The sequence below is a fragment of the Canis lupus genome, chromosome 6 (genome assembly GCF_011100685.1).
Source record: "Canis lupus familiaris isolate Mischka breed German Shepherd chromosome 6, alternate assembly UU_Cfam_GSD_1.0, whole genome shotgun sequence".
NCBI lineage: Eukaryota > Metazoa > Chordata > Mammalia > Carnivora > Canidae > Canis > Canis lupus.
In genome coordinates this window covers 68,143,991-68,216,079 of record NC_049227.1, presented here as the reverse complement: position 1 = coordinate 68,216,079, position 72,089 = coordinate 68,143,991, and the positions used below count along the sequence as shown (strand labels likewise).

The 72,089-nt window shown below is 35.7% G+C and overlaps 1 long non-coding RNA gene across 2 annotated transcripts; it reads right to left on the bottom strand.

Annotated features, from left to right (window-relative positions):
* Nucleotides 1–27,483: 27,483 nt before the first annotated feature.
* On the bottom strand, nucleotides 27,484–54,995 carry LOC111096530. Of its 2 annotated transcripts, XR_005360465.1 has the most exons (6): nucleotides 54,913–54,995; nucleotides 51,871–51,944; nucleotides 41,991–42,142; nucleotides 40,013–40,148; nucleotides 29,769–29,875; nucleotides 27,484–27,670 (listed from the first exon to the last, which is right to left on the bottom strand). It is a non-coding gene; the product is annotated as an uncharacterized LOC111096530 (long non-coding RNA). The 2 variants fall into 2 exon arrangements; XR_005360464.1 differs by lacking the exons at nucleotides 40,013–40,148; nucleotides 41,991–42,142.
* Between the last annotated feature and the right edge of the window lie 17,094 nt (nucleotides 54,996–72,089).

Below are 72,089 nucleotides of genomic sequence, written 5' to 3'. Positions count from 1 at the left end.
CTCTTTTGATCTTCATTTAGCACTAAATATGCCATTAATATATACTATGCACTGTTCTAGGTGCTATCGATGCTTTAAAAAAAGGAATAAACAAAATAGATATAACTATCCTCATTTATTATTATAATTATGTGAGAGAAGATAGACCATACATAATTAATAATTATGTGATATTCTAGGTGGGGTTAAGCCTTATGAAGAAAAAATGTGGTGTCAGGGAATTAATGATAGGATAAGAGGTATTTTATTTAGGGCAGTCAAGGAGGGCTCTCAAAATAGGTGACTGACAGGCGACATGTATAAATAAATTGCTATAATGAGCCATCTGAATGCTTGAGAGCAGAATGCTCTGATAGAGGGAATAGCAAGTATAAAGATTTTGAGGTGCGAATATGTTACTTGTGTTAGAGAAACAGTAAAGAGATTACAGTGGCTAGAACAAAATCAGAGAGGAAAAGAGTGATGGAAGATGTGGTCAGAAAAGACAGCAGGATAAAATATCAGAATAATATACGGCTTGTAGGCCATAAAAAAGAGTTTGGATTTGACTCTAGGTGAAGCAAGAAATCAAAGAAAGTAAATCAGAAGTGATCTGAGGATTGCTGGCAATCAATTTTGTCAAGAATAGATGGTAAGGAAGATGAAGGAAGTTGATTAGAAAGTTATTGGAAATTTTTCAGGCACAGTACTATGAGGACTTACACCAAGGTGGGTTAGACAGATAGTGATTAATTTCTATATAGATTTTGAAAGTAACATCAAAATAATTTCTGGTCATTTGAATGTCAGGTGGGAAGCTAAGGAATCAAAGATGATTCCAAGGTATAAAATGTACTTGCTCAATCCTCATATGTTAGGGAAAAAAATAATGAAAACATATACTAGTCTGGGTTTTGAAAACATGGCACCCAAGGATGCGTAAGTTGGAAGAGGCAGTCACGTCAAACAATTTGCATCTTTTGTCAAGAAGGAAGATTTAGGAAATTACTGGAAATCCTAATTTATTAATAAAACTACGTGATCCTGTGCATTTATCTCTTCAGCAAATAGCACTAAAGGTTAAGAAGTTTTGCTAAGGAAAATCATATTCGAATTGCCCTTGTTATAGTCATGAATATGTGTGTGGATATTTTAAAGAAAAGCCCCAGAAAAATAACAGTTTCATGGGCCTTATTTATAGAATTCAATGGTGCCTGTGACTTTGTTTTTCAGCTTCTGCACACCTGAGGTGCTAGTTCCTCTTCTTAGGGCCTTCAGTCTTGAGGGAAGACTTACATAGTTCCACTTTCCATTTGGCTTACATAGTTCCACTTTCCATTTGGTGGGTCTTTCCTACCACAATGTTAGAGGCATAACATAAGGACTCATTAAATTTTGCCTATACTCCTATAAATGTTCTACCCTTCTAAGAATTTCAACAATAGAAAATATAATTCAGTGAAAAAAAAATCATTGAATCAGAAATTTTATTGAAATTCTTCTTCATCTAGTCTTTTTTTTTGTCATTTTCATCATACAGTTTCCTCATTTATTTTTAGCTACAATATCATTTTCTAATCCATTATCATAATAGTCTAGTTACATGACTTCCCAATTGAGAGAGTTGTGATTTCTGGAGATAGCACATGCTGTGGGAATCCCTGTTCTGCCATAGTAAGAACATGGGCAAGAGCTGAACCTGACTTAGCAGTTCTTCCAAAAATATAAAAGGGATAGTAAGACTTATTTGCAGGGTTCTAGTATTAGAATAAAAACATTGAAGTGTCTAACACAAAGAGGGAAACAATAAGAGTTGGCTTCTTAAGATATAATTTATGTATTAGTTTTGTAGCTGTGTAGTCACATTGAAAAGTGCTAATTTTAGAAAATCCCATAGTGGGAAGTAGAAGGTCAAGAAGAAGAGAGAAAAGCAGCTTCTTGCTCCTCTCATTTTCTGAAGTGTTTTCAAATATGGGGTGTTGCAGACTAGGGCATATCCCAAAAGAAACTGTAATTTCAAATTATAGAACATTCTCTTTTATATAGAATACCTAAAAAATCACTATTTAGGCCATTTTGGTGGTGTGGGGATAGATAAAGAGGTATAAGTTCAACTTTTGTTCGGGTGCTGACTTTGTTAAAAGGAGGAAAAACAATCTGCTACAGGGAAAACTTACTTGCACATTTGTATATAAAAATGGCTTCATCATTAATAGATCTATTTTTAGTCTTATCCTTTGAAACAGTACATTAAAAAATAGAAAAGTTGCAGAGAAAAAATGATTTGATCATGAAATAATGACAGAATGTGCAAATAAGCTGCATGTGCCTCAAGCACAAGTATTTAAGGCATGTGTCCTTGGGACCTTGCGTATCCGAGCAGAGTGTGCTCAGGTTAGCAGCAAGAGTATCACTGAAATATAACCCTGAGAGATATTGCTAAGCAGTTGTCCCACTGAGCCACACAAGGACAGAGTTCAAAGATGGAACTTTCCTTGTTATTGGCACAGACATAGAAGAAATAAGAAACAACCCATGACCAATATGCAACTTCATCAAAATTTTATTTTATTTACTCAAACAAGATTTCCTGGCACTTTGGAAAAACTGGAAGCAAAGCTCAAATTGAAGAGAAGAGTCACTGGGTAAAGAGCTCTGAAGTTAGAGTTCAAGACTCAGAATAGTGACTAGTAGAGAATCTGTAGCAAGGTTTTCTACGTTCAAGGTACACTCTTAATATTTTAATATTTACTAACTTGCCCAAACATAGGTTTTGCATGTGTAGAAATTCAAAGTTAAAACTTGGAGTCTTAGTCGGCTTTGGCTGCTGTTACAAAATATCATGAACTGTGTGGCATAAACAACAGACACTTATTCTTACAGTTTTAGAGTCTGGAAAGTCCAAGTTCAAGTTATCTGGGATTTGGTTCTTGGTGAGACCTCCCTTCTTGTATTGCAGACAGCTGCCTTCTTGTTGTGTCTTCACATAATGAAGAGAAAGAGAGCAAGCTCTCTGGTCTCTTCTTATAAGAGCACTAATACCAACATGAAGACCCCAACCCAAGACCTCGTCTAAATCTAATTACTTCCCAAGAGCCCTACTTCCTCATATCATCAAATTTGGGTTTAAGGCTTCAATGCATGAATTTGGGTGGATGCAAACATTCTGCCCATATCACTCAGTAATTACTACACACATTAAATATTAGGAATTAGAGGTTCATTATTTAATTCAATTTGCTAAATTGAGTTTTGCTTTCTCACAATCACAAAAAAGAATAGCATACACACTGTTTTTTAAAATTTCATGACACACTCGGACAACAACAAAATAAAAAGCAAAGTGACTGGGAAAGCATATAGGGTGATTTATAACAAAACTCTATAAAAAGTAAATATATTTTAGATTTAAAAAACACTAATGATCATTCTTATTCTTATGAATTTTTCAACCATCTTAAGCAGCTTAAATAATCATTCAAACCAAGCATCTACGAGGCTGGAACAGTTTGAATATAAGCCAGGGCTGGATTTTGCCCTGGGCACAAGCTCCTATGAGACACCAGATCTACAAATAGGGTTTCCGATGTGTTACACAAACAAAGCAGGGAAGAAAGCTCTAACTCATCTATACTAGAGAAAGACCAGTAATATTCAAAGGGCAACAGTATATTCCTGCTTGTAATAACCTTTCCACCTATTGTTTATTTTCTGATTTACATTTTTTAAGCATTCTTCATCTTGGTCTTGTGTAGTCTTCATAATTCAGCTCAAATATCACTCTTATGAAATCTCTCTCTAATCTCTAAGGCAGAGAAGGTCATATACCGGTCACTTCTTACATCATATTCCTTAAAGCACTAATCTTGCTATATTTATTCACTAGACCATGGGTCCTCTAAAGGCAGGATGTATATCTTACTCAGCTTTGTTCTTGTGCACAGTATACAACGGTTTCTAGTGCTGAGTGACCCCAAATTAATCATTGTTGAACAACTAAGGGGATAAATAAATGTATAAACATGAAGACATTGTGACTCAAAGAACCTTTACCATTTTTGCTACCAACAACTTAGTTCTTGAAGTATAAAAAATAGTAAGTCACAAGATAATGATGTCACTTTATATAAATGAAGGTGGAGATTATTAAAGATAGATGTTTAAAAGCCATCTGGAAAATGACCACTCACTCGATTCTTTCTCAGATAAATTTAACTATAGGCAAATTGTCCCTTAACTGGAATATGAATTGTGAACTTCATTCTGTGTGATAAATTTTTCTAGTTAGATGTGGCTGTTGTTAAGCAGAAAACCATTGTTAATTTTGAACACAAAATCCACATAAAATATACAAATATAAAATAGTGGTCCTTCCAAAAGTCAAAACACACATAAAAAAAAAGTGTTTGCCAAAGAAAAACAAAGAAATACAAACTTTACAATGAAGAGTTCAATAGTGAAGTCAGCATGAGCTTAAAGGATAGAATGTAATGAACAGTTGATAAAGGTTTGATAAAGATTCAAAGCTCATGTTGATTATGAGAATGAAGGCTTAGTATTTCCATTATTGAACATTTTTCTGCAGCTTTCTTCAGCAGATATTAAGCTTGTAAAGAGCAAATGCTTTCAGGAACCAAGTCTTTAAGAGAAGCAATAATAGCATTTGGAAAATTTATTAAAATACAAAAGGATCAAAAGTCTTTAAAGAACTAATCTATGTGGTGATCTTGCATTCTCTTTGTACAACTAAATTGAGTCCAAAGTATTAAACTGAAACTGTGGAACTGTAATTACACAACTAACTAGCCACCTGCAGTTCAGATAGTGTCAAGTGAATTGGGTCAGATTGGAATGAAGTCAAATATTTAAATGAGGAATAAAACACTTCCTTGGCCCTGCGATTGGGCTGTTAGCGTGCCTATGAACCAGCTGACACTTCGAATAGCAAAATCTTCAGGGTTTAACACATTTGCTCTTATGTTATCATTTAAACGTCTTTAAAAACATACATGATGAGAGTGCTTGCTCAATTTGACAAAAAACAAAAAAAAACAAAAAACAAAAAACACTCAAGATATGAAAGCCAAATGGATAAATCCTTTTTTCCTTATAGATTTAAATAAGAATTAGAAGTCAAGTTTTCTAAGTTTGTGCGCATATGATATACTCATAACAACAGTTACAAACTCTTGTATCATAGTATCATTTCTAAAATACCTTTTCGGGGCACCTGGGTGGCTCAGTGATGGAGCATCTGCCTTTGGCTCAGATTGGGATCCCACGGTTCTGGGATCAAGTTTCTCATCGAGCCTGCTTCTCCCTCTGCCTCTGTCTCTGCCTCTCTGACTCTCATGAATAAATAAATAAAATCTTTAAAAATAAAATAAAATAAAATAAAATAAAATAAAATAAAATAAAAAAGTAAAATACTTTCTCATAGTATTTCATTTGCTCTATAGGACAGTTCAGGAAACCTAGATCTTGACAACCGGATTTTTCCAAGGTTCTTTAGCTTATAAAATGGTGGAACCAGAACTTAAATTTTCTGATTTCAGATCCCTAGGTCCCTAATGGACAATACTACTAATTGTTTGCCTATTATATTAAACACACATGGGTTCCAGCAAAAATCTAGCAGTACTTTCTGGGAATTAGAATTATGAATCATTGGATACTGTATGAGGAATAAGAGATAAGAAATGACAAGAAATACACATTTCAGATATTTTCTCCTTAGTACATACACCAGAAACTATAGGTTGAAAATTAAAAAAAAAAAAAAAAAAAAAGTTTAATATGGGGAATTCTTAAAGTAAGAGAGTAAAGAGGCCATTAAACAAATCACAGTTGAGCAATCAACACTTCTGGAAATTCAGAAATCATTGCCCGAAACTTTGCCTATTTTGACCTATTGTTTTGTGGACATTCCTCTCAGTATTCAAATTTACACGGACAGTCATAGTGAAAACGTATAGCTTGCTAGTTGTTCTATATATATAAATTGTTCCCTTTCAATAGGTGTCAGTTTCTGGGCAGACAAAATACAGTCCCCAGAGGGAATCTAATAATGTAATTCCAATGAAGTTGTTTTTCTGTGTTTTATTTGTTTGTTTGTTGTTTCACTTTGTGCTGACAGCATGGACTCCTAGAGTACAGTAGGTTGTGACAATAGCCAAAAATAGATATTATAAGATATCTCATCGACTCCACTCAACCTCAAGTCCTGTTATGCAGAAGACCAAGCAAGAGATTATTTGTAGTTTAACTCTGATATGAAAGAGAAGTTTTATCTGGTGTCAAATAGTGTGTATGATGCCGGAAATGAGTTTATCACAAACAACTTGGGAAATTTCCATATTCATGATTCAGGATTGTAGCTCACTGCTCCTTGAAATGCAAAGGGTTTTTTTAGTCAATGAACAGAGCTCACCCACACTTACAAAACCTTTTTTGTACTTTGTGGGAGTTCATGTTTTTAGAAAACATTCATCTGATCTTGCTGCAGCTGAATTAGTCTCTATCCTGGGAAAAACAAATCTTAGTTTTGCTGTACCTCTAGGTTTCTTTTTTTAACTTAAAAATTAATTTTTAATATACTGCAACATATTTAATGTCAGTACGATATGTGTTTCAGACATAGGAACCAATTTTACACGAAATGAGATTAAATAAGCTTTGAAAGAAGCTCCACAAATGCACACTTGTAAAGGTTGACCAAGAGGGCATTTGATTCCACTTGTGTAAATGGTTGAAGATAAATGAGAGAAAAAGCCCACTAGGAATACTGGAGCCCACCAGGGACCACAGTTATGTTTCTTGATTATAAATATTTTAAGTTGTTGAAAAATAGCAATTTAACAAACATGAACAGTGAATGCTATCTCAGATTGTCCTAAACTCAGAAAATTACGATGAATAATTAGCTAATGCAAAACACTTTTATGCAAGACAATGCAAATGAAGGGTCTGGAGCAGGACTTGATCTTCTTTAGAAGGTGTCAAATTCATTACAGAGAATATTATGCAATTGAACAAAAAAAGATTAGTGTGAGGCTTTAGGGGCTAAAGGCCAGGGAGATGAATCTGATAAAGAGATCTACATAATAAAAAGAAGAGTGTAGAAAAAAAGAATAAATAGGACCTATGGGTGGATGAGATATAAGAGGAAAAAAATGGGCACTATGACAAGTTTTAGGATGTAAAAGTTGTTAGGCGAGGAAAGAGACTTCTGAGGTTTTAATAGGCATGTAGCAAAAATGTATTTATAGCTATTGATTTTAGATTTAAATATGGAACTTTTGGATCTTTTATATATTAATGTTAAAAAAATCCATAGAAAACTTGGCTTTCATATCTTGATGTCAAGGAGGTTCATGACTCAAGTTGACCTGCCGTTTCCTCACTTCTAAAGTAAGATTGTTAGTGATGATAGATAACTATACTTATCAATCTATCAATCTATCTCTATGTCCATATCTAAACATAAATCTAGACATAGGTATAGGTATATCCTGTGCCGGGACAATAATAGACATTTCACATTTTAATTTTATTGTTATGATACCCCACGAGGCAGAAACTGTTATTATTTTTAAACAGATGAGGAAAAAAGACCTGTTACCGATCTTAGCCCCATCACAAAGTAGAATCCATGATCTTAATCAGTCAACTATGTTTTCTGAGGAAATGTCTTTTTTTATAAAATCAGAAAAATATTATGAAGTTACAAGAAGTGATAAAATCGGGGATTCCCAGGAAGAAGCTCTTTAAGTCAAATTGAGGGGCAATTACATTTGAAGAGCACAGATGTAGAGGAAGGCTGCCTGGATGTTTGTTCTACCAACTGTGTGACTTCAGCAACATTATTTAACCTCTTCATCTGATTCATTCAGCTAGTTTATCCACAACTATCCCATGAATTTCTGGGACTAAGGACAGTACCTACCTCATAGGCTTGTTTTGAGAACTAAATAAACCAGTAAATGAACTCTAAAACATTTAGGACAGTGCCAGGCATAAAGTAAGTATTTAACAGTTTATTATCAATTATTTCTCCAAATGCCTTTTTTTGTCTCTCTGTTTCTGTTTTCTACTGTGGTGCTAAAAACAAAAAGCACCTAAACATTTGCTGTTTCACGCTAAGGATAAATAAAATGTGAACATTGTCTGAGTCCTCTGGCTATTATCTGAATGACCTCTAGTTAAAAGAAACTATATCCTCTTGGAGAGAAGTTTATTTAAAGGAAAAAAATAAACCATATCTTCTGGTTGCTAGTTTGACCAGTGTCTCTGTTGCTTTCACACTCCTCTTGCCTTGACAAGGACAGATTATATGAAGACAAATTCCATGGGTACCTTGAAGCATTTAACTTTCTCCTTCCATCACCTATCACCACCCCCATTCACCATCAAACAGGTCTTGAACATCCTGATAGTATCCCATATTTATTTGTGCTGCATCCATGGTAAACCTGAGTAGTAGGTTTCCCTTCCGTGCTTCAGAGAAATTTGGGGAGTATATATATCGTCTCCTTATTCTGGTCCAAATCATGAGCATTATTTTTGTTACTGTCTCTGTTTTATTAGTCATCCTCAATGGGTTTCCAAGTTTGTAATGAAACTAATGCACTACTAGCCATATTCAATGTATTCTCAAATTTGTGATCCAACAAAAGGTTTTCTTGGATATGTACTTCCTCAGACCCTAATAATGGCTTGCTCTTTAATATTTCATTATGTTCTTGGTCTGTTGTATTGGAATAGCTTTCCAGATACTCAGAAACACGTTGGGGTACTAACTTCATTTCCTTCCTTCGTCTCCTTAATATGACTTTATGCCCTTCCTCTCTGTCTATTTCTCTCTTTTTTTTGTTTGATCTTCCTTTAATCAGCTTACTATGTGATAGGAGTTGTGCTGGGTACAAGGATTCACGAAAGTTTAAAAAAAGATTTTCGTATCCTCTGCCATCAACATATTTAAAAGCTTGTCAGATGAGAGAAGAGATGAACATGAAACTCAGAGTAATTAGAAAAATAACATGGTGAAATTTTGTTTAGACAATTTAATTTTATACATGTGCAAAATTTTATTATAAGGGAAAGACTTGGTAACAAGTCAGTTTAAAAATTAGATTTATTTTTCTTTAGGGAATACTGTAGGTAAAGTGGATGGTTAGATAACCATTGCTGTACCATCTAGAGAGGAAAAACAAAAAATATGGTTGAGAATTATTAAACAATGCTTTCAAGACTGGTTAAAGGTAATTAGGCCCCTCCCAAGATTAATAGTCCACTGAGGGAGTGGATAACTAAATTCTCAGTAATGGTCTTATTCTCATTAAAGTTATTTGAAAATTAATTAAGCCTTTTATCAGGGATGATATTTTTTTTTTCCAAAAAGGATTTGTAAATTACAACATGAATTTCTGTTCTAGTCCAGATTTGGGTCAATTTTTCTCTTTTCATGTGAGTTTGTGACAAGTAGAATTGAAGAGCTGAATAAGGGATTACTAATTGCCTATTATAAGGGAAGAGAGAAGGGTCAATAAATAGCAGTCAAAAATTACTACCGAGACAAAAACAAAAATTATCAGCAGTAGAAAAGGAATATCTGCTGTAATTGGAATCCCTGATAAACTGAAACAAATGAATGGGACCAGTAGTTTTCTGCTTAAATCAATCTAAAAGTTCTGGCCTCTAAGCCGTATGAAATAAGATATTGAAAACTGAAAGAGGGTCCTATAGAAATCCAGCTTTGAAGAGGAGCATTATAAGGATTGAGCTCACTTAGACACAGATGTGCTTTTTTGCTTTAACACAGTTAAGGACTTGTACAGAAAACTAGGATCTCTATGAGTGTATACTGAAAAGAAATGTTAAACATAAGCATTTATTGTTTTTAACTCTAAAGTAGGAAGTGTGTACATAAGAAATCTTTTTTTCCTTCCTTCTTTCCTTTCTTTTTTCCTTCCCTCCCTCTGTCCCTTTCTTCTTCTTCTCCTTCTCCTTCTTCTTCTTCTTCTTCTTCTTCTTCTTCTTCTTCTTCTTCTTCTCTTCTTCTTCTTCTTCTTCTTCTTCTTCTTCTTCTTCTTCTTCTTCTTCTTCTTCTTCTTCTTTCTTCTTTCTTCTTCTTCTTCTTCTTCTTCTCTTCTTCTTCTTCTTCTTCTCTCTTCTTCTCTTACTTCTTCTTTCTTCTTTCTTCAAGATTCTTCTTCTTTTCTTCTTTCTTTCTTTCTTCTCTTTCTTTCTTCTTCTTTCTCTTTCTTCTTTTCTTTTTCTTTTCTTTCTTTCTTTTTTTATTTCCAGCTATGGAAGTCACTTCTTTATTTTTTTAAATATTTTAGTCACTTGTTTAAAAATGAAAATTACACCATTGAGTCGAGTGATCATATACATAGAATAGCCCAGGATTAGGATGGCAGATTTACTAAAATATGGAGTTCAGTGTCACTTAGTGGAAGGATGAAAATTAGGAAGTCAGGAGAGAATTGGGGTGGAGAACTGTAATGGAAATGATTAGTGAATTCCATCTCTGGTTTAAAAAACTGTTGAAAGCAGACATTCTTGGATGTTTCCAGTTATAACTGTATAGACCTTAAGGACTTTATGTCAACCTTTGTCATTTCTTCATATTTGTTATTTTCATTACTATCTGTTTTGGCTCTTGTTATTGATTAGCAGTAAAAGTTTTGGCAGACAGCATTAACTAGAGATAGTAATATTTGAAAGTTAAAATATTACTGAATACTTGCCTTTCGGGCAATATTTAATTACATCCTGACAACCACCTTATTAGGTACATACTCTTAACTATTTCTAGAAGAAATCCAGTGGGAAAGTAATTTGCTGAAAGTCACAGACAGTGGTTGACAATGCAAGCAGAGATCTTCTTTTTCATTCCATGCCTCTGTGCAAACCTTGAATCCTGAACTTGGATCCCACCTCTTTAGTAATTGTGAATCAACTGTTTAGCTTCTCTGAGCTATATTTTCTTTCATTCAATGTACCCAGTTAGAAGGCTCATTTATTCAAAGCACGTGCATCTATGTCCAGGTCATCAAGAAGCATTAGTTTCCTTTCCTCCCTAAAAAGTTATCACTAGGACAAGGAAAGAAGATGAGTTAGAAAGACAGCATTTCCCTCTGCTTTGAAGACAAGTTTAAGAGTAAAATTCCCGAAGAATAGGAAATGGGTTACCCAGTAGAAGGGAAAGTCAGCTGGTAAAGAGGATAGGCTTGAAAAGTGACTCTGAGACTAAGCAACAAGCAGAGAGGACCCTCTAAATGTGTATCATCTCAAGACTATCCTCAGGCTTCTTTGCTTTGCATGACTTTTTGGAACAATCTACAACATCCCATAAGCTTGTTGAGAGGGTTATTGTGAGGATGGTGGTATAAACCAGTAGGAGGTAGTTATGCTTTTTATGTTGTCTTTTGGCATTCAGAGTAGAAACACCCTATAAAAAGCAGAATTATAACTCCAGAAGTGTTTCCATGGTGATAATGTTAAAGAGAGGACAGAAAAGAAAAGCCTGTACCATCAGGAAGGAAAAGTGAGGGGATCTAAATGCAAACAGTCCTATTGGCTTTCTCCTCACTTTTCAAGAGTATGAGATAGATGCTCATTAAATATTTATTAAATTGAATTGAAAATGATGTAACTGCCATTGTTTTTCGTTTGGTTGGTTTTGGTTTTGTGTTTTTGTGTGTGTGTGCGCTCTGTGTGAGATAATTGAATGGATAAGAGGAAGCACAAAAAACTCTTTTGCATATAATAAGGTGCTACATAAGTGGATGTGGCTATTAATAAATAAATTAAACCATTATTTTTTAGACTACTAAGCATGTATTAAATACTGAAGATACAAAGATTAATAAGGTATTAGTCCTAAAATAAAGCAGTTGTATAGAAAAGGAAATGACAAAAAGTTGTCTCCGAAATGGGTAATTATCAAAAAGAAATTGACCTGGAAATGGCAAATGAGATTCCTGTGGGGTTTCTTTCAGGGGAACACTGGGTTGTTTACTGGACCCTCTGGGGATTGTCTTATTCTATAAGGCTGAGCACCTTTGATTGTCTTTTATATTGACTAGGTTATTTTTACAACTTTATAAGGATAGAAGTCATGTTTTAGGAAACTGATAACAATGTAAATGTTGCCTGTGCATAGAAATGCAAATGAACTTTGTCCAGGAGAGAATAAGAACCATTATAAGATATTTTCATCTGAGTGAACTTTAACATTTTTTTAATTTCCTCACTAGTTGATGAGCTAAATAAAATCTTTGATAAATGTTCATTTTATGTTTGATGAGATCCATGATTTCACTATTTTGGAAATTATATCTTTTTTTAATATTTTATTTATTTATTCATGAGAGACACAGAGAGAGAGGCAGAGACACAAGAAGAGGGAGAAGCGGGTCCCTTGCAGAGAGCCCAATGTGGGACTTAATCCCAGGTCTCTGGATCACTCCCTGAGTCAAAGGTAGACGCTCAACCCCTGAGCCACCCAGATGTCCAAAAATTATACTTTCATAGAGGGTAATGACTGATGTCATTTAGGTTCCTGACATTAAGCTGGATATTGCCATTTATGCTAATTCACTAAATACTCAGAACAACTCTACAGAGTGAAAGACTGCCTCATAGAGTCCTTGCAGACTGATGTTAAAGAAAAAAGTCTTCAGTAACACTTGTTAAAGAACAATAAGGCAGACTTTAGCCAGGAACAGCACACTAAATGTAGGGACCTTTGTGATGGTGTTGTGCAGTGGGAAGAGAGATTGGGATCAACTCCAAATATAACAAAGAAAAGTGGGAATTTATGGCCAGGGAACAGATTGGGAGTAAGTGAATGAAAAATTACTGAAAAAAAAAAAAAAAAAAAGTTAGAAATAAGGGGAGATTTCAGCTAAACTGATCTAAAAGATTTCTTGCTGAAGGCAGGTGAGTGGGACCAGATATCATCTAGGGGATGGTGAAGAACAAGTTACCCGATAATCAGATATTATGACTCATCAGATATTGAAGATGCTGCACTAACTCAGCAGGATTCTTGCTAACATTGGACAATGCAGAAATGAACAGGAAAACCCAAAAGTCAAGGCCTACTTGAGAAGGAAGTCTAGAAAAGCCTGGCTGGAGTTTGATCAAAAAGAGAATATCTGATAAAAAGCTCTGAGGTTTCAGGAGGTAAAGGTAAATTAACAAATATCTATGAAACAATATGATACATTTTCTACAAAAGTTTAAGGACAACCTAAGTAACAAGTACCTGTTAAAGGTAAATTGGAATGTTTTGTTTAATTAAGCATATGAAATGCTTGAATATTAGAATTTTAATTAAAGTTTATAATGTGTTGCTATAATCTACATTAAAATATATTTATTGGGATCCCTGGGTGGCGCAGTGGTTTGGCGCCTGCCTTTGGCCCAGGGCGCGATCCTGGAGACCCAGGATCGAATCCCACATCGGGCTCCCGGTGCATGGGGCCTGCTTCTCCCTCTGCCTATGTCTCTGCCTCTCTCTCTCTCTGTGACTATCATAACTTAAAAAATATATATATATTTATCATGTTATATCTATGAGTGACAGATAAATTCATCTTTTTATAAACTGGTACCTTATCTTGGAAGATTAATAATGAAGATATTTTATAACATGCTATTGCATTGAATTTGCTCTGAACCTCTTTATTATAATACTTGACAATTTTTAACTGCTAATCTATATGTGATAAAATATTACATTTTATAAAATATGCTTTTTTTCAACAACCAATTAATAATAAATCCAAACAGTGATAAGAAAGTGTTTACTTATTCGTTTTCAAAAGCAGGGTTACTATTAAAGCAAAAATAAAGGATTAGGAAAACCTAAAAATGGAATATCTTAGAATTTTGACAACATTTGTGCAAAAAAAAAGGAAGGAAGGAAGGAAGGAAGGAAGGAAGGAAGGAAGGAAGGAAGGAAGCAGACAAAAGAAAGAAAGAAGAAAGAAAGAAGTAAGAAAAGAGAGAAGAAAAGAAAAAGGACAGAAGAAGAAAGAAACAAGAAAGAAAGAAAGAAAGAAAGAAAGAAAAAAGAAAGAAAGAAAGAAAGAAAGAAAGAAAGAAAGAAAGAAAGAAAGAAAGAAAGAGTCTCATTCTTTTCAGTATAGGAGGTAATCACTAACCATCATCTTACCTGGTTTTACACCTTTTCCTGACTCTCTTACCCATCATCAGATTCTCTTCACAGCCTGATCATAGGTGGAAGCAAAGAACTTTTTTACCCACCATTTAAAAATGGACACTGGGCTGCTATAGGAAGAGTGAGTACAGTAGAGATAATAAGCAGTAGGAGCCTGTATCCACATATCATCCTTGAGAACTAAGATTAGTAGAAGGTAGGAACAAAAATGTCTACACAGTCCCAGATTTGGTATTCCTTCATGATTTAGCAAGGATAATAATAGCATTTTTTTCTACTATGGGTGGCCCTTAGATTCTCCATTCATATGGACATTTACTATGGGATAGTCCATGAATTTTAAAGTCAAATGGATTTAGCATTGGCTTCTGTCTGACTCTGTTTTAACTAGTAAGTTTTCTAACCTACTAGAGCCTCTTTCCTTAGCTGCAAAATTAATATAATATGTCCTTCAGGAGGATATTGTGAATGTTAGATTAGAAGAGGTATATGTTACATTTCACAGATAGTTGAGTTTTAATAATGATAGCCATTACTGATACAATATAAAAGTCAGGTACAATCTTTACCAAAAAGGGTTTCACTGAATTTTAGTGATCAACTATTCTTTTTTAGTATGGTGTTTGGACCCGGTAATTACAGCATCTAAAAAGGAAAAAAAAAAAAAATTACAAGTGAAACATAGGGTTTGAAGTTGATAAGGAAAGGGGATATCGAAGACAGTGTTGAAGCCTAAGATAAAGCGAAACTTGAACCCACAAGAAGCTGGAATTTTATCTGGAGGAAATGGGGAGCCAGTGAAGGATTTTAAACTAAAGAATATTTATGTTTGTCCTTTAAAAATGTCAATCTTGGTGGTACAGTGTATTGAACATCCATCTCTTCGTTTGGGCTCAGGTCATAATCTCTGGGGTGGTGGTGAGATCCAACCCCATGTCGGGGTCCCTGCTCAGTACAGAGTCTGCTTAAGACTCTCTTTCCTCCACCCTCTGCACTTTCTTGCACCTGCCCCCCTCTCAAATAAATAAATAAATCTTTTAAAAAATATCAATCTGTGTACAAAATAGGGAATATAATCAGCAACTGACTTCATGGTAAAATGACCACCTGTTCCAGAGGCCCTTCTACAAGTAAGAAGGATAAGGGTATATATGGAATGTTAAGTTGGGGAAATAATACTTTGAGGAACTTCTTAAATTTCACCCTCTCATGACTACTGCTTTAACCATGAGGTTATAGCATAACTATCAGTTGGTGAGCACTACACAGATTCAGTCAAGTTGTGCCAGTCCTTGCGACGCTTCCAAAGGTAGCATTTTGAATTATATGATGTTAATCACTATGCTTGCTCATTAGTCCTTAGATAGCAGGTTCACCTTATCAGGCTTGCCACCACCAGAGGGCTCCCTCTATCCCCAGACACACTCTATTGGGACCTGAAGTTGGTACCTTCACTGACAGCTTGACCAGCGATGGCAAACCAGGTAGGAAACAATAATTGGAAACATTCAGTTTCCCTCCCAAGAATATAAAATAGGAATATGAGCGACTTTGTCAATTGTCGGTAGGCAGATATGTTAAGAGACAAAAAAAAAAAAAAAAGAGGCAGGTAAGCTGAATGCAATGAAGTCTTCTACAGAGGCAGAGCACTCACATTCAGGCCCCACGCCCATGCTCTGGTTCTACTGGGTGTCAGGTTCTCACTAGAGCTCAGCTGTGTGCCAGTTCTGGTTGAGATCAAAGAGAGGTTGTTCAAATTTCCATGAGTACATGTGCATATACATCCTTCAAATAAAACTTGTATTAATTCTTAGGTATCTTATGCTTTTGGGTGCAATTGTAAATGGGATTGACTCCTTAATTTCTCCTTCTTCAGTCTCATTGTTAGTGTATAGAAATGCCACTGACTTCTGGGCATTGATTTTGTATCCTGCCACAGGGCCGAATTGCTGTATGAGTTCTAGCAATCTTGGGGTGGAGTCTTTTGGGTTTTCTAGGTACAGTATCATGTCATCTGCAAAGAGGGAGAGTTTGACTTCTTTTATGCCAATTTGAATGCCTTTTATTTCTTTCTGTTGCCTGATTGCTGAGGCTAGGACTTCTAGTACTATGTTGAATAGCAGTGGTGAGAGTGGACATCCCTGTCGTGTTCCTGATTTCAGGGGAAAGGCTCTCAGTGTTTCCCCATTGAGAATGATATTTGCTGTGGGCTTTTCGTAGATGGCTTTTAAGATGCTGAGGAATGTTCCCTTTATCCCTACACTCTGAAGAGTTTTGATCAGGAATGGATGCTGTAGTTTGTCAAATGCTTTCTCTGCATCTATTGAGAGGATCATATCATTCTTGTTTTTTCTCTTGTTTATATGGTCTATCACGTTGATTGCTTTACAAGTGTTGAACCAGCCTTGAATCCCGGGGATAAATTCCACTTGGTCATGGTGAATAATCTTCTTAAAGTATTGTTGGATCCTATTGGCTAGTATCTTGTTGAGAATTTTTGCATCTGTGTTCATCAGGGATATTGGTCTATAATTCTCCTTTTTGGAGGGGTCTTTGTCTGGTTTTGGAATTAAGGTGATGCTGGCCTCATAGAATGAGTTTGGAAGTATTCCATCTTTTTCTATCTTTCCGAACAGCTTTATTTTATTTATTTTTTAAAGATTTTATTTATTTATTCATGAGAGACACAGAGATAGAGAGAGAGAGGCAGAGATACAGGCAGAGGGAAAAGTAAGCTCGATGCAGGGAGCCCGATGTGGGACTCGATCCTGGGTCTCCAGGATCACACCCTGGGCCAAAGGCAGGCACTAAACCGCTGAGCCACCCAGGGATCCCCCGAACAGCTTTAGTAGAATAGGTATAATTTCTTCTTTAAACATTTGATAGAATTCCCCCTGGGAAGCCATCTGACTCTAGACTTTTGTGTCTTGGGAGGTTTTTGATGACTGCTTCAATTTCCTCCCTGGTTATTGGTCTGTTCAGGTTTTCTATTTCTTCCTGTTCCAGTTTTGGTAGTTTGTGGTTTTCCAGAAATGCGTCCATTTCTTCTAGATTGCCTAATTTATTGGCATATAGCTGCTCACCTGCACTCCAGTGTTTCTAGCAGCAATGTCCACAATAGCCAAACTGTGGAAGGAGCCTCAGTGTCCATCGAAAGATGAATGGATAAAGAATATGTGGTCTATGTATACACTGGAATATTCCTCAGTCATTAGAAACGACAAATACCCACCATTTGCTTCGACGTGGATGGAACTGGAGGGTATTATGCGGAGTGAAATAAGTCAATCAGATAAGGACAAACATTGTATGGTCTCATTCATTTGGGGAATATAAAAAATAGTGAAAGGGAATAAAGGGGAAAGGAGAGGAAATGAGTGAAAATATCAGTGAGGGAGACAGAACATGAGAGATTCCTAACTCTGGGAAATGAACAAGGAGTAGTAGAAGGGAGGTGGGTGGGGGGTTGGGGTGATTGGGTGACGGGCACTGAGGGGGGCACTTGGCGGGATGAGCACTGGGTGTTATGCTATATGTTGGCAAATTGAACTACAATAAAAAAATGTATTAAATAAGGCATTTGAAGAAGCTTTAGTATGGAATAACACAAACCCAGGCTTACCTAACCTCAAAACATTTATGTTTTCTCATATCACGTTTCCTCTTTCTGTAGATGAGATCCTTGGTTCTATATCATTTCGTCAGCATTCTTACTTGTTGGTTTGATTTTTAGGATAGTTGAACTCTTGAACAATCACACTGCAAATGGTTTCTCTGCTTTGTCCTCATATTGCGTAAAGAAACTATTAGAACGGGATGGTAACTAGGCCGATTAGATTGGTCTCCTAGAAACTCACATGGGCAATTAATCAGATTCGGTTATTATAATTTCTAGATACCTAGGAAGTTGTGCTCTTGAGCTCAACTTCTATCAAAAGGCTCTTACAATAGTCAGAAGTATTCCGAGTTGCTCAGGACCCATGAAAATAAAACTTCTACACATGAAAAGCTAAAGCAATTATGGAATTAAGGAGGTCAGCATGACCATGTGCTCTGCCAAAACTGGTTATTATAGCTGTTTATTCCCTCTCTTCAGCCTTTCAGCATTTATATTTTGTGAGAGTAATCCAGAACAGCGTTTTTGTCCTTAATGTAGCTGTCTTGTAGAAATCAGCTCCACAGTGCATGGCATCAAAAAAGAAATCTTTCTGCAGTGCAGTCAAAAAAAAAAAAAAATGTTTCACGCAATATGGAATGCTAAGAAGAACATCACTCCTTCGATGAAATAGTGTGGAAATAGTGGGACATATTCAAAAAACTGAAGGAACTGTTTTGCACTGATAATTTTCACTGGTAATTAATATTTGAATGGGTGCTATTTTCACAGGTGTATCTCACTAGCCTGCCGTGGAATTCCGGGATAGGAAGACACAGGCCAGAAAGAAAGAACTTACCACTGATTGTTAATATTGTTTGTGTCCCCTTTGCCCTTGGTAGATGAATACCAGCTCTCAATTTTTCCCCTCTTGTTCTGCTAAACAATGACCCCTATAACCTGAAAGAAAATTAGTAATGTGCAGGAAAAACATTTTTTAATGATCTTGAAAAAAAGGTTAATTACCTTAACAACTAGAAACTGTTCATTTCTTTCCAAAACCCCTTTTAATTTCCCTTTGCTGCTGTATGTTATTTGTCAGATATTTACATCTCAAATGATTCTTTTTTTTTTCTCTCTCTCTCTAAAAGAACTGACCCTTTCTTGGTTCAGACTTTGGCAGTGCTTTTATTTTACTATCCAAAATAAGATCCATGATATTTGCAAAGTATGTTGATATTCTTTTCATATTTACCTTAAGTATGAAGGTACATTTAAAGCTGTCCACAAAAAAAAAAAAGAAAGAAAAAAAAAGTATTCCCTCTTATGTTTCCCTTGATAGAGAAGGTATTCAATTGATACAAACAATTTATTATTTCTAAAGAAGAAGCTTATTTTGTCTCCCTATCCAGTTGTTTGTTTATCCCTAATGTGCTTTTCAAACTCTTGATTATAAAGGGATTTTTAAAAATATATGATAGGAATCCCTAGTAGCAGTATTATAAAGACAACGAAACTTTCAAGCTACCTGTGTGTACCAGAGAAATATACTCCAGGCACTTTTACCAGTGAAGTACTTTGGGCATCAGGTCCCCGTTTCCACAGTGCAAATCAAGCTTTCTAGCTATTAGCTGCCAAAAAGTGAACGTGACTTTTGGCTTAGCATTCATTTTAACTCTATTTTCCTCTTCATTCTAAATTTCTGTTTCTTCTTGTCTCAAGGGCATCTTCTGCACAAATTCTTCTAAGTAAATGTGCATACGTTTTACCAGCTCAGGTTCACAACAAATACTATTTCCACATCATATCAAAACACAGGATCTGAAGAGTGACACTCTGGGTAGTAAAATTCTATGTTCTAAATAACTTCCACCATCAAGATTTCTTTGGATTTCTAAATACCTAGATGTTTGGCATTGTGAGGGCAAAACCTCTGGAAAATTGACTTCAGCTTTCATTTTTAGCATCATTTCCACCATCAATCAATTAATCTGTCATTATCATCAAAAATCTTAAATATGCATTGAGTACAAAGCACATTATGACATTGTGTTGGGCATTAAGGATATATATTGGTATGAGAATGAGTTTTGTTTTCTGGGAGCTGATAGTTGACTTGGGGACGCCAGATGTACTGATGAAAGCCTAAAGATATATGAGATAACATATGCAGAGCAGAAAATGCATTCTATTTGAGGTCAGAAGGAGAGTTTGGAGAGATGATTCTCTGTGAATCTGTCATATTTCTGTGCAAGCAGAGGCACTGATTCTCTTATTCCAAATTACCATGCTATGGATGTTTGTATACCAAGTAGCCTAGAAAGCTGAAAAAGTGTGTCCTTCAAAACAAAGAACAGGTTAGTATGCTGCACAATATGATAATTGATATTACACTGTTCCCCTCCAGGTTCAATTAGGCAGGTTTACTTGTAATCATAACGGAAGGTTGGGATTTCCTTACTTAAGGGTCCCTCAGCTATGATGCAAACCTACTGCATGCAACGCATCCACCTGGGCCACTTTGTGTCTTCCTGTAGGATCTGAGCAACCAGGAAACTGTCAGGAGCATTCCTGGTCATGGAGTACTTTATAATTATCTGGACATTAGAATTTTATGAAACCCCATATAACAAATGTGGAGGGACATGGTGTAGGTATAGAAGTAATCAGCTAATGGATCCTATGAGGTTGAACTTAATGGCACACCCAGATGTAAAAGAAAGGAGAATTTAAAAATTGGAGTAATTTCAAAAATATGCTTCATCCTTTTTACTTTTCTTAGGTTAGATGAGTAAAAACAGTGATGAAAAATCCTTATTTTTTTTTTTTTTGCTCAAAACTTTGTATAGGTAGTAATTTTTCATTGGAAATCTTATTGTAAATTAGATTATTTTCCATATATTTATCCTCTCGTTTGATTTTTAGCTAGCAGTCTCTGATATCACCTTGTTTCGGTACAGAAATGTGTACAGCATAGCTTTGAAATTACGGCAACCAGTATTGAAGAGAGATGCCTATTAAGAGATTTAATCATGGGAATGCTTATGTTCAATAAAAGTTATCAAAAAGCATTATCATAATGAGGAACTGCAGCACTCCTCAAGTACAGCACCTTATGAATTATGCGGAGCTATTTTTGAACTACAATGCAACACTAAATTAGGTTCTTCTTTGGTAAAAAAAAAAATTAAAGCATAATCAGTTACGATTCTCTACTCGTTTCTAATTTCTACAATGCTGCCTTGATTTTGTAAACCTACAGAAATCACATCTTTTTTGTACACCTTTTTTCCTGGTTTAATGTCACCTTACATCAGTTTCACTTTTTTCCCAGCTCTGGCTTCTAAAACCAACTGGCACCGGTGATGATCCTTCACGGTGGAACCCAGCAAATGCTATTGCCATTTCTCTCAATCCAGACTAGTCTTAGCAAACATGCTGCCTCCATTTAGTGAAAATAAAAGGGGTAGAACAGAATAAGGAGATCATGCATATCTTAAAATAACAGCAGCCATATGACAGTTTCAGGCTTGTGTATGGAGAATTTGCATATATCCCATTAAGTCTGTCTGAGCTCCACTTTCAAATTTTGATGTTGCCAGTCAATTTGCAGAGGTCAATAATATCTTTTTTTAAATGCAAGTTTTCTTATAATTGTACCTCAATAACTGACAACCGGCCCTGCCAAAAAGACAAGAAAGACAAGTGTTTGTTGCAGGAAAACATCAATATATGGCATTTTGTAGACAGGACTACTCTGGAAAGACTCAGCTATTTTGGACCATTAGCATCAAGTCAAGGTTTCAAATGATAAATTCAATTAGAGTGCAGTTGACTAAGTGATCTAAAATAGTGTGCATTAGGAGCAATGTACGAGCATGGAGTTCATTAAATGGCAGTATCAATGCGATCACCTTTTAGTAACACAATCAATTTGCTGGTCTTTGAATAGTAGTGGTGGTCAGACTAAATTAAATTTAATGTACATTGACCGAGTGATTTACAGTATCTAGATTTACAGTATCTCAGAATAAAGAAAGATGCCTTTCAAATATCCCTGCAGCAAATAAGTCTAAAATGGACTATAAGTAAGGTGAGGAAACTTGCCTTTTGTTTGCTTCCAAGTTTTACCATAGTTCTTTTCCTGAAGTCTGCAAACAATGTCAGACTAATCGGAATCCTGTGAACTCCATGGATAGTACAGGCTTGTGCTGCACTGGCAAATTGGTATTCCATTTACATTCCCATCAAAGCCGTTAAGGTTTATATTGCTGAATTCTTACTGACAGGTGCTATGCAAGCAGCACTATTGAGATATGCTGGAAATAGTCATTGTGGCTTAATAAGGAAACCATGAAGATTCAAAGATAGGACAAGCAAAATCAGTTTAAATTTATTACCAGAGCATCAGAATTCTTTGTTTTTCAACTCTTTCTTTAATGTACAGTATACAATAAAATAAGGATAAATATCTTTTTCTGAATGGTGGCCGCTTATATTCAGATTTATTTTTCAATAATGTATATGTGTTTGTGTATATGTGTGTGTGTGTGTATGTGTGTGTGTGTGTGTGTATTTTTTTCCTCCAAAGAGCTGTTGCCTGTTAGCAAAAGATTTGTCAATATCCATCACAGCCATGTTCTGTATTTCATACTTGTACTCCGGGTGTCTGGCTCTTTGATGATCTGCAGTTGCGGGCAGAATTTTGGGAACCAGTGAAAATCTGTTGGATGTGTTTATGCTCCATGGTATCTTTAGAATAAATCAGCTTCCTGTACTTCACCAGCAATTGTTACAACTCAGAGTCAGAACAGATTATATACCAGAAATTCTAAACAATAATAAATAAAATAGTACTACCAAATAAAATAACTCCTTGAATTGAGAATATTTTTTAAAAGCTCCCATGTTTTATATATATTCTTTAAAGTTCTTTAAACTTCAGTTTGTGCCAGAATTGACTGCTATTCTATTAGGCTGGGCTAGGGGGTGCCATAACCTTACAGCTGAATAAAATCTGGACACCAGAACTGAAAAGATGCTTTATGAGCCTCTTGGCAGAAGAGGTAAGATGTGTGCCTATGAAGGTTTTATTCACTTTCATAAGGACCCCCAGAGAACAAATTTCAGCAAGACTATTTGAAATTCTTGATTTTTTTTACATGAAATAGGTTGATGCTTCAAATCATTCTAAATTTTAAAATATGTGAATTTCATATCTTAGGGAAACTGTCAAGGATATTTTCCTTCATTGATTCTTTATATTTTCCTCTAAAAATTAAGACAGAGTTCTAGAGAATAATAGAAGTTCTGGGCAACTTATTATGCCAATTAGGAACTTTCTCATATGATTTTTTAAATCATTATTTAAGACAATTTCATTTTCAGTCAACCTAAGAAGGTTGCATTTTATTTTTTTACTTTTTTTTAAAATTTTTATTTATTTATGATAGTCACACAGAGAGAGAGAGAGAGGCAGAGACACACGCAGAGGGAGAAGCAGGCTCCATGCACCGGGAGCCCGACATGGGATTCGATTCCGGGTCTCCAGGATCGTGCCCTGGGCCAAAGGCAGGCGCTAAACCACTGTGCCACCCAGGGATCCCAGAATGTTGCATTTTAGAGAGACACCAATTCCATTATTTAATTTTCTAATTTTCTCATGTTAGGAAATCAAAATATTTTTGGAAAGGTCAAGGTTTTGTTATGTTAGGAAACACTTTAATTAATATTGAATCATCATCATTGTTCTTTTATCTCTCCGGAAGTATTGATATCATTTAGATATTTTGATATTTTGAGGGCATCATCTTTAATATTTAAATGGCACTTTCCCTTGTCTGGTTACTGAAAAAGAAATGGTCAAGATAAGTCTGTATAACAAAATCTCTATGTATTATAAAATTCAGATTTAGAGTTCATTAAGAAAGTTGGGTCAGGATGCTTTCTTTTGTGGGTATATTTGAAATGCCTTATTAGGCAATTTTTATGAAAACTTTAGAAAAATGCAGTCATCCACTTGTGTGAATCTACATCCTCTAACTTTTAAAGATCATCTCCTGACTCAAACAATTGGTGAAGAATAAAAGATTTTTTGAACTTGTTTGAATTAATTTTAGAAAAACATGTTGAACTACAATGCCAAATACTGTAACACACCTGATGAATATATGGATATGGAGCGAGTCAAAGGCAGTTCTTATCCACAGGACGCTCACTCTTTTCTTTCCCTCACACGGAAGAGTGAATGTGAACCCAAATTGATTTAATTTTGTAAGCCTCGAGAAAAACATCCTTCCAGTTACCTTAGTTTATAAATAAGTTAAATACTCTACACCCATTTCATATGTAGGAAAGATGTGGATTGACTCTTGTCAGGAAAATCATAATTAGTACTTCGGAGAGGAATGTTGTTTTGCATGTAATCAATTGTTTTTACTTATGGGAAGGCTTCCTTCAGGCCCAGAATTTGGGGGGAGGGATAGAGTAGCTATTTAGTTAATTCATTTAGGAAATAGTGAGAACTTATGCCTATCACTGGATATCAGCTGTGAAGACAGGCTGGTCCACTACAATAGAGCGCACATTTTAGTTGGAGAAATGAAGAATTAGAGAGAAAATTTACAATGTATTTTAGTAAGCAAAACAAGCTAACTAGACAGTGTTAAGGTTACTTCAAGGAGAATTACCTAACCTACTTATGTTCTTTTTTTTTTTTTTTTTTTTTTTTGGATTTTATTTACTTATTCATGAGAGACACAGAGAGAGAGGCAAAGACATAGGCAGAGGGAGAAGCAGGCCCCCTGTGGGGAGCTTGATGTAGGACTTGATCCCAGGACCCCAGGATGATGTCCTGGGCCAAAGACAGATGCTCTACCACTGAGCCACCCAGGTGCCCCCCTAACCTATGTTCCTTAACATGAAGTCCACACCATAAGAAAAAGGGATTAAAAATGTCGTTAAGACAGAACCACCTGAAATTAACACTAAATTTCTGACTTAGCTCACAAGTACCACTACGTTATAGGTTCCTCAGGAACTCTGAATACTAAATGGGTAGTTTTGACAGACCAACTATAGGTAGGGTGCCTTACCTAAACATTTTTTTACACTGCCTGTGACTCTCAAAACTATTGGCATTAAAGAGTATCGATAAATATTTTCAGCTAATGATTTGTCACTAAAACAATAATATGAAATGCTATCTTTTTGTATGATTAAAACAAGCATTTGAAAGAAAATCTCAAATATACAAAATTCTTTGATGTTCAAATCACATTAAAACTTGCCTCTCCTCATCACAAAGGCCCTTTTTAATATGTGTGGCCATTTGCCTATGGTGTTTGGGAATGGGTGTGGGTATTTACTGAACGGTGTGCGTGAAAGTGATTTAGGAGGTCAGCATGGGCATCCTATCTCCTGTTCAGTTTTGCAGCTATTCAGCCCTTGACAGTCTTATGTGATGGATGACTTTAGGAATTGAACCCTGACCCTCGCTGGGAGAACATGCTCCTTGTCAAAAGTATCTCAAAGGATTCCCATTATCCTTTAATTTAAAAGACTCTTGAAATTACATACAATTTTTGCCTTAGGTAATGAAAACTTCCTTTTCAGTTTACAAAAAGTTAATAGTAAAATGATGTGTATTTTAAATAACCTCTTATGGCATAAAATTACTGAATGATTTAGATAATATTGATTTTATAGCAAGAAAATACTAATTGCCACCTAATTATTATCAAAATACTTGACCAAATTCACTTAAAAGATATAATTTATTTGTAGCACTGAACGATTCTTGGAGAAGATACAGCAAACTGTGTTAGAAAAAAATTGTTGTTATTTTTCGTACTGAATTGTTTTTAACAGCATATGCAAATACTATGTGTAATGTATAAACTCCTTGAAAAAAAATTAAATGCATACACAAATATAAGCTCAGTCAGCATTAGCATGTAATTAACTGATTCCTCAAAAATAACTGGATGTTTGATTATTTCAGTCCTATGTCAGTGCTGCCATTTGCTGAATTTTATTATATTAGAATGAAATAAGCCTGGATAATGAAATCCAAAATCCCAGGTATACCTTAGAGCCCCCCAAAGATTCATCTAAGATAGTTGCCAGAAAATCCCATATGCCTAATTCAAGTAGACATGTTTAATCAATAGGAAAATTAGTAAAGTTCAGAGAAAACTATGTTAAAAACATATTGTGAAACAAATGCATATGCTGGATCTACCTTAGGCCAGATTATTCTTTTCCAAAGGTGTGTGGTTTGGCTAACACTAAAATTAACATCTTTATGTAAAACCATTATACGACATGATGAATCTGAAGAGCAAAATCAGCATTGTTTCTTATTTCGCAAACTATCAGATATTAGAATGTTTTAACACTATGACTGAGTGACCTTATTATGACATTTATTTGCCTTATAAATTGCTTATAAATATAAATATAAGCCTTTTGGGAAGAGATTCATTCTTTTGAAAATCAAAAACTCTACCTGTAAGAAAAAGCTTGCAGTTGAAATGAAAGCTATATTTAAATATTCAACATTCAACAAAAGACAGGACTAAGTTAAGTCTCTCTGTAATGAGAAAACATGGGATTCTACCAAAAAATTATTCATGAAGAATGGGAAGGTTAAGAGAGGAGAAATGCGTAAATCTTACAAATTAAACCCAGGAACACAATTCAGGAAGGGATTGGAACAATAGGGTACCTGTTCCCATATATATTGCATTAAGTGAATACCATAATTTAAACATGCTTTCAGTAGTTTCGCTCCACAAATTATTTCCAAATAATGGCCAGAATGAAAGATACCATTTTATCGTCCTGGTGTTTGTTGGTACTTTTTTTGTAAATTTATCATCACCTTTCACCCAACATTCTCTTTTTCACCCATTCCCCTGAGTTTGTAATCATAACTTCCTCTAGGGGTTTTGTGTGTGTGTGTGTGTGTGTGTGTGTGTGTGTGCACACACTAAGGAAGTGTTATGGAGTATTCAACAGTATTCTGTCACTAATATTGTACACACAGCATTGTTGGGAGCCCAACTCTAGGTGGAGCCACTCTGGGGCCATCAAAAAATCTGAGAACCATGTTCCTTGGAGGCATGAGTTCAAGAGTGTTCATGGCCCTACGAGGCAGCTTCAGTGAAAGCAGTAGACAACGACACTTGGTTCCTAAGGTTGCTAGATGAAGGCAGATTTCATGGGAGTGACTGCTCAAGAGGAATCCGACTTTCCCTATCTTGAGTCCCTCCTCTAACCTGTAACGTATAATAACATCTTCCTACCATTTTATGTTTGATAAGTTTCAGAGCATTAAGAAAACCATGACCTCCATACACAACTATTGACCAGCTTCTAGGTGAGAAGTCTCCTTCCAGGTGCTAACATGGTTGGCATACAGCCCTTGTATTCTCTCACACTGAATAGTTTACCCCTCACGATTGCCTAGTTTCCATCCTGCCAATTCTACTTGGAAAATGGTGACATAGTAAAATCGGAAGCAGGGGAAACTGTGAGTGAGGTATAGACAAAATATTTTCTGTTATTTCCTTCCATCCTTGTCCTCCCACCCCCTTCCTCAGTATAAGAAATATACTCCAGATGTGGGGGATCCTGTGAAATAATCATGTCATAGTCTTGTCCCTTTTATTAACAACAACAACGACAACAAAAAGACAAACCATGACTGTGTTTTATTTGCTCTTCGGTAGGTAACAACGATATGTATATCATCGCCTCGGAGATAGATTACATTCAAAATGGATGAACTATAATGTCAACACATTTTCTTGTTCAAAGCTTCTCGTTTTGAAGATTGCCTAGAAATCACAGGTTGGTCGGTTGATTGGTTTTCTCTCAGAAGAAACAGAGTAATCTTCCTTCAGCGTCCCGAAAGAAGTGAGAAAATTATAACTCAATGTTAAAATTAAGTCTGTCTCAAGCGAGGGAAGAGAACTAAGTCTGCATATCACTGGCATCTACAATTTCTAGTCAAAGGTGATTAATATAAATGGTCAAGAATCTTCGCCCCTGTAAAAGGTCACAGAATAAGCCCTCAGCCTTTGGCTGTGGGCAGAGAAGAGGCCTCGGAGATGTACTGTCTATGCAGGCACACCACCCTGAGTTTGGTTTTAATGCTCTCCTGTAAACATTTTGAAATTCTTAATAATTTATGAACAAGTAAACTTGCGTTTTTATTTTGTACTGGGCCCTGCAGATTATGTAGCCAGCTGGCTGTGGGTTGTGCTAGAAACTCATTGGCATCAGCTTGGGTTCTTCATTGCTTAGGAACCAAGATAATTCTAGCCTCAGCAAAGGACTAGAGTAGAAATGGTGTCTTTAATAACTGACTATTAATGATGTTGGTTTAGGAAGGGAATAAAAACCCAAGAAAGAGTTCTGCGCATTCTCTGTCTCTTGTTTTCTGAATCACGTTCTCATTGAAATTAAAATAATCAAAAGGAGGTCTGGCTTTTCATGTTAGCCGATTCTAAAACACCCTTTTCCTTGGCGGTGCAGCTTTTCTCTTGGAGTGTTTTCTTCTGCTTTCTCCGAAAAGAAGTGGATTTTCAGAGGAGGGACCCACCTGACCTTTCCAGCCCTGCCGCTGTGAATACATACTCTTTAGGAGCTTGGGCTCTAGATGCACAATGCTTTGGTTTTAAGCTTCCTTTGGAAATATTTTTTTTAAACAGGGTGGCCATGGGGAAGTTTCTCACATAATCTCTCCCTGAGCCTTCTCATTAGTAAAATAGGACTAATAGGAGGCCACAGGATAGATCTCACTTTTTGGTTTGAGGATTTAATGAGACACTGCAGGCCGACATCTCACAAGTTCTGGGCACATATTTGGTTATCAATACATGTAACAATTTTTGTGCCACCATTGAGTTCAGCTTCAATGTGAATCATTTATGTAGGAGGTGTCATACTGATAATTATCTTACTAATCAGCATTTTAATTTCTGCATTACAGCTAGCATTATATGTGTTGTACTCTAGTTCCTTTTATGAGGTGTTTTAAATAAAAGGCATTTCATAATAATTATTTTATATAGACAAATCTTTCCCTAGTAGTTTCCCTTTTTTCAAAGTTCTACAATTTTCTTTTGCTTTTTCAAATAAAACATGTAAAGTGAAGCTAAAATATGAAAAAGTGTGCTTAATATTTTTGATATTCATAGCTTGAAACTAAATATAGTACCAGCTTCCATATATTAAATCAATCTACTAGTTACTTCTATGAATCATAAAAATACCATTTCACGAATTTTACTTTAGATCACAAAGAACTGATAATATTTTCCTTGCAAAATGAGATTTACATCCACTTTTCGGAGCAAATGAATATGGAAAATAGTGCGGGAGAGTGTGGTTGGCAGAGATTCATGGAGAGAAGCTATCCATTTTTTCTCAGGGCCCCAAAAGGGGAAATGTTAACAAGGAGCTATAAGGTAGCAGAGAAATCCTAATGAAGTTCATTTCCCACCAGTCAAAGAGATGAACATTTTAGAAGGCACAGCAATCGATCAGTAGGCTTATTAAATATTAACACATCTTTCTCACTTTCTTCATCAGAGTTTTTGCAAAGTAACTAAGAATGTGACTGCGTCAAAGACTCGAACTCTTTCAAGAAGCAGGTCAGACATCAGCAGTCATGGTTGATATTTTATTATAATATATGATGCATCACTTCAAGATACCAGCAATGTCATTGGCATAGCGCTCTGCGGGGTCACCATCTTCCCCATCTGAGGCCGCCGGGCGCTCTAGCACACGCACACCCACAGCCCCCACCAACACACTCCTTCATCGAAGCATTAGTCACTGTTAAGAATAAACACTTGCTGCAGGAGATGTGTATTGTTGACTGGGAACCTCCCAAGGCAGTGTTTGTGACAGCTGCTTTCAAGCTTCTTCTTGGACACTTGGCAATACCACCCTTCTGATTGAAATTGCAAAGTTACCCTGACTTACCTCCTGGACATCTTAGGCAAGTAAAACACACAGTCTGGACAACAGCTTTCTGATGCTTTCGATAACAGTATCTTGCTTGATTTTCAAACGTTTTGGGGGAGCATCACCTATTTGCGATAAATTTGTCTTCAGAGTGTAAATTTTAACCAAATAAATTTCTTAAAATAGAGCAACAGATTTCTATGGGAGGCTAGAATACATCCTTAAATAGTCAGATAAAATTCTACCCTAGTGTCCTTAAATTCTCTTAGCTGAACAATAATTTGATAGTAATTTCAATAATTCTGTTACATTGCATCGTTAGATCATTGTGAGAAGTACAATTGGACATTGCGTCTAAATAAATATGTCATAAAATATTTGGTGCTATAAATCCTAATTATTTAGAAAACATTGTTTGTGCTGATGATTGGGTTTTCAAAATGCTGTTTTAGGGATAGATATTCACATTAGAATACTTTTTGTCACTCCCCACTTCTCAAAGGTCAAGTCCAGACATCTGGGGGTAGTGTCACAATCTGGCCCCTTTCTTCTTTATATTGATCCCCTTATGTCAATCAAACTGGTACACTTAATAGATTGGATTTATTTTGTCATTTTTCACCTCTATTATTTGGCTCATCTTACTTTCCTTGCTTATACTTCCCTTTCTCTTTTATGAAAGTCCACCCATCCTCATGCAGCATTATTGGGAGATTTCAATCTATAAGGCAGGATGGTTGGTGATTTCTCAGGGTCCTAGAATCCAGCCCCATATCTCTTCATGCTAAGTGGGGAGTCTGCTTTTCCCTTTCTCCTCCGCCTTTCCCCCCTGCTTGTGTGCTTGCTCTCTCTCTCTCTCTGCCTCTCAAAAAAAAAATCTTTTAAAAAATTAAGAAACTGAAGATTGAATATATAAAATTGATTTCTGAAAGCACAGAGCTATGAGATGACAGAGACTAGATTTAAAACCTAAGTTCAGATTTTTTTATTATTTTACAGTTGTCTTCAAGCCACCTTAAATTCCATCTCCTCTATAAACCCTTCTCTACTAAACCTCAAGTAATTCCCAAACTCCTTAACAAAATTGTCTCTATAATTAACTGGCAACTGTGAGCGTGCAATATTTCCTCACTCTATGAGTGCCTCCTTCTCTATATGTAAAAAGTTCTGTTTTTTTTTTTTTAACCTCCATAGTATTGTGTGAGGCTGATTTTTTAAAAAATCTAAATAAGGATAAAACAGTAAATGGCGTTGTTTCAAGTTACAAAAATTTCATCACTTATTTAAGTCCTCTTCTGTTAAAATGCATAATATAGGAAGAGCTTTGCTTTCATGTGAGGATATGTAGGTACTCATAAATATATGCCTTTCCTTTCAGGACAAAAAAAGAAGCTTGATACTGAACCTCTGAGTATATATAATCATTAAATCCAGTTGATTGCATCAAATTGGTTGTGTAGAGTGGCCAGTGTGTACACAGGAACTGTTGAAGGACTGGTCAAGAGTGGGAGGGTGGGCTAGGAGAATAGATTGCACTTGAGAGAATGATAGTAGGTCCCCAAAATTCTTGGTCTGAGTAGTGATGTATATATCAGACAGATTGCCAGTAAGAGCCAAACATGAATTGTTACTCGTCTGTTAAAAGTATTCTTTGTCAGTGAAAAGTAGGCCTCGGCTCAGCACTCAGGGCAACAGAGAAGGTGAGAGACATCCAGGTGAGTCTATAGAGCAAGGAGTATATTCAGACTCCAGCACTGGATTTAGCTCAGCAGCTTTTATCCGGTCTATGTAACTTCAGACACAGAGAAATACAAAAACTAGATGAGTAATGTGCAAAATTAAGCCAATCTCAGAAGTGTGATTTCACCAGGAGATTATACTTTCACATTTGTTCCTCTTTATCCCTTTAAAAAACAGCATGCTTAAAATTTCACACTGTAATATTTCTTGTTTATTTTCATAATAGACCCTTAATAGAAACAAATGAAATATCCAAGAATATATTTCTCAGGGATGACTTTGAAAACTGGAAGAAGGTAATACAATGAATGTTTTCAGAATGAATGAATGATTGAATGTAACTAGCTTAAAAATTAGCAGTAGAAATTCTGTATTTCATCCCTTGGAGGTCATGATAACTTTTACAGTTCTTTTAAAATGAATTTAATTCAATTCAGAAATCGGTACCTTCCTGTTTGAAGCTATAGTAACAAGCGATTCTATAAATGGATGTTGGTGCCAGAGGAACCCCATCAACTCTAGGAATATTCAGATGATCTAAGTGAAAATCCTGTGGTTAATGAAAGGGATGGCTTCAAAAAATGAGCTACAGAAGGCAGGCAAATGTGACAAGACAGCTAGTATTAATAGTCACATCGCAGTGCTTGAGGAATAATAATATAAGGACGTTAACTTTGGCATTTGTGTGGTTATGGCCTGGCACTACTTCTCAGGTCCAGGCCTATATGTCAGTGAAGATAAGTACCAAGTAAAGTAGTTCAACTTATTTTAGAGATTCATTTAAAATATTTAAGTCTGAATTCCATCTGCAATTGGTATTAAACACATTTAATGCTGTCTGAGATCCATATGGTGAAAGCAAAGCATCGGTTAAAAAGAAGTAACTGGGAAGAGGGTAGGATTTGAGAAATTATGAAATCATAACCGTGGCAGCTGTGATGTTGGGGAAAGTAAACAAGATGTGAGAAGAAAGACCCGGGATAGAGTTCCAGATGCAACTGCCGCTAATTGGGGGCCATTGGAAACTTTAACTTTCCCGAATGTGAGTTCATTTATTAAATTAGGATAAAAATGCTAACAGCTAACTCAGCCTCTTTTTGATGTGAGGAACTAATAGATAGTATCTATGAAAGTTCTCTGTCATGGTTAGAGTGCATGAAAGTATTGGTTATATGTTCATACTTTATCATGAAAGACTGATGCCAAAGTAGATTAATGAATATCTTCTTCCCTTGTACCTGACCTGCTTCTTTTTATTAGATGACAAAATGAAAATTATTTTGTAGGCTGACAGGATTTGGAGAAACATTCTCTGCCCAAAGTGCCAGCAGTTGTTTGTTTGTTTGTTTTTTCATTTATTGTGTTTCACATCTCCCTTTCCTCCACCTGTGAAACATAGAGCTCAATTCCAAATATCCTCAGTTGAGTCAACACATCCTATGATGGCATAAGAAGAGATGGATGGCAAATTAATTTCCGAGATCAGGTTTGATAGGAAGGAGTTAAATAGTAAAACAAAACAAAACTTCAATATCTGAGGTGTAGGGTGGGTTGGGAGAGAAGCAGTATGAAAAGAGGTTGAATGAAAGCTCGGCAAAAATATGAAGCCACTTTAAGTAGAGTTCACCCTGTGGTCAAACATTGTTACAAACTCTTTGACAGATCAAAGAGAAAGTCTAGTTTCCTCAGTAAAAAGGAGTTTAAAGAGTTGAGGAAACAAAAATGGAACCTCAAAACACTTTAGTCAAGGCAGGAAACATGTGAACTAAATGACTGAGACACTCTTCCCGGGTTGGAAAGTTTAAAGAAGCCACGTTCGAGTCTAGATGAGCAAAAGGACAACACCGACACTGAAGAGTAAACATACCACAGTTAAGAGGGAAACTTTTACCACTGAGTGATGCTGGTGTCAAGAGTATGTTTAAGATTACCTCAGAGATCAAGGGTAGAAATTCCGTCTGGGCTAGTGGAGTCAGGAGAAAATCTCAGTGTGTGAGGGGAGAGATCAAAGTTAAAACCTCAAAGCTTCCCAGAAAACCACCGACAAACTAGCAGAGGTATGTTTCCAATGTACCCTGATGGTGTGTTTCCAGAGGCGACACAGTACATTGAGGTGCTACGTAGATAATCATTAGGACAAAGCCACTCTCCTGAATTATCACATCGTTCTCCAAAATTAGGGGGCAACGAAACCATGGAATAAAAGTGCATGATCCAGATAGCTTCAGCATTTACTCTTTATAGGGGTGTTTTCTATACTCTGATCCAATTTGTATGTACAAGACAGTAACTTCCACATGCGATAAAATCTAAGCAAACTGGATTTTAGGCTTAAGATGCAAAGAATTATTTTGAATATGTTTCCACTAAATATGTCGCAGTGAATATACATATGGATAGAGAGATCGTATGTTCAACCATTTAATACTAAATGCACAGAAATATGAAGTTGTTCTTACACTGTGCAATTTATAATCTGACTTGCTTTTCTCATGCGTGAGCACGTTTCTAGCTTATTTTATGTAGATACTTTTTTGATACCTTTTTTTTATAATTTTTAAATCTCATGTCTTCTATAACAGCAAACACTCATGAAAAATCAAATGTTACAGTTTGAGTCCTTCAAGGACATTATGGGACTGCTTAATATTCTAATCCTAATATTACCAATAGCATTAGTAAGTTTATAATTATTAATGATAATATTTTTTCAAGGAATCAGGAAAATGGTGCATAAAATTGCTCTAGATTATATTATTACCTCATCAATGTGAAAATTCTGCCAAATATGAAGGTACCAAGGATGCTAATAAAAACTTGACATGGTGCTTAGTATTCTAGTCCTTACACACTTTCATAATTTCTGAGAACATGTTTCCTATGACTCCTAATAACATATAAAACATATAACCATTCATTCAAATAAAAATGATACATTTCCAGTATAGTGTACTTTTTGCTGGTCTCAGAACTGTTTTCTGGGTATTTTTCTCCTGTATGATCTTTCTTGAGCTTTCAACTGACTTGATCTCTGCTATACTTGCTCTGTTGACATCCCTGTACTCCTGGGAAAACTACTAGAAACATCTCTCCTTTTTGGCCTTTTGCCTCCAGAGCTCCTGAAATCTAATACTTCTCTGATTATTCCTACTAATTAATCCTGACTGGTTTTCCTCTTCTTCTACCTATCTTATCCTTTAAATTTACTTTGTTTGTTTGTTGTGTACATTCTTTATATATACATTCTTCCTGGGACATCCTAGCCTTCTGCCCCAAGCAGTTTTTTTTTTTTTTAACAATTTTATTTTGAAATTAGTAAATGTACATTTTTAAAAATTTTTTTATTTATTTATGATAGTCACACAGAGAGAGAGAGAGAGAGAGAGGCAGAGACATAGGCAGAGGGAGAAGCAGGCTCCATGCACCGGGAGCCCGATGTGGGATTTGATCGCGGGTCTCCAGGATCGCGCCCTGGGCCAAAGGCAGGCGCCAAACCGCTGCGCCACCCAGGGATCCCTGCCCCAAGCAGTTTATACCATTTATAAAGTTTATATCAATAACCTACTGGCTTCTAAAACTCTATATCTATCTCAACCCTGACCATTCTTTTAAGTTCAAAAATTATATACTCAGCTAACTATGTGAGACCTCTCTGGTGACTAGATTCACTATGTCAAAAAATAAATCAATACACTGAATACCAATTTGATAACTTCTGCATGTTTATGATATTTTCCTTAAAAGCTACCACCATTCATATACATTTCATGCCAAGAAAACAAAACAAAAACAAAACAAAAACAAACAAAAAACCCAAAGTATCAACCAACCGAGCAAACAAAACCACATTTTTTTTTTTTATCCTAGATTTCCATTCCCCTCATCCTTCATTTCAAACTTCTAAATGGTTATCAGAGCTTGTGGATTCTAGCCCATAAATATTTCTAGAATTTGGCATCTGCTGTCCAATTACCCAGTGCCACTCTTAGACAAATCTCTCACCTGCCTTAAATATCTTGCATAGGCCATTACAAGTGGCCTCCTACCTAATTTTATATGAGTGTTTTTCTACATCGTAGCAAAGGTTATCTTCCTAAATTTATACGTTGGACCACATGATCTTTCTACTGAAAGACATAGTAGAGGTCGTGAGACTTGGTGTACCCAGAAGATAGAGACCAAAGGTTAATGCATATCAAGCAATCTTCGAAAATCCAGCTTTCCCCAGGTCTCTGACTGCATATCCTCCACTTCTCCATAACCAGTAGTCTCCATCCCCACTGACCTCCTTGCACTCCCTTTCTCATCATGCTCATTCACTGACCTATGCTTTTTTTTTTCTTTTTCTTTTTTTTTTTTTTATTTTGCCCTATGGTTTTACATGTAATTCTCTTAGTCCCGAATGCCCTTTCGTTTTTCCATCAGTTAAACCACTGCTTACCTTTTAAGTTGTCCACTTAGTGAAGTCATAGCTAACTCCCATGGACAGTTTGTGGTTTTCTTTTCCATGTTTCTACATTACTATTCCTTTCTCTCTTGAAAGACATCATCATTCCTTTACAATTGTCTCTATCTATCAGAGAGGCCTATTGTATTCAGCTCTTCACCTTCCATGGCTAAGCATTGAACAGTTTCTCTGAAGTTGCCATTATAAGTGTGAAAACTGAGATTTGAACCCTGGACTTCTGATCTGATTTCCAAACCCATTCCCATTAAAATGGGTTCCCACTCCTACTCAAGATTACCTTTTCCTTTTTGGCTGTACTGTTAGCGACCCAGTATTTTTATTCTCTGGCTGTGCTTGCTCCTTCATCAAGCAGATTTGACTTCTAATTCATCAGAATTGTGCTCAGTGACTTCATTGCAATGGCGATATTTTGGAAAAGGCAAAGAGGACACGATGACTTAAATCATTCTTCTTATGTAGATACCAGAATATAATTCACGCCATGCATTTGTGGTTACAGTGTGTGTGTATAGATTATTTTACACATTTTATTTATCCATATAATGGGTCATTTTGACCAGTTTGCTGAGGCACAAGCTCTTCTCTCCCTTACGTATGTACCTTCACCCATGATATGGGGTTGAATGCTCTTGTTAAGTAACTGGGTAATGTTGTGATTGTTAGCTATTAGAGAAGAGGGATATAGGGATGAATGGTAGGAATGAAGATGAAGGGAGAGAATATGATGATGTTTATGCTTTCCCTAGCCTCTTTATCTTGGTTTGAGTCATAATGGCTAGATAATACAACAGGGTGTGTATGTGTGTTATTAGTTTTGTTTGTTTTTTAACTGTGGGTTCAATTATACTTGTTTTATTTTTCAGGTATGAATTCAATTATACCTATAGAATGTTATACAAATATGAAGTTCTGAAAATATTTAAGTAAAATTTACCTATATAAGACCTTCTCATTACTAAAAAGTTTGAGTTGGAGTAGGTTTTAGCCGTACATGCCCATATGTATAGGAAAAATACATAAATAAGGACATAATGTATAATGTATAATAAGTAACATGATATAATCTGCTAGATATTCCCTTGGGACTTATAAATATGTATGTATATTTACAATTTTTACCAAATTAAAGTTTAGAAATACATATTATGTTTAGAAAGAAGTGTGTAGATATATTGAATGGATTTTCATCTTTTATTTTATTAACATCGTGCTTTTTTTTTCTAAAAGATGGTATTTGAATCAAATGTATATGTAATGAAAGTGATTTCTTTAAATCCTCAGTTTTAATGTCCTCATCTCTAAAAGGAGAGTGGGACCATAAGATGCGAATCTCCAGTTTTTGAAGTTTCTTACTGAATAAGAAAGCTCTCAACAATTGCTAAGACAATGGAGGAAACAAGCAAACACATATTTGTCCTTTAGAAACCTCTGTGACATTTGAGGAGCCCAAGGAGGGTTGCATATCTTGCTATATTTTCAATTACAAGAAGTGCAAATGCTTTCAGATTTGTTTTGGCATGACATACAATACATTTCTTTTACCAACTTTGACTACCCACTGAAGTCTAGACTCTCAAATTCTTCAACATTCATATTCACAGCCTGAGGAAAAACGCATGGGTAGAACAGGGAATGAACATATGGCATTTAATTATTAAATCGATACATGTGCCTGCCTTGCAGAAGCTAGGTACAATTTAAATCTGGTTAAAGGAAGCCAATCATCCATTTTCCGAATCTCTGAAAGCGTGCAATCTTGCCTTTTGCATTTGAAGTCTTTTGAAGGCTACAAGTTTAGTGTATAACTAATTAACTAACTAGAAATGAAAACATTTCATTTGTGTTGGGCACGCTCTTTGCCCTTTTTCTTTCGAACTTTTCAAAAGTATTGTAGTATGATAGACATTTTCTTTTTACATAGTTACATAGAGATCTTATAGATTTTTGCATAAACTCCTGCAGGATGGGAGAAAAAAGTTAGTGGTTTTTCTTGTTCTTCAATGTGCAAAGTACCTGTTTTTGATTCTTCTCTGTTTCATTTTAAAAATATGAAAGATTTGTGATGAGTTGTTGTTGTTTTTGCTACCAGTAACAGCCAGACATGATGCTGTATATTATGCCTCCATTGCTTCATTTAATATTCAAGAAAACACTAAGAACTATGTATTATTATAGTACCTCTTTTGTGGGTGTGGAGAAATTATTAAAATAATTTTCTAAGGTTTCATATACTATAAATAGTGTTGCTGGACAATAAAAAGTTGGACATGAATGTTCATACACCATTATTCATTGTAGCTAAAATTTTTACTGACCTCAGAGCTCACTATCAGAATCACCAGGCACAAGGCTTGCTGTGCATCCAAAAATCCATATTTTGGTCTTTTCTCAGGCATGGTAAAATGGAAGGGGAACCTAATTTTCAATTGCAGCTGCAGTAGATGGAAGAAGTACTCTTAACACCATATTAAAGTCAGTTCAAGAAAACTATTCTTAGGGAATTTTTCCAGCATACTTATTTTCTTTAAATACCAGAATCACTCTTTACATGTGGCTAGCAGAATGTTCCTACTGTCCATGGTTTCAATAGTGGGGGGTATGCAAGTGAGCTGCAGCTGTGCTCAAAACTCTCAGTCAATGTGTGTGGTTATTCCAAAGTTCCATAAAAGGCTATAAAAGAATGAATTCAGAGGAGTGTATTTCTTTTGGATTTTGATGAGAGTCCATTCCTTACTTCTCAAGGGCTAAACAGAATGGATTTCCCAGGTAGGATAATAGTGTCATTGGAAATGCTCATACAGTTTTTATCTCCCTTTGGGTTGACTAGAAACTATTCTGTGATATGGACAAATTTTATCTCAAAGCATATGTTTGCTCAGGAATGAGGAATGGATACATCATTAAGGGGATATCTTTCTCTTTAAGGTAAATGAGTGTAGAGAGTTTGACTTAATGTGATATAGACAATAAAATGCACTCATATTCTGAGTGGCTTTCTCAAAGAATTCCCAGGAGCTTTGCAAAAATTAAAAATTCTTAACAGCAACATCAAACATCAGTTACTTTGGTTTAGATTTTAAAACAGAAATTGATTTAACATTTTAGATCTCCAGTGGGGATTGCTTCTGCATTCATGAAAGCTGCTGTTAGAGGTAGATATGCCATATGACCAACAGCTGCTGATCTAGGCAAAGACTTTTATAGTTTCCAGGAAATCACAAAGATGCTTCCATAACAACTGTAGGCATTGACCAAGCCAATCTCTGTGAGCTGAAGATGGGAATTTAAATATATGGTTATTAGTGCAAAGGATAGTTCATGCAAGTGTTCTGGGACTGTCCTAATCCATCCTTGTTTTTGTCATTGCAACTATCCTATAGAGCCGCAAATACGCGGAGTACCTTGAAGATGATATGAAAAACAATGAAACAATATACCTGTTACAAATTCAACCTTCTGCTTATAATTTCAAGTATCACACCTGTACTAATCAGCTCACTGATATAGAGCCAGATACAATAAAATATTGCAGAGGTTAGTTCTAGTATTCCTAATTTCACAAAAATTACTGCACTTGACAGTTTGAGTAGTTTTTGCAAAACTACTAAAGTTTTTTTTTTTTCTTAAAAGGGCATAAAGAAAAATATGTCTGCATATATTTCTTTGTAAAAATAATAAATAAGAAAGAAGTCATTTAAGAAACTAGAATAGACAGAGAAAAGATAGAATAACCAAACAAAAAATAAATAGCAAATAGCTTATTATTCACATTTTAGTGAAATCAATCTCTTAAGTTATTAGGAAAAGAAGAAAAAATATATAAATGTGGAGGATCCACCATTAGGTGTTGGAATTGAGGCTATTGCTATATAATTAAATGATACCTATATACATCAATGTCTTTAATTCCAACATGCACTCATGTGTGCACGTGAACATGCACATATACAGGAAAGGAATAAGAAGACAGCAGAAATTTATAATATGTGGTGTAGACAGTGTCATATTATTTAGGCCTAATAATTCATATAGTAACTGATTGGATTGTAATTACCTGAGAAGAGTGATCTTAGTGATTCATAGCATAAAGTCCAAGATAAAATAGATAAAATAGGTGATTAGCCAATGCTTGTCGAATAAAAGAGGAATGATAATTGGTGCTTAAGTCCTTGAAAATTGGTTTTCTTTACCTAAGATAAAAATTTATTGGGATAAAATAGTATTTTCAATAAATGGTACTGGGACAACTGTATATGTATATGAAAAAGAATTAAGTTGTATACTTACCTCACATTATATTAAAAAAACTCAAAATAGGTCAAAGACCTATATGTAAGAGCTAAAAGTATAAAACTCTTAAAACAAAACATAGGTATAATTCTTTATGACCTTGAATTCAGCAATGAATTTTTAGATATGACACCAAAAGGACAAATAACACAAGAAAAATACAGGTAAATTGAACTTCACCAAAATTAAAATGGTGTGTCTTTCAAAGGACACCATCAAGAAAGTGAAAAAGCAATCTACAGCATGGGAGAGAAATATTTTAAATATAATATCTGATAAGAAACCTAGAATATATAAAGAAGAATTGCAACTCAATGATAAAAAACAGATTTTTTTATCATTGAGTTAAAAAACACATTTTTTTTAAAAAGGGAAGGCATCCTAATAGACATTTCTCAAAAAAAAGTGTGCAAATGTGCAATGAAAATACATAAAGTTGCCTGTTATTCGCCTTAAGGAAAATGCAAATTCCAACCACAATCAGATGCCACTTTATAATCATTAGGATAATGAATATAAAAAAGACAAATAATAACAAGTGTTATCAAAGACATGAAGAAATTCTAGTACTCATATACTATCGGTGGGAATGTAAAATGGTGCAGCTACTTTAGAAAACAATCTACAAATTCCTCATAAGATTAAACATATAACCCAGCAATTGTGTTCCAAGGCATATACACGGGAATGAAAACATGTGTTTACACAAAAACTTGGGCATGAATGTTCTAGCACCAGTATTCACAGTAGCCAAAAAAGTAGTAGAAACTGAAATGTCTATCAACTAATGAATGGACTTATACAATGTGCTGTCTCCTCCCAATTGAGTATTATTTGGAAATAAAAAGGAATAAAGTATTGACACATGTTTCAACATGAATGAAATTTTTCCTTTAAGTTTTTTGTTTATTTGAGAGAGAAGGAGAGAGAGCACAGAGGGAGAGGGAGATACAGACCCCCTCCCGGGCAGGGAGCCTGATGCAGAGCTCCATCCCAGAACCCTGAGATCATGACTCAAGCCAAAGGCAGATGCTTAACCAGCTGAGCCACCCAGGTGCCCCAACATCAATAAATCTTAAAAAAACATTATGGTAGGTGAAGAAAGCCATCATCAAAGACTGGATGTTGTATGATTCTATGTGTAAGAAATGTCCAGAGTATCCAAATCCATAGAAACAGAGAGTAAATTGGTGTTTGCCTGAAACTGAGGACAGCGTGCCTGCTAAAAGGTATGGGAGTTTCTTTTGGGGTGATTAAAACATTTTAAATTGAGTATGGTGAAGGTTGTACAACTGAATATACTAAAAGCTATTGAATTGCACACCTTGAATGCATGGTATGCGAATTATATCTCAATTATGCTGTTATAATATAGACCAATATAAATAAGTGTTGCAGACATTTCCCATGGACAGTTTGAAATAGTCTCCTTGGTATGAGGAAAGCAAAACCAGATGCAAAGTATGAAAAAAATTATCAAAAGGTATTATTCTAGAAATAGAAATGTCATCACTACTGAATTGCTCCAGGAAAGGTTTTTACAATTATCAAAAATAAACATACTCTCACCTGTTGATCAATCCCTCCTCATTAGGCAGGTTTGTAATTTAAAAAAAAGCAAAAATGATAACAAGTAAAACCAAAAAAAAAAAAAAAAAAGGTTTGTACTGACATTGATCAACCTCAGCTAGTGTTTCATAAATTTCTCATTGTTAAGAAGACTCAAAAATATTTATTACTACCTGTAGAAAAACAATTCAAACAGCATGGTCTTCTGTCTATATCATAAGAGTCATATGAACATGCAAAACACAGCATTCTGGAAAAAGTGATGGAATCCAGGGGTCAAAGAGCATAACCATTAAACAGATAAGATGATATAAATTGGATGAAGCTATAGGAAATACAAAAGCAATAATTAGAGAAGTTAGTCATATAGTACCACCACCCCCAGCCAAAAAAAAAAAAAAAAGTCTAGCTGCTACTGGCAAGCTATAAAATACAATGAAGAAACATATTTTCCACCATACTTATATGCATGAGAGACAATAACAGTCTCCCATCTGTGGTGTGTTATGTCATATTGCAGTGTCGTAGTTATTCTGGATTTGGAGAGGGCTCCCTCAGCGTCTGCAACCTGCCCCACAGCACATTCTCCTGAGGTAGAAGAAGTGCATGAGAACCCGACTCGCATTCTCTCTCTCAGACACCTAGCTACTGAAAAAAGAAACAGCACACTGAAAAGTCCCATCTCTACAGAGATGTTCGTAAGGTAGTAAAGGACCACTAGAATCACAGGATACAGTTGTGTAACCATAAAACACAGTATGTCATAGATTTTAATATATTGATGGCATCTGACAACTGTGGACATTTCAACAATCTTCAAAGCCTCCCCAGGTCTCTTATTAGATTTGCTCTCAAGCTAGAGAGCAAAGCTGAGCATTTTACAGACCAAACGAGGAAGGCTTCAACAGGTTAAATTATGCTTCCGATGCTGAAGAAGGAGTTACACATGCATGCGGAAGGATGCGGGTGGGAAGACAAAGTCAGAGAGGGAAATGGAAAGAAGTGGCATGTTCCTGCAGCTTAAACTCTGCATCAGGACAAACAGGAATCTAACTAGAATCTTGTTCTAGTTCAAGTGTGTGGGTAGCCAATATCATTATATATATATATAAAAATTTATATATATAAATAAAAATTATATATAAATAAAAATATAAAAAATATATAAAATATATATAAAAATATAAAATATATATAAAAATAAAAAAATATATAAAAATATATATAATCCATTGTGTAATAAAAGAACAATCCTTATATGCCTCCCAGTTCCAAGTGTACATTTTGCAACTCCATCACTAACCCCCCAGTCCAAGGCACCAGCCATCATCCCTTCTGACCAGAGCCTCCTAGAGCTCTTTCCCTCACTCACACTGCCTCTCCTCTCAGGCGATCCCATACAGCAGTCGTTCCTTCAGCTTATGAGTCATCTGACATCATTGTTCGAATCATCAGATGTCTTCCAATCTCAGAATCAACTCCCTCTCCAGCCACACTGGCACTGGCCTCTTCCATGTTTCCCCAGTAGATCAAGGATACTCCTCCTTAGGACCTTTATAATGACTATTCTTTCTACCAAGAATTTTCTCCCTTCTCATACCCACATGGGTTTCTCCCTCACGCTGTCCCAAATGCTTTCCTGAGCACCCTACCTAAACACCAGGTAAACAAAAACAATGCTCCGGATCTTTCCTTACTATGCCTTTATATTTTTTAAAGATTTTCTCTATTTATTTTAGAGAGAGAGCGAACATGTGAATTGGGAGGGGGGTGGGCAGAGGGAGAGAGACAGAGATAATCCCATGGAGACTAAGCGCTCATTGCAGAGTTTGCCGTGGGGCTCAATCTCATAACCCTGAGATCATGACCTGAGTTGAAATCAAGAGTCCAAAGTCCAACCAACTGAGCCACCCAGGCACCCCTACTCCGCCTTTATTTATGTTACACATAAGCACCTGAAATAATGCATAATGTATATAATAAGTATCAATCTCCGCCCCCAATATAACCTCTATGCAGGGGAGGCCTTGGTCCCTTTTATTTGCTGCTTTATCCTCAACCCCTATTTTGCTTGAAATAAGGAAGGCATTCAGTGAGTATATCTTTATTGAGATATAATTGACATATAACATTATATTAATTTCAGGTGTACAACATAATGATTTAGTATTTGTGCATATTATAAAATGATCACAGTGATAAATTACCAGACATAGTTACAATTTGTTTTCTTGTGGTGAGAACTTTTAAGATCTACTCTCTTAGCAACATGAAGGTATGCCAAACAGTATTCACTTCCATCACTACACTATGCATCATATTTCATGATTTATTCATGTCCTAACTGGAAGTTTATACCTTTTACCACCTTCCTCCATTTCCTTTACCCCTCAAACCCTACCTCTGGCCACTACTAATCTATCTGTTCTCTGTGTCCATGAGCTTTTTTTATTTTTTAATATTTTATCTATCTATCTATCTATCTATCTATCTATCTATCTATCTATCTATCATCTATCTATCATCTATCTGTTTAGAAGGCACACATGGGGCAGGGAGGGGGAATCTCAAGCAGACTCCCCGCTGAATGTGAAACCCAAGGTGGGATTCGATATCAAGACCCTGAAATCATGACCTGAGCTGAAATCAAGCCTAAGATACTTAACTGACTTAGCCACTTAGGTGGCCCCCTTTTTTTTTTTCTTTTTTGTCTACTCCATATATAAGTGAGACCATACAGTATTTGTCTTTCTCTGCATATTTGTCTTTCTCTGACTTATGTCACTTAACAAAATGCCTTCCGGGTCCATCTGTGTCATAGGAAATGGCAAGTTTCCCTACTTTTTTATAGCTACTCATATTCTGTTGTAAAAAACATATAAATGGACTTTTGATTGATCGAAATAACACTAAACCAAATAATAGCAGTAGTTATATCTATGATGCTCTTCCCAAAAACACTCATTAGAAGATATATTTAGTCTCATTTTGTAGGTAGACAGATTGAGGCTCAGAAAAGTTAAGTTTCATGATCAACAACCTATAGTCAACATGTTAGAGAGCTCAGTTTTTATTCAGATTTGAATCCAATATCCCGGTCATCTGCTTGGTTTCAGGTTTGTTCACTGAGTCCTGTGGTTCCTCAGCAGTTCCCTATAGGCTGCCCTCATCATGAAGGGAAAGTTGGGGCTCCAGGTCCCATATCCCCCATTTCGATCAAGTATCTGCATATTGGGGCTTCCTGTAAGATTTCATTTGAAGAACTTTCAAAGATGCTTTGTTTCTAAGAACCACTGAAAGAGCCCACGCTGTATATTTCATTACCCAGTGAATGGTATCTAAATATGTATGAATGAGTGATTTATTAGACAGTTGTTTCTAAAATCTATGATGAGATAAAAAAATATATTTTTAAAATTTTTTAGCAGACTTTTGTTTTGCAAAACTCTCCACTCAGTGCTATGAAATGTGTAAAGTCGAACAAAACGCACCGCTTTCCTCGAGCACTTATATACAAAATACAAATGGAAAATAAAATATTAGATATTGGGGTGCCTGTGTGGCTCAGTCAACTAAACATCTGTCTTCTGTTCAGGTCATGATGTCAGGGTCTGGGACTGAGTCTCACATTGGGGTCCCTGCTGGGCAAGAAGTCTGCTTTTCCCTCTCCCTCAGGCCCCTCCCCCTGGGGTCATGTGATCTCTCTCTCTTTCTCAAATAAATGAATTTAAACAAATTGTTAGATATAATGTTTACATTTTGGGATACATTTCAGAACAATTTAACTTGAATGAGGAAATCTTAACACCTTAGAGCACAACCTAAAAGTCAGAAGAATATTTAGAGGCTTTCAAAGCTGAAATATCTTATGTATAATCAGTGTATGACAGCTTTTATATTTGGAAGGTCTGCATTTTGCCACTTAGGGCCTACTGATCTGTACTTCACACATACTCGTAACAAGCCTGGGGCCTTTTTTCCCTTTCCTTCCTTGCTTTCTTTCTACTTTACTTTCTTCTTTCTTTCTTTCTTTTCTTCTTTTCCTTCCTTTCTCCCTTCCTTATCTTTACAGTTTTCAGTATATTAGAAAGAAAATTAAAATTGAAAAGAAGACTGCTAGATTAAGTTTTTCATACAAGTGACATCTGAAAGCTGATTACCTGATAGTGAGAAAATTGAAAAAAAAAAAAAACTTGAAAAACTAGCATAAATACCATAAAACCAGTTGCCATGAGTCATTTCAGTGGTAATACACATACATATATTCCCTTGGAGATCGGGAGTCAACAGTTAAAATAACGAGTGTTACTAGGTATTGGAACTTAAATGAGAAATCTCAATATGTAACAAATTTCTTTACAAAACCCTACCCTTTTTCTTACAAATATGATAACTGACATCTCATAGTTTCATGGGCACATGTGACTGTATAGATTCAACTAACAAATGAAACCCTCCAATGAAAATATTTCAAACGAATCAAATATTTTATTATATAGTGATAAAATATATAGCACCCCACTATAATTCTTTAATTCATTATTTTATTGCCTTTATTTTCATGTTTACTGGGTAACACTTTAAAATAATGGCCCAGTTAAGGTAATTAATGTTGAATTGCAGTGGAAATCCAATTGAATTACTTGTGACATTCACATTAATACTAAATGAGTTCACTGTGATTAATGCTGTTAAATAGATACCAGAGGAATTAATATTGATTAGGCAATTATTTTAAAGTGTTACTGTTTATTGCAATTTATACCAACTTCATTTTTTTGTTTTTTTGTTTTTTTTGTTTTTTTAGTAAACCTTTCTTTATTGGCAGCCATGTAATCACCCAGGGAGCCTGAATTGGGAGCACAAAGTTGTGTTTTGTTTTGTTTTCTTGAATTTAAAATGGCAAAATGTGAAATCTCCTTTTATGTTACCCTCCTTTGTAGTGGCTTCCAACATCCTAAGGCTTTCAGCCATTTTTGAACCTTTGCCTCAAACTCATCCCAGATTGAGTGTGCCCCTACCTGCCATGTGGTGCTCAAGTTGTGCCTGTCCTCAGAACAGGTCTCAGGTCCTATCACCTTCGTGATACCTTCTCTAACTACTCTGATAAACTTAGCATCTGTGCAGTACAAGAGCCAGAGCACTTCTACATCACTGGAGATTTAAGATTTCGATCATCTAATCACTGCTCACATTTTCACATGTACGTATAAAAATATATCAAATATATCACAGAAATATTCTCACGAACAGGAATATTCACATAGCATGGCATACTTACATACTAATTATTAGGTCTGTGATTACATTACGTGGGTACTTCTCTATCAGTCCTCTTAGTGGAAAATAATGATAATTATTTATGTGCTTATCATACACTTGAATGGGACTTTTCATGAGAGTGCAGATTTATAAACAACGTAAGCCCTCGCTCTTGATCTCTGAATGGAAAACTTGGAGGCCCAAAGCATATCTTTGTACTTTGTTTTGTGTGAATGTACATTAAGGAATGTTCTAAGTTTCTTACAAAAGCATTCTTTTCAGATATTTTGGAAAAGAAAATAAGAAAATAAATTACTGAGAATGCAACTGTAAAAAAATGGGACATTTTCATTCAGAAACAGTTGGTTCTTACATGATAGCAGAAATTCCTCTTTTTAGCAATACTTGTGAGTGAATTCTCTGTACGGGATGAGATTAAAGAAATGTTGCTTCAACAGCAGAAGGAGAACATTTAGAAGAGATCTACCTTCTGTATCAGTCAAGGTTCTCTAGAGAAACAAAACCAACTTTATACCAGATATGTAGAGAGAGACAACAAGAGAAAGAGAGATCAAGAGTGAGGAGATAGATACAGAAAAAGAGACAGAGAGACAGAGATGATTCATTTTAAGGAATTGACTCTTGTGATTATGGGGACTGAGAAGTCTTAAATTTTCCAAGGAACTTCTTTTTTTGTTCTTAAGACCTTCAACTGATTATATGAGGCCCACCTATATTACCAGCACAATGTCCTTTACTCAAAGTCAATTGATTGTAGATCCTAACCATATCTCCGGATCTGCGTTAAACTTTCACAGCAAAATGTTGATTAGTGTTTTATTGAATGACTGCGTCCCATAGCCTAGCCAAGTTCACACGTATAACTAACCAGTAAGACCCTTTATTCTTTATTCTTTTCTTTCCTTCCTTTTTTCCCCTTTATTTCCCTAATATAATTAATGCCCTTACGCCCTTTTTTCCAATTCCTTTTTTTATTTTTCTAAATCTCAGTCATGGCATCTTTGCTTTTTGTCAATTGGGGTATTTTTATTAGCACAGATAGAGTTATGTGTCTGTCTTTCTTAATACCCTCCTTTCTTCCTACATTAAGAAATAATATTTCTTGATATTTCTGTTGTAAGTAGTCCTATCAATCATTACAGTCACTAAAAAGAAAAGAGAAGCTACTCTTTAACTTCTACCTTTTTTTTAAGGATTTTATTTATTTATTCATGAGACACACACACACACACACACACACACAGAGGCAGAGACACAGGCAGAGGGAGAAGCAGGCTCCACGCAGGGAGCCTGACATGGGACTCGATCCCGGGTCTCCAGGATCTCGCCCTGGGCTGAAGGCAGCGCTAAACCACTGAGCCACCCAGGCTGCCCTCTTTCTATCTTTAACATCATGAGAACTACTGATGATAATGAAGGATAGACAAAGTGGTGAATCATTTGTATTAGAAACAAAATAAAAGATATCTGATATTATGAACATGAAAATAGTTTTTGATGCCTAAGATAATTAATACCAACAATTAATTGCTTCCCTTTAAATCATATTTTGGGCCTTAGACATTTTCTAATAAAAGCTTGTGAGCAGAGCACTTTGCTTATTAAAATATATTCTCAGGTCATGCTTCAAATAAAGATTGATTTGCATTTTTTATTGATTCTCTTTTTCTCCCAGCTTTAATAGTTTTGCTGAAATTAAGTATGTTTCCCAACTGCAGAGAGTTGCTCTGAAAAATTTTGATATACTCTACTGTTCTCAAAGGAAAAAAATCCAATCATTCACACAAATGCTCTCTGTTTATGTCCACGTAAAATTCCTCAATCTAACTTCAAGAAATGCTTAATGTATTTCCATAGGTACCATGGTTTATTGCATTTTTCTAGCCAGGAGTATATTTAAACTGAGAGTACTTTGTCTTGTTGTCACAACAGAAAACTCTTATTTCCCTTGTCTTTGCATGATCGTGATGCAGTGAAGAAAAAGATTAGAAAAAAGAGTGCTGTAAGTGGCAAAACCCAAAAGGGAATGCCTCCTGGCCTCACACAATAATAGAAATACCCACAGAAAAAGACCATTCAAAGATTACACTCAATTTCCGGCTAATCAAAATAACCAGCAATGGAATGTGGAGACATTTGTAATACATCTTTAGGATTTGGATTATGTCATAAGTAGTAGTTATAAAACATATAAAATCAATATCAGTCTGGTCCACAAGAGAAAAATATTTACAACTTTTAAAAAAAGAATAAACTGAAGAACACTGAAGCAAATCTGCTCCCTTCGAAAGTAGGATTCTTATCTCCAAAGCATAACTGCTTTTGCTACAAATCGTATAATATCTTCCACCGCACATGTGCAATAACTGATCTTAAAAGATACATAGCATTATGTGGCTGAGTATCTCTGGAAAAAATCCAGCTCTTAAAGTTGAAATGTAGTTTGAGGCTTATCAGGTGATATTTATGGCATATCTTGTTAGAGGAGAATTATCATTGCTTCCATTAGTGATTAGTGCACCAGAAGCTAAACCTTTTATGCCTTAAAGAATTCATTCTGTTACCATTAGCTTATTATTATTTCATTCTTTTATTTTAGTATTATCAGTACACTGACTGCTTTCACTTCATCAAGTTAATGCACTAGCTGCTATTGCTAAAATATCCCCCATTATTGCTTAGATTAGACTTTTCCCTAAAACAGCTTGGTGAGTGAGTGGAAAAGAAAGTTCCTCTTCATTCACTCACTACTCTTTTCTTAAAAATAAGTGAATGAGAATTTGCACCTTGTGTTTATTTCTTGTGTAAGTAGGCAAAGCCAAGCTTTATACAATGTCTATAATATTGCTGATGCCACCTTTATCGCCTTTGCCAAATCCATTTTTTGGGTGGAGGTGAGGGGTTGCAGATCTTTGTGCCACTTGTGTATAAAAGGTGGTCTCTGCCATCATGTGCAGTTCTTCAAGAGTTCCTTCACATACGTGGTAAGATTTGTATTCTTCAGACAAACTTGGCTTTCAGTCTCACTTGGAAACACTTTGTTCTGGAGTATTTGATCTCGTTATTAATGAGTTTTAGTCTTTAAAAATTGCATTATTAGAGTTAAATAGCCAGTCTGCGCCCAGGGTGATAAGTACCATCATCCTCAAAACAACTATTGCATGAAATTTGTGATGTTGTGAATTCATCTTGTAGGAGGATATTATTACTGATATTTCCAGTCTATTATTTCTTTGGGTAGATGTAAAAAAATGGATTTTAAACACTTACTTGTGCTTCATATATAGTGTAGTGATATTTTAAAAATATAACCCACTTTCTAAAAATTTACAGTTATTGACATGGATTATACATATTCCAATTTTCTCAAGTGGAATCCATTCTCGTGAACATAGTTTATGACGGTCTACCGCGGTCTGGGCCCTGCCTCTACGTTATCTCTGCTCTTCCCTTCACTCCCTATCCCTTACTCTGCTGCTGTCTAGCCACGTGGAAGACAGCAGAAGTTCCAAGTCTCATGGTTTTCTTGGTCTCTGTGTGTATCGTTCTTTCTGCTGTTAGACTAGTTAAACAAGGAAGACTGTAAGCATCTCAAGGATGAGATACCAAAAACTAGGGACAGCCAATCACAAACAGCCAGCTAAGTTTTCTCAAATAGGCCAGAGCTTAAGCTATAGCCAATCAAATAATTTCCTTGCTTGGCCTCCATGTCTTCACCCTAAAAGTCTTGCCCCCAGTTCCTGTCCGTGGAGCTCTGCTAACCACTTCCAGGTTTGGCACTGTCTGATTTGAGTCGATTTTTACTCAAACTTTAAAAATATTGAAAATGTTCCAGCTTATCTTTTAAAACCACCTCTGACATTCTTTTCCCCTCTTCTTTGGCTGGTTAATTCCTTTTCATTCTTAGGAATAAGCATAGAAATAACTCCTCCGAAGAATGTTCTTTGTCCTCCCAAGACTGATTTCTTTGTATCACCTCAATTTTCTCCGAGTACTTTGTATTCCGCTGTGTTATGGCACTTATCACATGAAATTGGAACTCCCTGTTCTTGAGTTCTGTCCTTCTTGTTCAATACTCGATATTTAGCCCATTGCATATGACCTAGCATTGTAGATAGGAAATCATTATTGATTGATTGAATGAATGAATGAATGGTTTTTGCTTTACAGTGAAATATATGCCTTACATATGAGCAGATAGTGGTTTTTCTGCTCTATATTTATAATAAAAATAATGTCTTATTCTCATTTTTCATCCAGCTCTTTTATTTTGATGTGTTATCTAAAAGTGTCTTGGAGCCATGACTGTGGGCGGTCTCTCTTTAGACTATGCTGACCACTGATTAAACAATGCACTTAATGAAATGTGTTTAGAAACACATAGCAATATTTTTGGAAAGGTTTTTCTTCTCATCTTTTATCCAATTAATGAAGCATTTGTATCCATGAGTACCCCTGCTGTTAAGTGGTTAGCTTTCTTCTTTAGCTTTAATTAAGTGTCTTCAGTTAGAGGAGACCTTTTTTTTTTATTATTTGTTTTTAATCACAAACAAGTGAAAAATATCCATATTCCCTTGAGGTATTTTCTCAAGTTTTCCAACTATATTTAAACAAAACAGGTAGTGGAAGCCTTGCTATCACTTTCGCAGATTTGACCTGTTAGAATATTTGCTGGGATATTTGGTCACGATTCATCTAGAACTCCCTAACTATAAAAGTAGAGGATTTTGCCTCAAAATATTTATTGCAGAAAATGAAACTGCTACTAACCTTGTGTTGAGCTAAAATACCATTAGCAGAAGTGAATCTGTGGAAGAGGTGCTTCTAATTCGATGGAAAGCAATCTAAAAAGAGTTTTATAAACAATTTCTGAGAGTAAGTTGCCTTGTATTGCTTAGTTTCATATGTTTTCTGTTCTTTATAAACATGGGGATTCTATAGTTCTTTCTTTCAAGAAAAAAAATTAAAATACTGTGTTATTGTTCTATTGTTAGCAAACTCTGGAACTTTGTGATCCTTTCATAGAAGTGAAACAAAATGGACAGTATCAAGTATTAAAATGAACAACATTGTCTATTTACTCTGCATCCTGACACTATTCAGGTAGAATGAAAAACTTGAACGTTGAATTTTAAGATCACTAACGATCATATGTGGTATTGAAATAATGAATTAGTTTTAGGTTTTTTTAAAAAATTTATGGCTTTAAGTGAAATCATAATCAAGTTTTAATTATACATTTCCCTTGGATGTGCCCAATGCATATTCAAATCATATAAAATTATACAACAAAATGTTTAAGACAAATTTGGCTATAACTTTAGATGAAAATAAATGAAAACTACCCAGATGTGGCTTCTAAATAGTCCATGTGTTCTCTGTTCTAGCAGTGCCAATATCGTTTAGGAATTTATAATAGCATATTCCTTAAATGAAATACTTCATGTTGTAAATCACTAATCTAAAATTCATTATTCTACACTCAGATGCATATTTGGATCATTTATGACTGATCTCTTCTGAGAAGCTGTTGTATATGTTGATAATCTGTGTACTTCAGATACCATTTTTATAATGTTCTCTTCCTTTCTCTGCCAACTGTCTTGAAATATAGGTTTATGTTTGCTTTCTAGATTTTCTTAGTACTCTCTTCTCATTATCGGATCTAATTTTATGGGTTTTGTTCTTCATTTTGAACCTTTCTGGGTATTTGGATCCTTGGATCACCCATCTCCATGAACTTCTCCCTTGATTCAATAACACTTCTCTTAAAACAAAACAAAACAAAACAAAATACTATTCTTTCATGAGTTTCTTATTCTGCTTCACTGACATTTCTGTTCATGTTTTCCTGAATCATCAGGATTCCTAGAGGCTTTATTCTACTCTGTTCCACACACTTCCTCTCTTCTCATGGCTTCAGTTTCTTTCTACAACAGATGTATCTTCTACTGATGTCACTTTTTCAGTTTTTTTTTTTCTTGTGAGTTATACAAATGAATTGCACATGCTTGCTTGTAATCTCCCTGTAAATTAGCATATTCTTATTATACCTCTTTTCCCTCTTTGTACCAAAAGATTCCTATCATCTTCACCAGTAAAATTACCAAACTATCTCCTCAGTCTCCTGGTTTAGAAACTTCCAAGTTGTTTCTTTCCATCTTCACTTTCACGATAAATTCTTCATTTGGTCAATTAGTCTTTGTTGGTTATCCTTTTTTTTTTAATTTCCATTTACTCTTACATATTTTCATCTTTTGTCTATTGAACTATAGCTGCAGACTCTTAAATATTATACAAGTTACACAGGGATCCACTCCTCAGAGAATCCTCCTTGCTGTCATTAGCTATCATTCTAAAATACTAGTTTGGTCATATCATCCAACTAGCCCTCCAAAAATATTCCCTAGTGCCATATCACCCACCCACCCCCAAATGTCCACACTGCATAGTGAGGGCTGATAAAACCTGGCTCCAATCTTCTGTTTCATATTTATCTTCCCGTTACTTTAGTCATATAAAACTTCCTAAATTTCCTATATTTGTTATTCTTTTGTTCATTGCACTTCTTGAATCTGGAATTTAGTTACCTTCTTCATTGCTTATCACCTAATCTCTCATACAAACTCCTATGTGTCTGTTTTCAAGAAGCTTTCCTCAAACCTTATTCTCTCCTCTCCAGTTAATTTCTAAAGTCAGAATTAACCTTTCCTTTCTATGTATGAATGAAGAATGTTCCTTAAGCCCCCCCTTTTAGATTTCATTTCATCTTGAGTTACACTATAGTGAACTGTTTACATGTCTGTCACCAGAACTAGATATTAATACTACTCATGTGTAAGCTTCACAGAACTTGATGAATACATGAGCCAATTACCATGAAATATTCAAATTAGAATTACAAACATTTTTCTTCTTTGCTCCTTACTCCCTTCTTTACATCACTGAATTACACTATTCACTATTACATTTATCATGAAATTCCAATGTGGCCTTCACAGTTACAAAACACACTTTAGAATAGTCCAGTCTCCTCTAACTATTTATAATAAAACCGTTTGGTTATTCTACAAGAGACCTCTAGAGAGAATTTCATGAGTTATTCATGGGTCTGAAAACCATGTGACTTTAAAGTCAATTGAATGAAAGGGTTGTGGATTCTGCTGACTTATTTCATTTGGACTAGACCACCATTTAGTTGAATAAATCCACTGAACCATGCCAGCTGGCAGAAACAGGGCCTGAAAAATGTCAGACAGGTTGTCCAGGCTGTATCACCACTCTTGGATTCAGAAAAGAACTGAAGTTTCAGAACAGCTTTAGTGTGCTGAACAGGAACTGACCCAGAGACTGTACCACAAAGACTTGGGGAGGCAAAAAAGCCCAGAGGGAAGTCGAGAACACTTGCCATGTTTGACGCCAATCTGAGAGCCATAACACTAATCTCAGAGTCCATGCTAATACTTATGAGTCATGAAGGTGTCATAGACTTAGACCTCTTCTCTCTATACATTACATTTTTGCCTGCAACCCTTAAAAGTTTGTTTTGTTATTTGTTAGCATTTAACAAACTGGTAATAGATAATTTAAAATCAATTAGTCATCACTAAAAAAATTAGTGACAAAGCAAAACAACTTTTTCTAAAAAAATATCCCTCATGATTCTTTGGTTTGACATGAACCAGCTGTGTGATTATACTGGTTTATGTGGAGTCAACTGAGACTCCAATTATTAGGAGGCTGGTTTGGTGTATTCAACAGAGCTCAGTCTCATGACTGATGGTTGATGCCCACACTCTGTTTGGAGCTCACCTAGGAATATCAAGAAGAGTGCCTCAGTCCCCAGGTCACGTGGCCTTCACACAGAATGAGGCCTTCTCACAACATGCCATTTGGTTTCTAAGGTAAAGTGTTTTAAGAGTGCCAAAACAGAATCTTCAGATCTGGGACTCACCCTCGAGTTAGACCATGTCATTTTTGCTTCGTTCTCTTGATCGAAGCAAGTTAGAGGGTGAATCCAGGTTCAGAGGGAAGGGAAATAGATTTTACCTCTTAATGAAAGAAAGAACAAAATTTTAAAACTGTCATTAGCCCACCATTTGTATATGGCAGAGAACTGTATACTGTGGGTACAGTTCAATGAAAAAAAAGTTAAAAGAAGAGTGAGAAGGAGAAGAAGGAAAAGAAGGAGGAAGCTTGGGACTACCAGCTAAAGATTATAGACCAGTATTTTCAGAAGAGACTAAAATTATATAATATAAACATTTTGAGGGGAACGACATGACACTGCTGAATCATTGAACAGATTGTCAACTAAAATCATCTTGCTTTTTTTTATATATACATCTGTTGTCATAAGCACACTATACTTATTTTTATTTTTGAACGTATGTTGAATCAATAACTTGTGCTTCTTTCCAAAAATCATTTGATATGATTTTCTGTTATAACCAATTGTTATTGATGTCGATATCTAGTAAGTGACATGAATATCTACTCACTAGCTGTAATATTTAATATACATCAAATTTATTAGCTATAATTGTAGAATGCACTTTCTTTTTTAAAAGCTATAAATTTCAGACCATTGAAATATGAGTATATTTTCCAAAGACACCTAAACTGGAAAATGCAGAAAAGAACTGAACTTCATAATTTTAATTTCTACTTTATGTTATTTTTTAGTTATTATTATTATTATTTTATTGCTTTTTAAAATCTTAAGTTTAATCTAATTATTTACTTAAATAGACATTTTAGAGGTTAAAGGATATGCCAACTTGAAATCACTAGTAAAATATGAGGAGTAAAAAAGATCTTTAAAAGATAATACAGTACATCACATTTTAGCATGACATTTCATCATTTGAAATTCCTTTAAAGCACAAATTTTGATTTTGATTTAAATTCTACTTTGTATTTCTGAATCTTTGAATCAATGAGGAAACTGAAATCACAAGGACATTTGCCAACCTGTGGAAAGACTTCTTGGTTCCCTGCAGGATAAGGTCTAAGGAAACTTACCTCCTATGAGGTCAGCTGACAAGGAGTAGCAGCTTTCTCCCTATTCCTTTTCATATCTTTTCATCACAAACTGTCTCTAAATGGTTCTTATAGCTCTGGATTTAAATGAACATTAGAGCTGTGTTAATTCTTGCAATACCATTGGTTATTCAATGTGGAGGGATATCAATTTCTAAGTGGTTCAAATTCTTTAATGCTATTTTAGACCTACATATTATTGTTAATGTAATGGAGTATACAAATTTATAATAAATGTCAATTTTCTGAGGTAGATGAAAATAAAATTAGGATTTTGAAGAAAATTTCCTTGGAAAATTTTAGCTCATATGCATTAATTCTTAGGTAAAGAATAACTTTAGTAAAATCAAGTGAATGAAAGAGTCTTATAAAATAATGTGGAATCAATTGCAGTTTTGAACTATTTCCTTATTTAAAACCAACCAAATGGTAGAAATAATGACAGTCCCAAAATATACCGTGCTCTTACATGCTTTTGTGATTCAAACAAAATTCAATTCAATTCAATTTCACTTTCCTTTGCACATGTGTGTATTTGTGTGTGTGTGTGTGTGTATGGGTACATGTGTCTGTTTATAACTTTAAGGATAGATGGTAGAAGAGAGATCGATAAACAAATTTATTCTTTAAATTGTCATATCCTGTTTGAATTCTCAATAATTTTAGTAACCCAACATAACATTTAAAAGCACTTTAGTCTGTGTGAGCTATTATAAATCATTCTAGTGGAATCCCTAATGTAAACTATCAGGGCTCTTTGGCACAAAAGTTCGGCATTATCCAAAACAGGGGAAAGTTAGATTTTATGACTATTATGACTGGCTTTGAGCAGTGAAAAATTAAATTTAATTAGTATTACAAAAATACAATCCTTGTGGTTTACCTTGGCTTGTCTATATGGCAAAACATCTGAGTCAATTAGGTTGAGTTTGGCAGATACACACATGCCACAAAACAGTATATGAAAGCATTCTATGCCCTATTCACTTGATCTAGTTAGATATAACTAAAATTCTCACATAAAAATACACTCAAATCAAACCTAAAATACTTTGAAGTTTATAACTATGACCACACTTTTTTCCTACAAATAAGATTCTGTTTGCCCTATATTCTGCTATTCTAAACTAAACAGGATCCCTACAATATCCACCCCAGCATCTTTTGCTTTCATGGAAAGATCCTGTACCTACATTGTTTTCCATTCACAAAATCTGAATTTTCAACTGTCTTGTTTTGGAATCTACCTCTTCCTTTGTCAACAATAAACTCTAGTTGTTGGGCAATTCATACCATTTCAATAAATGCTCGGGGGTGCCAAAAAGTTATTTTGTTAAGTTCTAGTGTGTGTTAGATTCCTCAATGAACCAAAGCAACTAGTTAATTTTCACCTTATATCTAATCAAATATATGCAAAGAAAATATTCAAACTAGTAATTTCAGTAGAATAGATCTTTTTTTTTTTTTTTTAAAGATTTTATTTATTTATTTATTCATGAAAGACTGAGAGACAGAGAGAGCCAGAAACAAAGGCAGAGGGAGAAGCAGGCTCCATGCACCGGGAGCCCGATGTGGGATTCGATCCCGGGTCTCCAGGATCGCGCCCTGGGCCAAAGGCAGGCGCCAAACCGCTGCGCCACCCAGGGATCCCCAGTAGAATAGATCTTTATAAATAACTGATCAAAATCCTTGTAATACATAACAGTAGTATGCAAATCATCATGTGTCTAGAACCAATGGAATTGATTGACAGATGCTATGCATTTTCCAATATTGAAGAAATCCTCATTTACACACTGTCAAAAAGAAGACAACAGACAAAATGGAGCCACGTATGCTAAGTCCCAAATGCACAAATCAAGACTTAATACCTAACCTAATTGCAGTTTAAGCATCTCTCAAAATGTAACCATTAACTAGAACTACCAGGTCAGCACTAGTGAGGAAATCTTCCCAACATATCTCTTGTGGCTTAGAAGGAGGTGCTTGCATGAAACAACACATTTTTTGCTAATAAACTTCTTTTTCCCACCCCTTTCTGTCTTTAAAAACTTACCTTTTCTACAGCTCTTTGGAGCTCTTTTCTATTCGTTAGATGGGACACTGCTCCATTCGTGAATTGCTGAGTAAAGCTAATTAGATCTTCAAATTTACTTAGTTGATTTAAAAAAAAAAAAACACATTATACACATGCATACAGCTCTAAGTTTTTTTTTTTTGTCTGATAGGCAGAGAAGTATTCTTGTAAAAAATGTAAACAGTATATAAATATGTGACTACCTCCAGGTACCTTAAATCTGTCATCTTGTAGAAAAAAAGTCTTCAATATTTTGAGTTCTATTTAATTTTCCTTCAGTCATGTAATTTAGGTTGATATACCCAGAATCAGCCTTATTCATTGCTATTCACTAAAGGTACAGTACAACTTCAAGAAATGTGTTTTTAGAACTTTGACTTAGCAATACCATCACCACTTGACATAGCAAAAGAGAGAGAAAAAAATCTCTAAACATGTTTCCACTGAAAAAACTGTTTGCAGCTACTTCTAGATTTATATGCAATTCAATAGCCCAATAGTAAGACATTAAAGGCACATGAAATAGTTTCCAACTTGATTTTTAAAAAAATATCCAATGATTTTTTTTACTATCTTTATTATATAGTCCTAATTAGCATTTTTTATTTATATAGGACTTAGAGAACAGACTGTTTTGTGCATTGGATTAAATTAACTAAATAAAGAATTTTAAGACATTTTAACTCCAGTGTTAAAATGTTACATAAGCATATCTTTTTTTTTCCCCCCACCATTATGCAATCACAAAGACTTCTTTTTACCAAACCTAATTCTGAGCTGGTCCAAGGATTCCAGTTAATTTTGGTTTATTTGAATGGACTCAATCTGGACGTGTTCTGATGGGCTGTTATCCTGTAGCAGAGTCTAAGAGTCACTGAGAGGAAAGGTCAAGTAAATAGAATGTACAGCAAGTGAGCAGGTCCTTAGAAGGCAGTGGCCTGAGGACTGGAGCTGGGAATTCCTGAGGGTTTGCTAAAGACAAGAAGCAATGTTATATTCTGAACTTTGAATGTTCTGTGACAACGAATGGATTATACACTATGATGGAGCCCTGAGAAATCACACTGAGGTCAGAAATAGGCAATGCAAACGAATCAGAAGAACATAGAGGGAAAAAGCCAAGTGAATTGGTTACCCTTGGGGAGAAAAAAAAAAAAATCTCCCTTCTCAGGGTCTCTGACTGGGCCTAAGAATTAAACTGAAGCAAAACAGATTAACAGGAGAAAAACATACATATTTGGTGACATTTTTACAAGGGAATTATCACAAAAGAACAAAGACCCAAACAAGTGACCAGAACAGAAATTTATACCATTTGGATAAACAAAGATAAAGGGGTTTGACCTGAGGCAGTCAACTGCAGGGAACAGAGTAGGAAGGTAAAGGATTAGTTTAATGAGGTCCCTTTGTACAAATTTCTCAGGTTCAATCCCCTGTCTCCATTAAAACAATGTCTTTGTCCTCAGGGTATAGGAAGGGCACCTCCCCTCAGAGTTTTTTCTCCTGCTTCCAGGATGAAAAAGGAAGATCAGAATGTCCTTCTTGTACCTGCTATTTCTAAATAGCCCCTAACTCAAAAATAATCAATATGCCAAAGCAGCATATTTGGGATGACATATTCTACTCCTTTACTACTTGATTTCCATTTTCAGGGTTTTCAGACCAACTGAATGTCATCAGCTAGAAATGTCTAGCTTGCAAGGTTCTAATATTTAAACAGAGTTAACAAAGGAAGATAAGAATATGAGACAGCCAGCTGAGTAGAAGTTGTTGGCGTCTCACCTGATTAGATAGCCTTGGAAAAATGCACTCCCAACTTCCACATGCTCCTCTCTGAAGGGCTGGGATCTGCAGTCATCTTCAGAGGACTGTCCTTTTGGTGCTTAAGCCACTTCTCCCAGAGAGGAAAATACCTAGGGGTTTCAGTTCCCACAGGGCATATAGCAGCCAATGAGGTACTGGTGTCATAGTTAAGGGCCCAGCTGCCTTACCCTGACATAGGACAAACTGCAATGTAATTTATACTCCAGCAATCTCAGCACCTGCAATTTCACCTTGCTTTCTTTCTTGGCCTTAAGCTATTCCGTTAGCTCTACTCCGGTTCTGTTTTCTCCTGAGAACACTTGTACACAAATTCCGCTCTCAGTGTTCTCTTCTGGGGAAACCAGACTAAACCACCTGCAAAACAATCAGGACTATACCAGCAACTCGATTTGAATTATAGCCATGATCCAAGGACAAATGTTAACCGCTCACTATGCAGATGATGCTCACTATGCAGTTAGAGCTTCTGTTAGGTGTGGATAGGTTTTTCACAAAGCATAGTCTGAGGATCACCTGCATCAGAATCATTTTGGATGACAGTTAACGTGCAGGTTTTTAGGCTTTGCCACATGTCTATTGGATTAGAGTCACTGAGGCTGGGACGAGGAAGCCAGTATTTTTAAAGAAAGCCTCTAGGTGATGCTTATGTACATAAAAGTTTAAGAAACTCTGATCTAAGTCATGTATGAAAAGCAGGTTTATTTCCTAGCTCCCAGATGGTCGGAGCTGCTATTTGTGGCATAGTCTAGGCTGGCTATAACGGAGAAACCAGACAGATCTGACGTTATCTGAAAGTATACACACTGTCTGCCAGGAATGAGTCAATTTCTTAGAGATAATAAACTCATTTAAGACTCTTTTTAAGGATGAGAAATCCAAGATCTAGAGAGGTTAAGTGATTTGCCCAATAACATGAAAAGGCCATCTTCAGATGGAGCTAAAGCCCAGCTATTCTAATTCCCAAACCTTTGTGCTCCTCTCCTCCAGCTACCTCCTGTGTATATTTACATATAAATATACTACCACTCCCAAATTAAAGCAAAATAATAATAAAGATAACAACCACCATGATGTCTGCAATCAGGTAAAGTTTGGCTAGGAATGTTTTCATGCACGTACATACACATGTACACACACACATATCTGCTTCACTGGGAAAAGATGATTTGTTTCATGCATAGTTCTCAACTTCCACTATACCACATCTATCCTATAAGGTTGATTCTGATCTCTGCAGAAGCTAGACACAGAGCAAGCTCCATATAGAAATATTTTCATATACATGTGACTTTGTCTAGAATATTCTAGTATATTCTTTATCTAAAACATCTAGTGGCTTAAACCACCAATATCATTATCAAAATTATACACAAACAAAATATCAAGCACTTGGCATCATATAAATAAAGCAAGTATTGGTTACTTGTTCACTGTTTAACCAGTTGATTTGTTGTCATGTGGACAGAGTATTCGTGTTTATACAGTTGTCTATATGACTACATTCCAATCATAAACACAAATGTTTTGGGGATTTTCTTTTGTTTTTGAATGCCAGTGCTTTGATCTCTCATTAATGCATATCAAGTGTTAAGGGCAAAATTTTAAATCTGCACATTTTTAAAATTTCAATCTTTTAAGCTAGGGGAAAAAATGAAAAATCAAAAGGAAACAAAACAAAATTGATTTGTTTTTCTTACTGGTTTTGCAATACATTCACTGGACTTACTTGGGAAAAGTAAACTGGCGAGTATTATCATTACAATATAATTACAGTTTTATTTAATGTAAAGTTAGCATTTACAACGGTAATATTACAGTTTTAGAAGAGTTTTATTCTGTTAAGCCTGCATTTTTTTTTCACATAGAGAAATATGATTGTGTGTATGTGTTTGTGTGTGTGTGTGTGTCTGTTTTGGGGTTGTGCTGTAGATAGACACTGAGCTGCTTCTAGTGAAATGGCTACAATTTAAAATGAATAATTCATGAGTTTTTGTTTTGTGTAGTTCTTAAAGTACCTCACTGCTAAGACAATGTTAGTGTACTTATGGTGTTTTTCTCTCTCTTTGATGGCAACAGCCACAAACCACATACTAACTGCAAAACACAGCTATTAGATTTTATATTTTATGCCCAAAATGTAATCTGGACGCTTTAGAGTATGTGAAGAAATTGTCTCTCTATCTCTGAGAAGGTATGTCATTCTTTGATATGAATTTATTAAGATGCGTAGCTATGCCAACCCTCATCATGAAGTAAGTAGTGCTATAAAGTGACTGTTGAAACCATAAGGTAGCTATTGCCAATCTATACAAATCCTCTGTCTGTTCCATAGGCTGTAGTGCTTATTTTTCCACCTACTCTTATACTGTTAGCCCAGTAGATAGGAATTTATCTGTGTTTAAACTCTGCAAACAGTTCATTGTTTGACATCAATTTTGCTTTAGGTCTTAAGGTTTGTGGTCCAACCGTGAAGAAGGAAATAAACAAAGAATAGGGCTCATTAGCATATATGCTTCCAGTTCCCTTGCTTTTCTTTCTAGTTACGATTCACCTTTATTTTGAATGCATATACACTTTGCATGTATCTATTTATTTATTATTTATAAGATACATATAAACTTAACCCACTTACCTCAAAAGCCACAATAGGCTATGTTTTTACTTGAAGATTCTGATCTCAGTGCTAAATCCAGAAAGGCTTCTCTAATTATTATTTTAGGGGACAAAATGATGGTTTAGTACAGTAGAGGGACCTACTGCTGATAATTAGGGTTAAAGGTTTGTGATTATCATTTGTAGACCATGGGATGGCATGTCATCTCTGTTTTTTCACCTATTAAACAGAGATTCTTAAAATGATATTTCATAAGGCAGAATGGATAATGGCCCCCTCAAATTGCCCCCACCCTATTCCCTAGAACCTGTAATATGTTCTTTGCATAACAAAAATGGCTTTGTTGATGGAATTAAGACTTTTGACTTTAAACAGGGAGTTCAACTGAATTATGTGGGTAGGTCCAATGTAATCCCATGGATCCCTATAGCTAAAGAAGAAGGCAGAATGGTTAAGAGGTTTGATGACAGAGAAAGCAGTGGAGATCAAACCAGGAATCAGGCTGAACCACTGTTGCTGGCTTTGGAAATAGAGGACTGGAACTATGGGCCAAGGTATGCAGACAGGCCCTAGAGGCTGAGAACAGCTCTTAGATGACAACCAGCAAGGAACTGAGAACTTCAGTCATAGAACCAAAAGGAACTGCATTCCCTCAACAACTGAAGGAGCAAGGAATGCAGCCTGCTCATACTTGCAGAAATATAAAATAATACATTTGTGTTGTTTTAAGCCACTAAAATTGTGTTCATGCGTTACAACAGTAATAGAAACTAATACATCATGGTTGGAACAAATATGAACTATATGTGAAAGCATTTCAAACGTCAAAATATGGATTTGATTCAATAAACATTTGTTAAGAGCTACAGGATGAGTACCAAAGATAAAAAAAGGAAAGAAAGAAGAGAAAGAAAGAAAGAAAGAAAGAAAGAAAGAAAGAAGAAAGAAAGAAAGAAAGAAAGAAAGAAAGAAAGAAAGAAAGAAGAAAGAAAGAAAGAAGAAAAGAAAGAAAGAAGAAAGAAAGAAGAAAGAAGAAAGAAAGAAAGAAAGAAAGAAAGAAAGAAGAAAGAAAGAAAGAAAGAAAGAAAGAGAAAAAGGAAGGAAGGAAGAAAGAGAAAAAAAGGAAGGAAGGAAGGAAGGAAGGAAGAAAAGAGAAAGCCAAGATATCATCCCTGGTTTCAAAGAGCTAATATTTTAGCAGAAGAGACAAGCATATAAACAAATAAATCAAGGCCATTCTATGTCAAATGTGCTATCCTAGAGGTGTAGTATAAGGCTTAAAGGAGAAAGCTTGGTTTCTATAGTTATACCTTTCCTTGTATTTTTAGTTCTAATTGGAAAACATTCTTAGATTTTTCAACAAAGCAGAAACTGTCTTCTCTTTTTCCCTATAATATTGTATAAAATATATTTGTATATAAAATTCTTTATGAAAGACCTCTGGGCTTAGATTATGGGCCAGTTTTAATCACTTAAAAACATTTTTGCTACTTCCAATTCCCAAACTATAGTTTTTAAACTCTTGAGCTCAAGCAATCAAAGAAAGCTTACTCTATCTAGTTGGCTTCAAGGATAAGATTTTATCTGTCATTGTGATTTGTTGAAATTAATTTATTACTAGAAAATAGAGTTGCTCTCTGTACTCAAATTGACATGAGATTGTTTGTTCTTGTGATAACTTTATGTCTCAGCTTGGATAGGCTCTTGTGCCCAGATATTCGGCCAAACGTCATTCTGGATAGTGCTGTGAAGAGATTTTTTAGATGTGATTGATATTTAGATAAGTAGACCTTGAGTAAAGCAGATTTACCACTACAATGGGTTGGAGGGGGCCTTATCTCATCAGTTGGTGGCCTTAAAATTTTTTTCAGGATCCCTCAAGAAAGAAGGAATTCTGTCCAGACTGTCTTTGAGCTCAAGGCTGCAACATCAATACTTCCCTAGGTCTGCAGCCTGCCACCCTGCTCTGTAGACTTTGAATTCACCAGACCTCACAATCATGTGAGTCAGTTCCTTAAAACCTGTCTCTCTCTTTCTCTCTCTCTCCCTCCATGTGCACACACACACACACACACACACACACTCATCCTATTGGTTCTGCTTCCTTGCAGAAGCCTAATACAGTTTTCATAATGATGACAAACTGGTCTGTAAAACACTCATCAGCCATTTTCATAAAATGACACAATATTTTAGTGTTGATGTAATTTTTTTGTATAGAAGTCTACATGAGTAAGATAGAAAAAGGACTTTTCTCATCAATAATAAACATGATTAAAAATTAAAACTCCATCAGCCACAATAGATTACTATTAAAATGATTTATAGCTGTACATATTAATCTTTTCTTTAATCATTGCATATATGAGATAATAATTCCTCAGATGTGGGTCAGGAGACTAGACTATCCTAAAAGATACATGTAATAGAGTAAAATATAATTTAAAAAATAAATAAATTCTGGTTCTCATTGAACATATGTTCCATTTCTTTTTTTTTTTTTTTTTGTTAGACTTTTTATTTATTTATTCATAGAGATGCAGAGAGAGAGAGAGAGGCAGAGGCACAGGGAGAAGCAGGCTCCATGCAGAGGGCCTGACGTGGGACTGGATCCGGGGTCTCCAGGATCACGCCCTGGGCTGCAGGCGGTGCTAAACCGCTGAGCCACAGGGGCTGCCCCATATGTTCCATTTCTAAATGCTCCTATTACTATCAAATTATTTCCATGAAGATAATACTCTTTACTATGAGTGTGATGCTTACAGCCCTATTATTTTTACTTAATGTATAAAATATAGCTATAAGCTAGGTACTATTTTTTCCTATTTCTGGATTAGAGAGCCAATTTATTCACAGAGCACATGGTCATATATTTAAGATGGAGGGCCAAAACCCATCATATGTAGATCTAACTTAAATACTCTGTCCTTAACCGATGATTTCTTCAAGATAATTTTCAGTTTAGAGTTTAGAGAACATGCTCATCTAAGTTAACTGTAACCTTGGCTTAAAATTATACTCAATCAATTATCATTGACTTAATGCCATATGGTCAATGGATAGATATATCACAATTCTGGTAGGAAAAATCATAAAATTTTAATGGTAGATTTTGATATTCCAAAGAGAGAAAACAATGGAATACTGATATTCTTAATTTTTTTCTTAGTTTTTTTTTTAAGATTTTATTTATTTATTCATCAGAGACACACAGAGAGAGGCAGAGACATAGGCAGAGGGAGAAGCAGGCTCCTTGTGGGGGAGCCGGATGTGGGACTTGATCCCCGGATCCTGGGATCTCAACCTGAGGCAAAGGCAGATCACTAGTCATGAGGGAAGCTTTCCTCATCACAATTAGGGACTTAGGTCAACAGAGTATTTGTCATCTCAAATGTTGTTGGCCAACATGGTAGAAGAGGGAAAAAAAAAATCTTTGTGAATCTCAAAGTGCCAATTAAATTCTTCAAGTTGAAATTTGAAAGCTGTCATTTATATTAATAAATACTTGGATGAGGGCAGCCCCGGTGGCTCAGCGGTTTAGCACCGCCTGCAGCCTAGGATGTGATCCTGGAGACCCCGGATCGAGTCCCACGTCGGGCTACTGCATAGATCCTGCTTCTTCCTCTGCCTGTGTCTCTGCCTCTCTCTCTCTCTCTCTCTCTCTGTGTCTCTTATGAATAAATAAATAAAAACTTTTTAAAAATTAGATATTAAAAAAATAAATAAATATTTGTATGAAACGTCACTTGACCAATTCTACAACAAAGGGGGCAGAAAATACAATACAGCTATGTTTCTGGAAAGTGAAGAGCAGGATATAATTGGTGAATAACACTCATGAATATAATAAGTTTTCTTTACGGTTTTAGATCCTTTGCAGAACAAAACTATGCCATAAGAAGAAGTCATTGAAACCAGTGTTTCTCAAAGTGTGTGTTCTTAGGAATATCTCTGAAGATGTTTAAAGCTGTTCATTAAAAAAACAACGCTTGTAGGTCAAAGTAATTGGGGCAATTGTACATACTAGGTCTAATAACTGAAGATTCTACAAAGTCACTAACTTTTTAGCTCAGTTATTTGAAAATATAACTTCTTTCTCTCTCTCTCTCTCTCTCTCTCTCTCTCTCTCTCTCTCTCTCTCTCTCTCCACCCCCAGCCCCTTTCTCTCTGTCTGCAGTTTGAGAAATACTAGTGTTCCACAGGACAGTTCTATAAATCCTAGTTAAGAGCAAGAGAACAGTGAGTGATTTACTGCAAGTCCTCTATTGACATTTTTTGCTAGATCACTGTCCAATTATATTCAATGCTCTCCATGAGAGCACATTGTCTGGGAACAGATTATAGGAATTTAGTAGGACTAGGTCTTTCTGCACACTGATTTTTTTGCTCTTCTTTCCTTTTTCATTTTTTTTTTCATTAGATACTTTATTGTTGCCATGAGTTTTAAGTAACAAAGCCATGAGCAATCTGGGAAAATTTAGTAGCATCTTTGTGAATAGTATAAAATCTTTCATGAATGGTATACATCCTTTAATTTGGAATGATTATTTGGAGAAGTCTGTTAAACTTTCATGAGGTTACTACTGCATAAATTCTAGAAACATTTTAATTGATTCCATTTCTCTATACTAATTATTACAGTGGGCACTAAATGCTCCACATATTAAATGAGAGTGTGAAATGAAAATAAAGGCCAGCTTTCTTAAAAAAAAAAAAATCCAAAGACCCTAAAAGGAAAGGCTCCTTGCATAAAGTGAGTAATGGTCACATATTTACATTTTTCCACACAAATCCCTTATTTTCACTTACCAGCATATCAAGAATATGGCTCTAACCAGCTCCCTTATGACATTATTTTTCATTTGCTCATCACTTGGCTTTACTTGTTATAAAACCTTCAGCTTTTAACTGAAGTCACTTCTTTATGGGTAACTTCACCCTCAGCCTAGACTCTGTTGCATCTTATTCATATATACAATTTGTGTATGCTTCATAATAGTCCCCACAGTTTAAAATTGCCATTTATTTGTAGGATTTTTTTTTTGACTTATCATCTTTTTTTTTTTTTATTGGTGTTCAATTTACTAACATACAGAATAACCCCCAGTGCCCGTCACCCATTCACTCCCACCCCCCACCCTCCTCCCCTTCTACCACCCCTAGTTCTTTTCCCAGAGTTAGCAGTCTTTACGTTCTGTCTCCCTTTCTGATATTTCCCACACATTTCTTCCCCCTTCCCTTATATTCCCTTTCACTATTATTTATATTCCCCAAATGAATGAGAACATATAATGTTTGTCCTTCTCCGACTGGCTTACTTCACTCAGCATAATACCCTCCAGTTCCATCCACGTTGAAGCAAATGGTGGGTATTTGTCATTTCAAATGGCTGAGTAATATTCCATTGTATATATAAACCACATCTTTATCCATTCATCTTTCGTTGGACACCGAGGCTCCTTCCACAGTTTGGCTATCGTGGCCATTGCTGCTATAAACATCGGGGTGCAGGTGTCCCGGCGTTTCATTGCATTTGTATCTTTGGGGTAAATCCCCAACAGTGCAATTGCTGGGTCGTAGGGCAGGTCTATTTTTAACTGTTTGAGGAACCTCCACACAGTTTTCCAGAGTGGCTGCACCAGTTCACATTCCCACCAACAGTGTATGAGGGTTCCCTTTTCTCCGCATCCTCTCCAACATTTGTTGTTTCCTGCCTTGTTAATTTTCCCCATTCTCACTGGTGTGAGGTGGTATCTCATTGTGGTTTTGATTTGTATTTCCCTGATGGCAAGTGATGCAGAGCATTTTCTCATGTGCATGTTGGCCATGTCTATGTCTTCCTCTGTGAGATTTCTCTTCATGTCTTTTGCCCATTTCATGATTGGATTGTTTGTTTCTTTGGTGTTGAGTTTGATAAGTTCTTTATAGATCTTGGAAACTAGCCCTTTATCTGATATGTCATTTGCAAATATCTTCTCCCATTCTGTAGGTTGTCTTTGAGTTTTGTTGACTGTATCCTTTGCTGTGCAAAAGCTTCTTATCTTGATGAAGTCCCAATAGTTCATTTTTGCTTTTGTTTCTTTTGCCTTCGTGGATGTATCTTGCAAGAAGTTACTGTGGCCGAGTTCAAAAAGGGTGTTGCCTGTGTTCTTCTCTAGGATTTTGATGGAATCTTGTCTCACATTTAGATCTTTCATCCATTTTGAGTTTATCTTTGTGTATGGTGAAAGAGAGTGGTCTAGTTTCATTCTTCTGCATGTGGATGTCCAATTTTCCCAGCACCATTTATTGAAGAGACTGTCTTTCTTCCAATGGATAGTCTTTCCTCCTTTATCGAATATTAGTTGCCCATAAAGTTCAGGGTCCACTTCTGGATTCTCTATTCTGTTCCACTGATCTATGTGCCTGTTTTTGTGCCAGTACCACACTGTCTTGATGACCACAGCTTTGTAGTACAACCTGAAATCTGGCATTGTGATGCCCCCAGATATGGTTTTCTTTTTTAAAATTCCCCTGGCTATTCGGGGTCTTTTCTGATTCCACACAAATCTTAAAATAATTTGTTCTAACTCTCTGAAGAAAGTCCATGGTATTTTGATAGGGATTGCATTAAACGTGTATATTGCCCTGGGTAACATTGACATTTTCACAATATTAATTCTGCCAATCCATGAGCATGGAATATTTTTCCATCTCTTTGTGTCTTCCTCAATTTCTTTCAGAAGTGTTCTATAGTTTTGAGGGTATAGATCCTTTACATCTTTGGTGAGGTTTATTCCTAGGTATCTTATGCTTTTGGGTGCAATTGTAAATGGGATTGACTCCTTAATTTCTCTTTCTTCAGTCTCATTGTTAGTGTGTAGAAATGCCACTGACTTCTGGGCATTGATTTTGTATCCTGCCACGCTACCGAATTGCTGTATGAGTTCTAGCAATCTTGGGGTGGAGACTTTTGGGTTTTCTATGTAGAGTATCATGTCATCGGCGAAGAGGGAGAGTTTGACTTCTTCTTTGCCAATTTGAATGCCTTTAATGTCTTTTTGTTGTCTGATTGCTGAGGCTAGGACTTCCAGTACTATGTTGAACAGCAGTGGTGAGAGTGGACATCCCTGTCTTGTTCCTGATCTTAGGGGAAAGGCTCCCTAGTGCTTCCCCATTGAGAATGATATTTGCTGTGGGCTTTTCATAGATGGCTTTTAAGATGTCGAGGAATGTTCCCTCTATCCCTACACTCTGAAGAGTTTTGATCAGGAATGGATGCTGTATTTTGTCAAATGCTTTCTCTGCATCCAATGAGAGGATCATATGGTTCTTGGTTTTTCTCTTGCTGATATGATGAATCACATTGATTGTTTTACGGGTGTTGAACCAGCCTTGTGTCCCAGGGATAAATCCTACTTGGTCATGGTGAATAATTTTCTTAATGTACTGTTGGATCCTATTGGCCAGTATCTTGTTGAGAATTTTTGCATCCATGTTCATCAGGGATATTGGTCTGTAATTCTCCTTTTTGGTGGGGTCTTTCTCTGGTTTTGGAATTAAGGTGATGCTGGCCTCATAGAACGAATTTGGAAGTACTCCATCTCTTTCTATCTTTCCAAACAGCTTTAGGAGAATAGGTATGGTTTCTTCTTTAAACGTTTGATAAAATTCCCCTGGGAAGCCATCTGGCCCTGGACTCTTGTGTCTTGGGAGGTTTTTGATGACTGCTTCAATTTCCTCCCTGGTTATTGGCCTGTTCAGGTTTTCTATTTCTTCCTGTTCCAGTTTTGGTAGTTTGTGGCTTTCCAGGAATGCGTCCATTTCTTCTAGATTGCCTAATTTATTGGCGTATAGCTGTTCATAATATGTTTTTAAAATCGTTTGTATTTCCTTGGTGTTGGTAGTGATCTCTCCTTTCTCATTCATGATTTTATTAATTTGAGTCTTCTCTCTCTTCTTTTTAATAAGGCCGGCTAATGGTTTATCTATCTTATTAATTCTTTCAAAGAACCAACTCCTGGTTCTGTTGATCTGTTCCACAGTTCTTCTGGTCTCGATTTCGTTGAGTTCTGCTCGAATCTTTATTAACTCCCTTCTTCTCTTGGGTGTAGGATCTATTTGCTGTTTTTTCTCTAGCTCCTTTATGTGTAAGGTTAGCTTTTGTATTTGAGTTCTTTCCAGTTTTTGAATGGATGCTTGTATTGCAATGTATTTCCCCCTTAGGACTGCTTTTGCTGCATCCCAAAGATTTTGAACGGTTGTATCTTCATTCTCATTAGTTTCCATGAATCTTTTTAATTCTTCCTTAATTTCCTGGTTGACCCTTTTATCTTTTAGCAGGATGGTCCTTAACCTCCACGTGTTTGAGGTCCTTCCAAACTTCTTGTTGTGATTTAGTTCTAATTTCAAGGCATTATGGTCTGAGAATATGCAGGGGACAATCCCAATCTTTTGGTATCGGTTCAGACCCGATTTGTGACCCAATATGTGGTCTATTCTGGAGAAAGTTCCATGTGCACTTGAGAAGAATGTGTAGTCAGTTGAGTTTGGATGTAAAGTTCTGTAGATATCTGTGAAATCCATCTGGTCCTATTTGTAGGATTTTTACAACCAGATGTCTCCCCCAGTCCTACAATCTCTCAAGATGTAGAAATCCATGAAGGCAGGACTGAGACAGTTTCATATACTATTGTATCTCCAGCCCCTGGCATAGAGACAGGTCCACAGAAGGGCTTCAATGAACATGTAATGAATGAGAGAATGGAACACTTGATATATCGTAATTATGTACTTGCATGTGCACCTTAGACTTCAAGCTCCTAGATGCAGGCTCTGTGTTTGTGTTTTTGTTTTGTTTTTCTTCATAATGAAAGAATTTAGCACGTAAACATACATAAAAATGTTGAAGGGATAATTTACAAAGAAAAGAGAAATGAACGAGTAAGTGAACGAATGGCTACTTCAATCCATTTATTCCACTTGTGTTCAGCATTAGCAGAGTAGAATTGCGAATATTTTTGTTTTGCTTTGCAATTTGCAAATGCAAAGTTTGTACAAATTCTACAATTTACATACTTTGGAAATACCGCAGCTTCAGGTCCAGACCACTGCAATAAAGTGAATATTGCAATAAAGCAAGTCAAATGAATTTTTGGTTTCTCAGTGCATATAAAAGTTATGTTTGCCCTGTGCTGTAGTGTACTAAGTGTGCAATAGCATTATGTCTAAAATGACAATGTACATGTTTAAATTAGAAAATACATTATTGCTTAAAAAAAAAGGCCAACCGTCATCCAAGCTTTTGGGAATTGTAATCTTTTTACTGGTGGAGGGGTCTTACATCCATGTTGATGGCTGCTGATTGATCTGGATGGGAGTGGCTGTGCAATTTTCTAAAACATGATAACAATGAAGTGTGCTGCATCATTTGAAAGAATGATGCAGCACACA